This window comes from Chamaea fasciata, unplaced genomic scaffold (genome assembly GCF_029207755.1).
Source record: "Chamaea fasciata isolate MVZ Bird 193981 ecotype frontalis unplaced genomic scaffold, bChaFas1.0.hap1 SCAF_6, whole genome shotgun sequence".
NCBI lineage: Eukaryota > Metazoa > Chordata > Aves > Passeriformes > Sylviidae > Chamaea > Chamaea fasciata.
Genome location: NW_027094091.1, coordinates 17,933,131 through 18,004,528, shown reverse-complemented (window position 1 = coordinate 18,004,528; position 71,398 = coordinate 17,933,131). Strand labels below are relative to the sequence as shown.

General features: G+C 39.2%; 2 protein-coding genes and 1 long non-coding RNA gene across 7 annotated transcripts in view; 1 reads left to right on the top strand and 2 right to left on the bottom strand.

Moving 5' to 3' along the window:
* Positions 1–1,658, bottom strand: part of LOC136291008 (uncharacterized) — an 11,086-nt gene extending 9,428 nt beyond the window's left edge. The window contains exons 1-2 of one of the 2 annotated variants that reach the window (XR_010721417.1): positions 1,313–1,652; positions 280–387 (exon numbers count right to left, since the gene is read on the bottom strand). This is a non-coding gene — a long non-coding RNA (uncharacterized lncRNA). Of the gene's footprint in view, positions 1–279; positions 388–1,312 lie in introns of both variants that reach the window. The other variant, XR_010721418.1, reaches the window with a different exon arrangement.
* Positions 1,659–15,611: 13,953 nt separating this feature from the next.
* Positions 15,612–67,681, top strand: CCDC149 (coiled-coil domain containing 149). 4 transcript variants are annotated; one of them, XM_066185553.1, is made up of 13 exons: positions 15,612–15,708; positions 24,036–24,197; positions 24,727–24,765; positions 35,656–35,763; positions 41,127–41,243; positions 42,591–42,763; positions 44,236–44,308; positions 45,591–45,675; positions 46,918–47,062; positions 53,864–53,940; positions 58,953–59,060; positions 63,590–64,171; positions 64,797–67,681. In XM_066185553.1, exons 1-12 carry the CDS (start codon positions 15,661–15,663, stop codon positions 64,168–64,170), a joined length of 1,716 nt encoding a protein of 571 aa, XP_066041650.1. In that variant the 5' UTR covers positions 15,612–15,660; the 3' UTR covers position 64,171; positions 64,797–67,681. The 4 variants fall into 4 exon arrangements, with proteins under 4 accessions (XP_066041650.1, XP_066041649.1, XP_066041651.1 ...); XM_066185552.1 differs by having other exon boundaries at positions 63,587–64,171; XM_066185555.1 differs by lacking the exon at positions 15,612–15,708 and adding an exon at positions 19,925–19,994 and having other exon boundaries at positions 63,587–64,171.
* Positions 67,682–68,380: 699 nt separating this feature from the next.
* Positions 68,381–69,919, bottom strand: SOD3 (superoxide dismutase 3). Its single transcript, XM_066185551.1, has 2 exons — positions 69,762–69,919; positions 68,381–69,292 (listed from the first exon to the last, which is right to left on the bottom strand). The coding sequence occupies exon 2, from the start codon at positions 69,274–69,276 to the stop codon at positions 68,563–68,565; it is 714 nt and encodes a 237-aa protein (XP_066041648.1). The 5' UTR covers positions 69,277–69,292; positions 69,762–69,919; the 3' UTR covers positions 68,381–68,562.
* Between the last annotated feature and the right edge of the window lie 1,479 nt (positions 69,920–71,398).

Sequence of the window (71,398 nt, the reverse complement as noted above, 5' to 3'; positions counted from 1 at the left end):
ACACTCAGAACTAGACTTCACAAAGCCTTGTTAACCTGACACAACTTCGACATTTCCCATGCTTTGAGCAAGGTATTGGACCAAATGAGCTCCAAAGGTTATTTTCATAGTTCTATGATTTTATGATAGACACAAAAGTGCTTTTGATGCATTAGTTGACAAGGTTTTTTATATTACCAAGAAGGAGCAGCACATTTTAGTTCACATACATGAATACACACACTATGTTGGAGGACTAAAGGCAGGACAAAAAATACCATATATGCTTCAAATACCTACAATGCAATTTCACAACTTCAGAGAGCAGCCTCCTGCTCTGGGACATGAGCATGTCTGTTCCCTAGAGGTTAGACAACATCTTCCATAGAGCATCTGACAGACCAAATTCTAGAAGTAAAAGTGAAATTGGAAGTAATTTGATCAGAATTATATTTTCAGGCTTTCTCCTTGTTCTAAAATTTTATGTGCTTTCCCCCTCTGTCTTTTTTTTTTTTTTTTTTCCCCTGGAAAGTATATGCTGCCTCCAAACAGATTAGGTGGTATTATGTTCATCTAAGAGGTCACTAAAATCGGGCCAGTTCTTAAGAGATCATTGGTAACACTTCCAAATTATTTCTTTCCATAATATTTGAGGGTTTTTTCTTTTCTTTAAGAAAATGAGCTATTTTGATAGCAAAACTATTAAAAATAGTATATATTCAAGTTTCTGTGAAAGCATTACAGCAAATCTACTACTGCATGTGTGTTCCTCCTCAGCTTGCATAGTCATGCCAGCCTATTTCCTGTAAACAGTAACAGCATGTTGTAACTTCATACTGGGAAAAGGAAAAAAGTTTTTCCAACAGCAGTCTGAGTAAGATTGCAAACAACATAACAAGCTATGGAAAAACTAAAGTGATGCTCTCTTGCTGAACAAAGACCTCCAAACACAGATAAGCAAGGTAAGGTACCTGGGCACCAATATGGCTGATACAGATAGGGGCTGAATCTGCATTTCTCTGCTATGGAACTACACATACCCTGTGAGATGCAAAGTGTGCTTTTCACAGACTAAAAGCTATTCTGATTTAAACTAAACATTGTAACTCAATCTCATTAGAAGCAAGATTAGATTAGTCTCATATAGAGACTCAGATTTAGGTTAGCCTCAGATAATTTCAGTCTCTAAATCCAAGGTTCAAGTGACCAAGGAAAAGTCATCCTCTGTTTCAACATCTTACTTTCATATGCATCTAAACACTTTGAAAATGTAGGCCAGTAGATGTTGCAGTAGCCCTCTTATTAGAAAGTAAAAACAAGCCAAGACACAGACCTCTTGTTAAACACAGCATAAAAAGGGTCCTGGTTTATTTCTCTTCACAGATTAGTCACCTTAACTCCAACTATTCACTGACTCTGGCTGCAGGAAGCTCCTACTGTAGGTTTTCCTTGCAGCCTCTGACTGCTGGTTACTTCCTGCTAAACTGTGACCGCAGATATTAGTTTATAGACTCCAAATGCAGGCTTTTACCCAGCTAGACTATGACTGCAGGTTCCAACAACAGGCTCTGACTGCAGACCCAGACTGACCTCACAGCAGTAATTCTCTCTCCCCAGGATCCTGCTTCATAACCCTCTCCTCCATGCTCCTCAAGGTTCTTCCTCCATGATAGTCCTCCCCTTACCAGCTAACCCCCCCTTTTACCTCACTCATCCTTATTGGTAATAGCCGTAACTCATCAGGGGCGAGGCTGTATTGGTAAATTAACACAGCTGTTACTTATCAGGGCTTAGGTCACCTGTATTCCCTTCTCCTACAAGTAGAAACTCAGGATTCAGAGACAAGGAGGCAGAAAACCTCTAAATGTTGTGACACTGGTAAATAGAAGACAGGGCAGCAGGGAAATACCAGATATTTGGATTGCCAATGGTATTGATATCAAAACTGATTTCTCTTTACTGCAATCACTTTTTATAGATTTTTTAAAATTCTGTACTAGTTATTTAGAGTCATAGCTAAGCTGTTAGCTTTTGTGGGGAAACTGGTGCTCATGGTGACAACACTGGAGAGTTAACTATGTTTTCCTGAAAGCATATTTCAAAAAATCTTTATGCCAGCAGAGCTCTGAGATCAATCAAACTTTCACATGCTGTCCAAATAAACCATATTTTCAGACCTTTTGGGCTTGATCCAAAAGAAAAACAGTGATTCAAATAGCTCAGATGTTTTGGGAGGTAAATTCAAAACTCTTACTCTAATGTGGGCTCACCTTTAGCAACTACATTTATGGAAGAAAAATTCTCTCTGATCAAGAGAATGGTCCTGAAATCTATAATGGGATCTGATTTGTGTGGTTTGTTTTCATCTGGGATTTTAAGACTGTTGATTCTTATTTCTTCATGTGCTACTGATTTGTGTTCCCTGACAGAATAAGCACCAGATTAATTTACATGAATAACCCCTGAGGCTTGAAATGCCCCAGAACTCGAACAGAACACTTCATTTTTATTTATTTTTTGTGGCAGTGTATTTTCCCCCACTGGTTACTAACTGCTCTCATCCTAACATTATGCCAGTATAAAACGTGGGAGCTGTTTTAAATCACTACCTTAAAAAGCAAAGACAAATGGTAGGTGAACTGGTAGGCATGAACCCAATGGGAGATGCAAGAGGGTGTTTCAGTCCCGCATGGTGTCTTGCTGGTGTGGTGCTCACAGTCCAGGTCACACACACCAACAGCACACACCATCCTGCTGCCCACAGGATGTCTGTGGGACAACATCTCAGTGCAGCCTGCATGGGACAGGAAAACGCTTTGCCTCTTATGTAGATAAGCCACAGGGTAAATGCTATCCTGTGGACCGCTCAACTGCATGAAGTTTTTCCATCCATTTCTCATAATTTGCTTTTCCCCAAATCTTCTTCTACCATGCTTAGTTTTTGTAAAATTCAGGAAAAGTATGGTATATGTGGAATGGATCCTTGAGCAAGGCATATTTAACAGAACTGGCAATACTGCTGCTGCTCACTTGGAGGCTAAAAATTATGAATCAGACCCTTGAAAAGTCACGATATCCTGCCATTTTTCACTTACATGTAAGATCATGTAACACCCCTGATTCTGTGTGTTGTTTGCAGTGCCCAGCTTGCTCTTCCATGCCAGGACCTCTCCACATGGGCTGGGAGCTGAGCAGCTTTGTGCCTAGCATTCTTCTGAGAATCTGCCTCTCCTCAGCCTTCCTGTACTGCTTTCTCCTGTTGCTTGGGAGGTGTTTAGTGCCTGCACTCAGACTTGCTTGCTGGCAGGTAAAGCCCTAGTGCTTTGACTCTGCCACAGGAACACACTTTCAGCTCTGCTTGGTGTCGTCCAAGTTGCTTCTGCACCCTTTGTAAGTTGTTAAGGGGCTGGTTCTTTTACCTGTCAGCCTCTGCTTGGCTGTGTTTTAGTCTCTGAAGGATTAAAAGCACCATTACTCTCCCTCTTCCTCTGAATCATGCCTGTCCTTCATGCCTTGTGCTTGCTGCTTGGCAAGCAGGCATTCCCCACTGAGCCATTCTGCAGCTGCACACCAGCACCACCACCTGAGCTGCTCCGTGTGCTTGGGCAGGCCATGCTTTGCATCACATGCTTGAACACACCTCTTGCTGCTGTGAGAAGAGGGCAGTCCAGATCCCACAACCAGAATTTAACACACCACCAGTATGTTCATCCTGGTGTATGATGGAAAGAACCACTTCCTGGCTTTTTCCCAAGTAATAGCTTCCTTTTTTTTTTTTTTTTTTTTTTTTTCGTCTGTTGAGGTGGAGCCAGTATTTGTCTTTGTATGTTCAACTGTTCCCATTGTATTCTCAGATGGATGTCCAATGCACTTGGCTTAGCTTAAGCCTATACATTTTATATCCCTGACTTTTTAAGGTAGGTATTCATCTTGTTTGGTCAATTCTTGTGCTGGCATTAGCTGACATTTTTTGAAGTCCTGCCTCATACACCTGACCCACACTCAGAGGGAGCAGACTAAATTATCTGGGAGAGTCACGGATTGATCTGCTGGACCCAGCTCTTGTGTATCTCTCCCAGGAAGGTGATGGACCAACAGCACCCTGACAGACCCATGTTTATCACACAGAGCTTGTGCTTACACCCTGGTGAGTGTGCGGCTCAGTGTGCTGCCAGTAACTACTCCTGTGGTCTGACTTTATCCTTGGCTTGTGTTACTGGAGGCTCATGTAGGATGTGCTGTAGTGGCTCGCAAGTACTCTGCAGTAGCTTCTGACCCAGCTGCACACGTAGCTCATGCCCAAAAGTAACTGTCAGACTAACACATGAGACAGTGGTCCTCACTGCCCTCGTTTGAGAGTGAGATTGGAACCATGGGTTGGCCAGTGACAGATCTGGGGATTCAGGCAAGGAAAGCCTCTCCAATCTGGAGTTTTATAGTTATGAACTAGTTCCTTGGTCAGGCCCTGCTCAAAGGCACATAAAATAATGTCAGGTAGAAAAAGGGCTTATCTACAGTCGAAGAGCAGAAAGAGAAAAAAATACAAAGAGGGGGAGAAAAATACAATGCAACAAAACCAGGGAGATTTAGAGTAGATTCATTGTTAAGAGGGAGAGGAAGGGAAAGGGAAGCTGAAATCTAGAAAATTACTCAATAGGCTAATAAAGAGCATGTTCTCAGATTTTAATTGTCCTTCAGTTAAACTCTTATGCTTTTATTTAGAGTTAAGATAAGGAAGGTGGACTTGCCAGCCCATAACAAGCTGTTTTTTGGGGCTTTTCTTTTAGATCTTCCAGATCTAGGAATAATATTTTCTGTATTACTTGTGGGATATCTCTACAGCGCTCAATTCTATGTAACCATGCCACAGAATGCAAAAACTTTATGAACTCCTGTCTCAAAAATAAGAATTGAAACCTTGGCTTTTCTAAGGTCAATGAAAAAACTCTATTTCACTTCAGTGAGAATTCAGGATTTCATTTCAGACATGAAGGTTGTTCAATATTGAGAGTTCTGTGAACTTCAGGTCATCATCAAAGCCAAATCTTGGGATCCAGGTGTTTTTTTCCCCAGAAGCTAATGTAAGTTGGCAGGAGTTTCTCCCATTCCTCATAAAGCAGAGAGGCTGTTCCAGGGCTAGTAAAAAGTAGGCTGCGTAAGCTGCAATTTTTCTTACTCTGAAGAAGAATTTCACTCTGTGGTGTAGCAGGGGTAGGTTTCACAAAGGTGATTAGAAAACAAGCATTTGTACACAGGACTTTCAATGAGGACGTTATCTCCTCTAATCCGAGAATTCTCTTTTTTCCTGGCTTGGGGGAGCAGTGCTTTACAGAAAAACACAAAGGCAAAATAGCCATGTGCTCTGAATAACTTACATTCAAATTAGATTGACAACATAATGAAAGCTGAATAATGTTATATTTGGAAGTCATTGATAAAAATCATCCTCAGCTCGTATCTTGAAAGGATAGTAGGATGAGTGGTTATCTACGCCTCTGCTACTCTGCTTCTTCTTTCACAGTCATTTTCTTTTGTCATCTTGCCTGGCACTCTTCAAAAATAACCTCTTTAAGATATGAAATTTATCTTTATTCTTTAAAAAAACAAAAATCCTCCTAACTTTCTGGATGGACCCTTATAATGCTCCAATAATGTTTTAGAGTTGGTGTACTCAAATCCTCACTGATTTCCAGGATGGGTCTTAAATCACACATTATATACTCTTATCCACCAATACTCTGCTCTGGATTTACAGTTTCAGTTAAAGTTAGATCTGTGAAGGAAGATGACATCTTGCTGCTCCCTATCTTTTTAAAATACCAAATCGATTTAAGGGTTTAACTTATTGTTATAGTTTATCCTGAACCTTCCGAATCAGTTCATTGAATTTTAGCTGTAGCTATATAAAATTCTATACACTGAAATTGTTTGGCCATACTGAGAATGTCTATGCCATGATCCATCACTACCACTAACTTCCAGCAATAAAGAAATCTTCCTTTATTCTCCATTCATTTAAGTGAATCTCTAAAACTGCTATTGAACACCAGGACTACATCTTACTAGGTTTTTAATTTTTTTCTTCTTCTTTTAAGGAACACTTAATATTTACCTGAAATGCACTCATTGTTGAGTGTCTTCAGTAGCTGTCAAAAAGACACACTGTGAAGACCCAACGAAATACAGACTTGTAAGACTGACTGTAGCAATGAGCAAGATAATGGAAACATTTATAAGGCAGATTACAATTCATTTAGGAATGTGATTTAGTAAACGGAAAGCTGCCTGGTTCTGTTAAAAGAGGATCATTTATGACAAATGTATTAGGGTCATTTCAAAGCATTGCTGAATTGATAAAGATGAAATCGTTGACATAATTCATCCAGATTTCAGGAAAGTATTTGTTACAGACTGTACAGGAGATCAATTTACAAGGTCAGAAAGCTGAGCACAGGGGACAACTCTTGAAATGGAATACAAATTGGTTGAGGTGCAAGAAACAGATGGTGTCAGTAAAATGAAACAATTCAGGGTGTGATGAGGTAAGGATTTGCCTGAACCTGAATACTGAGTACCACACGATTCAGGTCCCAAATCATTTGTTGCACTAGGAATGTGGACATGGGCAGGTCTTCACTGCTTCAGAATGAAGAGATTTGCAAACCAGTCTGGGGTGATTGATTGAAAACCATGAAAATGCAAATCATGGTGGAGAAACCCATGCAGTAAATGCACTTCTTAAGTCCTCTATGGACAGCAGAAAAATGCCTAAAATTCACAGGTGATTAACCACTTCTACCTGCTTTTTAACACCATCTGTGCACCTTGTTAAATACCAAATTGAAACAGATACATTTTCCTGGTGTGTCAGAATCCACCCAACCACTAAAGTTGAAAAAGATGACATTGTGCTGTTAGTGAAACTCATGCACAATGCAGAATTGGAAGCACAGGGCGCACTCTCCAACAGCAAAATGTCCAAGCAAGCACCTTACTAACAAGACTTTGACTTCTTATTGAGTGGATTTTTTTCTCCTTGCTTTAGAAATAGACTGAGAAACAGCCTAGAATTGAGTACAAATATGACTCAGAACAGTAAGCTCAAAGGAGGGTCCTAAAAACTAGCAATGTTCCAATAAACACCCATTCTCTGTGTACACAGACAGGCTCAAACATGACATGAGGGCCCACATAACTCAATACACCCTGTTAGACAATATGTTGTTGCTTCTTTTAAAGGAGAAAGGCTACACATCTTAAAGTTTTGATGGGAGTTAGGCACCCCATAGCTTTTAAAGTTCCACTGCAGAACTCAGCTTCTAGCCCTGAAGTTGCTGGAACAGTGTAGTGCTTTTGGACCACAGCTTCAACAATGAAAGTGTTAATTAATATTATTTATTCCACTCTTTAAATGTATGTATTTCTAAAAACAAATATACTTCTTGTTAAGTAGAATGTTGATTTAAATCTTGAAGTCTGTGACAGACAAAACTCTTCATGAAGGGAATATTTTTGGAAAAACATGTAGAGTCTGACCTATTCAGCTGAGATCTGAGTGTCTTTGTCTCCTTATTTTTGGATACCACACCAAATTGCTAGTACACACCCCCAAAACTACTTCTTGTGCTCTGCTGGCAGGTTTCAGGAATCTCACTTTTAAAAGACAGTTCATGTGAACCAGATGGCTAAAGAAAGTACCAGCATGTACATGTAATTGAATTCCATTTTTTCATTCATTTCAGTATGTTTGGCATAAATTGTGATTCAGAAGCTGTTTCATAATTTTTATTTTAAGCTGCCGCTGGAGAACAAGACAAGGGCCAGGGAGGGACACTTCAGCCTGTGATTTCTGCCTACTGCTGAATACAAGTCAGAGCCCTCAGCCACTACCTTATCTAGTTTTATGGATTTCTTAGTACTGACTGTTTGATGCCTCCACTGTTTGTCAGAGTGAATAAGTAAACACACCATCCACATATGACCTCTCACTAGGACTAAATTATAATATAATAATAATAATATAATTAAAATTATATTTTAAATTGATTCAGTGACCAACAACCATGGTGAAAAAAACCACAACTATCTCAGTGAAAGAGTTTATTTTTAAAACAAACAGTAACAAATCAAGAACAAAAAGGGAAAAGGTATGAAATTTAAAGGTAGCTCAAGCAGCAATAAATAAATGATATTTATAGACCTACTTTCACTGGAATAATAACTTAAGATAATAATCTTATCAGTTAAATGGATAAGCCAAGTGAAATTCTGGAGCAATGTCACAACTTTTCCATAATATCTACATCTTGTCCAGAGCAGTTAAAGGGGAAGCATATACTTGCAAAATGCTCCTAAACAACATGGTAGTACTAGATATAAAAGCAATTATCTGACATTGAACAACTAGAATTCACACAGGAAAAGAAGCAGGTGGTGTCCCCCATACAAGTGAGCAGCAGGGGCAAAGAAAAGAGACAGTCACTCCAGAACAGCATCTACTCCAATGGCTCTTGTGATAATTAGAAGGTTCTGTTCCTTTCCATTTGATTCAAACCTGGAGCATATAAACAGACCCCTTAATTACTTCAGTTAAATCTGTTATACTTTTATAACTAAGCCTTTATGTGAAGTGAGAGAAGTTATATTCTATTACAATCTCATCTGGGATGAGAAATAAAGCTTCAGCTCCTTGTTTCAACCACTTTTACTAACTGGATGAGTTTCTAGGGAGATAGGAGAATGCTCACCAAGCTTCACTTAAAAAAGGCTCAAGCTGAAGTCCCAAAAGTCTGTGTAATTTGAACATAAACCAGGCAAACTGAGCTCAGTGCCATTGGCATTCTAAAGCATGCAGTCAGGGTTTGATGAGAAATTTCCTCATGAACCCAGAGAAACTGCATACCAAAGCTGAGAGATTTTGGTTTTTTTCCAGACAGACATTTTCAAATGAAAAAATATTTTGCTATGATATTCTCAAAAGTTCTGTTTCAATTCCATTTTTTGGTCTTTGCCAGTGGGCTTTCTTTATTCTCTCTAAATTGACTAGAAAGAACAGGCTCAAGCTGGCTGTACTTTATGCATCCAATCTTGTTCTTTGCTTAAAGTCTGCTGATTATTGGCCATGTAAAGTGATGGTCTTAATGCTGAAGAGTCTAGTATGGTCACAGCAATAAATATCTCTGCAATGGTCTGACAGTTTTCAGGGATTTGACATCCTCCACCAGTTGAAAATTGAACCTACAAGTCTGAAAAATCATTCATATGTTAGATTTGATGGCAGTACTGGGTCACTCTTCGATTTCACAGTAGCAGAAAGTAGCGTGAATTTCCCACCTCGATTTTTAGTAAAATGAACTGTTTTTTATCTTTTTCTAGTGCACTCAGAGGAACATAAAATGCAGTACATGTTTTCTTAGTATCCATCAGTTGTGCCTGTCTGAGTCACTTGACAAAATATTTTCTCTGATCTAATACTCGACTTTTAGTTACACCAATAGCCAGAAAATTTTAAGGAAAATAATAATAATGCAGGAGGGCAGTGAGAGACTTTCAAGTCTCTCTTGAGAGAGTCTTGACAGGAGGAATTTGATGCCTCTGGGAAAACAGAATTCATTTACACTAACTCTATTCAACTGTAATGACAAGCCTTAAAACAGGCTCTGAGATGTTGTACTTGTTTTCTTTACCGCTATCTTTTAGTTCCTACTTTGTTTTCCTTATTCTTATGGTGTGGGAAGAGCAACAAATTCTGCTGGTGAACATAAATTGTAATTAATCCCGACATGGTTATTTGCTATTACTAGGACAGACAACAGTACCAAACTTTCCCAATACAGCCTAGATCAAACTAATTAATTTTACAGGTGCTTTTAGAGAACTTAGATCCTTCTTGTCCAAGTTGGATTTGAAGCCACCAGCATCTTGCAGAGTCTCATCCACAGCCTGGTGTTCCTGGGGGACTTCACTGAAGACCACACTTGGTGTCAGGCTAAATATGTCCACAAAAGAGAGTGTTTGAACTGAACAGTTCCATCTAACAGTTCCATTGCTAGCAATTTTTAGGGGCTGGTTACCTGCTCTAATACCTGTGCCCACCATCCAACCCATTTTTTAGCATTTCTACCCTAGGCAAGCTAGGAAGAACCCAATCAGCTGTTTTCCAATGAAGATTTTTGGTTTTGGAGGTCAGAGGTTTCTCTAGACAGAGGTGTGCCCAAAAGTTAGATGCTGCAACATCACATGGCTTTGGAGAAACCAGGTGTTAAAACAAAATTGTTCAGAGCATTTGCATATGAACTTACACATAAAATATTACTATTAGAAAATCTATACTACAGAACATTCTTGACTTTGGATTTTCAGTCACTCAGAAAACCTCAAAGTTAGGACAGTTCTCTTGGTTATATGTGTTTGTTCATTTCCATCATAATTTTGTTTCCAAGCTTGCAGTCTCTCCTCTGCCCCACCATCTTACAGCTTTCCCCTCAATTCTTTCCATGAGCATCCTGCCCACTGTCTGCACTCCCTCTTAACTGCACCTTTGCCTTGGTTTCCCCCCCTTCTTTGGCCAGACCTCACCACCAAATTTCATCCTTGTCTTGGTTTGAAAAAGACAGGTGTCTGCCAGGGAAAGCTGGATCTTCCCTTAGAATGGAGAATGTAAATCCCCTCCCTCCAAAGTATTATAATTTTGCACTAAAGGGCCTTCAGGCAAAGATTTGGGAATAGAAATAACAGTTCTTTACTAGGAGTATTAAAAAAATACAAATGTAGTAAAGCAAACAATCAAAAAATCCTAGAAACACTGACAGAGTCAGAATATGACCTGACACCCTCGGTCAGGGTGTTGGGAGGAGTCCAAATAACAGATGTGGTTCTGTTGGAGTAGGCATGATCCTGTAGAAGGGTCCAGTGGCAGCAAGAGGGGCCTGGTCTTCCTCTGGGAATTCAGTGGAAAACAGGCTATCCTGCAGTGCTGAATTTCAGCTTTTATCTAGGTAGGAATGCTTGGCTCCTCCCGCTGGGTGGAACATCTCACAATGGGACAATGCAATGTTATCAGTCATGTGGTGAGCCTTAATGGCCCACTAATAGAAGATAGCCCCCTGGAGGGAAGATGGATCCTGGAAGAGATAAGGAACATTGCTCCACCTGGTTTTAACAGCTGGTCCATTAAGAGAAGGTACCAGCCCCCTCCCACTGGAGTTGAAAGAAAAAGCACCTCTTCAACTGGTTTCAACAGACTGGGAATAGAACACATGCTTTTGGTTATATATTGCAACTCAAGACAATCCTAGAGTTGGTTTATGCAGATCATAGTCTGTTCCCATCTCTTCCCCAAAATTCTCTTTTTTTCCACTCTCTCTCTAGAAGAGAGAGATACTCTACTCTGAATTCCAGTATTCCGTTGCACCAACAGTCATAAGATAGCTTAAAAAAGCAAAAAATAAGAAAATAAAGACTACTTCCAATTTTAATGCTACAGGAAGCATCTAATACACAAAGGAAAGCAATATATTGAAGGTCTGAAACCATCGAAGAGGAAAAGAGAAACACCATCATTTTAGTGATCTTTGTTGTTTGCCTAAGATGTGTCCTTCACAGACCTGACTGGCCACAAAAGGATTCAACACAAATTAATAACTGCTTCTGATCTGCAGATCATATTGTCCTGCTGACAGACCATGCATAGTGAAGTAGAAGAGCTGATACAGGATAGTGAAACCAGCAATGAACCTGAGAAAATTGAGAAGGTGCAGCTGGAATCTAAATGGACAAAAAAGCAGCCTCTAAAAAAAGAAAGGCAAAGTAAAATAAAGAAAACAAATTTGGAACAGAAAAAATCTAAACATAATGGTAACCCTAACAAACACAGTATACTTCCTCCAAAATGTATGCACAAAGTTTTGAGTATGTGGTTAACATCAGATTAGCAAGAACAAGAAAAAGAATAATGCCAATACAGATTAGCAAGAGTACTAAAATGAATGTTTTATCTTTGATAGGTCATATCCTCATTCAGAAGTATTTAAACCCCGATTAAGTGGAACCCTGAAACATCCATGGAGAGTCATCCTTCAGGAGACAAGCACTACATGTTTTCATTACATTTTAATTATGTAGCCTGTCCAGATCTTAAGGATTTACACGGGGTTTTTACTCATATATTTCCTTACAGTTGGACAAGGACATAATGCTGATATTAGTGCAGCAGACAAATGTTGACAAAAAGAGGTAGCAAAATTTGAAGCAATCCCTTTGTTGGCTTACTTGTGGATACAAATCCAGGCTATTTTCCTTCTTAATTTATGACAAAGACGCTGATTTCTGAAAGCTGTGTTTAAGAAATGTTGATTAAATCTCCTACAAATGAAAACTGTTGTTTAAATCTCTTACATATGTTTACCTGAGTACTTGCATCAATTAGCCACAGTAGCTCAGATCTGATTCTGAATGTGCAATTTGTCCAGGCCAAAAAAAAAAGTTTTTTAGAAAGTTTGGAGCTTTCTTAATGAAATGTACAAAATGCTTAGAGAAGTGGAGGGTAATCTGGTGAAAAGACAGATGAAATCAAGATACTATGGGAAAGATTGATCACAAAGCAGAATTGCAGAGAAGATGAAACACTAGAAGCAGATAAGTTTATCTAGTGAATGTATAGAGGAAGAAAGCAGAGAAGATAACAGATCTAGAGACAAAGACAACGGGCTGGTAGCTGAAGAGGAAGGTTGAGAGATGATTTTTTGTCTTAGGCATTCCCTGTGTTCTTCTAATACTGGCAAGACAATGGTGCAAAAGCAGTCACTGCAGCAGGCAGGAAGAAAACCAAGACACCCTGTCAGTTTTGCAATTAAAACAGCAGACTAGTTTTGCACTCCTGAAACCTGCAATTTTTCTTCCTGGTTTTGTTTGGAACTTAAGTTTTCTTGGGCAAGGCAATCACTACTCTCTTCAGTTTCCTACTTGTAAACTAGGGTGATAGCATTTATTTTCTGTCATCATCTTCTTAACTTGGTTGTCTGAGTTACAACAGGACTCATATCTCAATCTGTTCCTGCCTAGAGGCTGGTTCCAACTGGGACTGTTACATTGGGGTTTTGCAGTAACCATGGTGTAGTGGTTTTGGTTTGCTAATTTGAATTTTTTTGGCTAATGTACTAATTAATGTGGTGGGTTTAACGTTGGCTAAATGCCAATGTACTTACTTAGAATTATTTATTTTTTCTGTTGTGAAATAGGATTAGGAGAAGAGCAAAGCAGGCTTAAAACTTTAAAGAGTATAAAGAAAACTTTCTTTAAACAGAACCAAAAGAAAAGGAAAAAAAGAGAGAAATATCAGAATAAAACGTTTAGAACACTTTTCATTCTTTACAACTAGTAAAAACTGCTAGTAGCTTTTCTTAGAAAATCACTTCCATAGGTGGCTTCTTCCCTCCTTACTAAATGTCAATCAATGCAAAACTAACATGTGTGAGTAAGGCAGAGAGGAACAGAAAAGTCAAAGAAACCGACAAAAGTCTCGGTATCAGGAACAAAAAGCCAGTACTTAAAAATACATGTTTGGGTTCTTTTAGTTTCATTCTGATCCTATCAAATGTACTTAAGGTACATTTCATCTTATTTTTAATTTATTCCATTGAATTTTACTTTTACTTCAAAAGGAAGTGGCTTTTCTCATACAAGAGCTTGGGCTTTCTGAAAAATACCAGCTCTCATCAGCTTTTTGATAAAATCATAAGAGCTGAAAACACTGAGAGTTCCTTTTGTTTTAATAACCTCTCTTTCTTGAAAATTTGCTTCTCATTTGAATACTTATCATCAATAAAAATTAAAACTTTATGTTTGTGAGGAGTGTGAGCATATTTGGGATTAAAATGAGTGACATCCCTCACAAAAGAGGGCTTCTGAAGGGTTATCTTTCCTAAAGCAGTGCTCTTTCTGCAAGACTATTCTGAGTCCAGCATGCTACATAACCAAGAAAACAAAGGAGAGAAATTCTGTAAATGAGAAGCAGAACTGGGAAAAAAGATTCTGTTTGGTTCATCTGCACTAGCAGTTGTATAACTTTAACAACTAAGAAAATAATTAAGTTTTTAAGATAATTAAAAATTCTTTTAAGCAGTGGTTTAAATTATAGTTCTTGTTAACTTAATTTTCATTATTTGCTATTAGCTTGTGCAAAAAAGGTGTTGTTTTCAGAAACAATTTGCTGAGAAGGTTGCAAGGAGATTCAGGACTGGGATATATCACACACACGACAACGTAAACTACAGAAAAATATGGACAAATAGCAAAGACAAATGTACCCTCCACAGCATTAAAGTTACAGAATGTAACAGTCAAAGCCTAAAGATAGGAAACAGCTAATATAGGAGAAAATGGTTTATAATTTGGAGAAAATATCTAAGTTAATAATTTGCAGGTGAAATGTATGAGCTTTGTAACTATCCAACTAAAGCTCCGTATTAAAGCTAGCTGCTCTCCTGGACCTTTTTTTTTTTTTTTTTTTTTTTTTTTTAATTGAGATAACCGCAGGCATTTATTAAAATTGATAATCTTCCATTCAAAGAGAGTTCCTGCTGAGTTTAGATATGGCCTGTGTTTCTTTCCATATAAGCCATTAATTAAGCACCGGGAACAGAAATGTTCTCAGTGGCAGGGCCAAGGCATCACCTGCTCAAAGGGATGTGAAGTTGTCAAACGGGCCTCTCTAAGCCATTTTAGAGAACAGAAGGACATTGTGCCTAGACACCAAACCACAAACAAATCTTAACAATGGGTAAATTATGGTAAAGAACAAGGCACGCATATTTTATCATGTTGTCTTGTGCTATTTGTGATGCTATTTAAAACAAAGAGCACTTGTGGGTTAAACTGCTCAAATACTCCATGCAATTATGCTTGAACTCTGCCTGGAAAACCTAAGTCCTGGGGACATTCGCCGTGTCGGGAGTACAATAAAGATCACACATGATGTACCCCAAGGTAGACCTGGTCTTATGGGGATGTTGTCGCCATGGGAGCGGCGGAGGGCATGGCTGGAGCAGACGCATCAGGAAGGGTGAGGAGCGCTGTGCTTGGGTTTCAGGGCTGATGGAGGAGCGTCTGTGCCCACGGGCAAATAAAGAAGCCAGATCGAGTCCTGGGTCATTAGGTTATTTACACTTCCGTTACCCGAACAACAACGGAGATCTGTACCCGAAGCGGGCAGTGTTCCACCACCGTGTTTTGAGAAAGCAGTTGCCTTGTCCTCCTGCTGTGGCCTGCATTACACACACAACACAATTGCGCACATAATTCTGTTACAGAGATATAAAACACTAAAGCCTCCCTGATGCGGTTCTCCTCATCGACCAGTCCTCCGGCTGTCCAGAGCCCGGGATGGCAGCAGTGCCAAGCTGTTAAGCAGGAGGCGCACGTATGGAGAGGAGGACCCTTCTCTGGGACACGCACCCCAGACACTCCCGCACAGCCCTCAGCCGGTGCCGCCCGGGCCGCACCGCTCTGCCCCGCGGCCCGGCCCCGCCGGCAGCTCGCCCGTGCGGCGGCGGCCGGTCCCGGCGGCGCTCGGGGGGCAGGGCGGGCCGGCAGAGGTGGCCGCAGTCCCCGCCTCTCCCGCGGTTGCTCGGCGAAGGCCGGGCCGGGAGGAGCCGCTCCCCGGCGCCGCGGCCCGCCGGAGCCATGAGCTCCCACCGCAGTGAGAGCGACTGGCAGGGGCTGCTGAGCGAGGTGAGGCGGCGGGGGGGCCGCGGGCCGGGGCGCCGAGCACCGAGGCAGAACGGCGGGCGGGCCCGGCTGCTCCCCGCGCCTCGAGGAAATGCCGGGGAGAGGGACACAGCCGCCGGCGGGGGACCCGGCCCGCGGCCGAGAGGGCCGGAGCGGCGGGCGGGGGGCGCCGAGCTGGGCCGGGCACGGCTGCGCTGTGCCGCCACGTCTGCCGCTGCCCTGCCCTGCCCTGCCCTGCTCGGGCTGCCGCCGCGGCCCTGCGCTGCTGCGGAGCACCGGCAGCAAGGGCCTGCGAGCCTCCCCGTGTATCAGCCTCCCCGGGGCTGCAGGGAGCAGGGTGTCGGCGCTGCTGCTGCGGCTGGTTTGAAACCGCCGAGGATTCCCTGGGCTGCGGGGATGGCCGAGGCCTCGGGCCCGGAGGAGCAGCGAGCAGAGCAGAGCAGCGCGGCCAAGCTGCGGCACCGGCCTGGGTGACCGGGCTGCTCCTGTGCCGTGTGCCTTCTGTTCTTACTTCACTTGAACCACACATGAAAGGGTTTTGAGACCCATGGTCACATTTATACTGTGCGAGAAAAGAATGTGATAGCCCCGTGAGCATGAGCCTCAACAGGTGGATGATTTTCCAGTTGCATGAATAGAAACTTTATTGTCCACTGCATCCTCAGTAGAACATCCACAGTGTTTACAAGTTTTCACGTAGGGTAAGTTACCAAAATCAAACCAGCCTGAGGTCAGTAGCATTTAAAGGAGTGTTATTGAAGACAAATCTGTTTATTAGCCAAACTCATGAAGTAGGCTGACATGCTGTTTTTTACATTGCATTACTGTAAAAATAGTGTTTTTATGCATACGGCTAGCTGATAAAACTTCTGTGCAAATGGCATTGGCCTGGATAAACCTGACTGAGTCTGCTGTCCTACAGTATGAGGCACACAGGTGAATTCCCGTGTTCAGGACATTTTTGCCTCCATTGTGTTAACTGAGTGTAAGGCCTAAGGCCCTGACCTGTCAAAGAGATATTTGGGTTCAGGGTGTTGAACCTGTCACTACTCCTGGTGATTTCAGTGGGGGTTTGTATGGGCCCAGATCTGTGCTAGTACAGAACATCCAGAATTGGAGACTGTCAGTGAACACAGTACTTCCAAAGACACAATGTGATCCAGGAGAAAGTAGAAACTGTGCTTTCAGTAATATCCTGGTTGTGCAGTGTTCAATAATCTGACATCTCATTTCTCAAATGGAGTTTTATTTGGGGTGGGGATGATTTCAGGTGGGAGACAAATCACAAGGTGTGTTCAGTGGAAATGCTGCTATTCCTTGCTTTAAAAAGTCATTTAGAATTACTTAGGAACTTTTTCACTTTTTATATAGTTTAACCTAAAAACTCAGTCCTAAAATTGAACACTTAGTTCAGTTTAGAAGTTTCTTGATTGTAGTAAAGTGTAATGCCTATGCTAAGCTACATTCTTGTAGGTACCTAAACATCCATATAATTTCTTTTTTTCAGGAAAAAATAGAGGCATTGTGACTTATATTCCACCTTTCCTTCCTTTCTCTCTGTTTCCACAGCAGGCTTACAGCCTGTTTTTCTGGGTAAAGTCTATAGTATGTGCTGTCAAGATACAGGTTTTCCTCTTTTGCCTTCCTCTTCCTTTGGCTATTGTAATTCACTCCATGTGTTTTACCCCTTAACTCCAACATCCTAATGGGTCTGTGAGAAAGTGGGTCAGACTTCTGAAGTAACTTGTAATAAGTTTTTTGAGTTTACCATATCCCTCAGCAGTATAGATTTTCTCAGGGCCTCCTAGCTTCAGTGTCTGCTGGGTAATTTTTTTTCCTCGGTGCATTTCATAAGTCTTGAAATGCTTTCAAAATACAAGGTAGCATAGGCAAGACAAGACGTGGTAGCTCTAAACAAACACTCCTGTTGCAGGTGGTAGACAGTTAAAACATAAGATGGGGTTAAAAATCTTGGTGTAAAAGACCAGAAGATGATGGGTTTAGACCTGTGGTGACATACTTTTTCATTTGCATGAAAAATCCTCCACGTTTGAAAGGTAGGAGTAATTGAAATACTTGTCAAAACAACTGTAACTTTCAAAACCGTGGTGCTACAGGTGTTAAGAAAAGTGGTAAGGATGTGTGTTTGGTGCTTATGCACAGACACTTATACACACAGCATTTGTTTTTGTAGGTTGCCTTTCATTTTTCATTAGAAAAAAAAATTTTGTCTCTTTCAGTCTTTTTCTATATTTACTCTTCTTTTTCCTTTAGTTCCATTTCAGTCAAACTTTAGTTCCATTTCAGTGCCTTTCACATATCTTTCTCTGTTTTTGTTATGCTCACCACTAACTTCTTGCTTGTTGTTTTGCCTCCATATTTATGTATTTTTCCACTTATTTTACAGCCACACGTATTTCAGGCCTAGTGTGCACCTGGTACTCTGAACAATCTTTGCACCATATGTACCTTAAGCATTCTTTAAACTAACTGAATAGGATGACGTAGGTAGGAATACTGGGACAAAGCCAACTTAGCAAACACTGAAGGAGCACAAAAGAGTCACTATTTCCATTGATAATCTCACAAACTGGATGCAGAAGAACTCACTTTAGGAGCAAGAATCCACATAAATTTTACCTATTCTCCAGCTAAGTTCATGTATTGGTGATGGATGTATGGAGATATAGATAGATAGATGGATACATACATACATACCTATATGAAAGATGAATTACTCTGTGGAGTTACCATGTTTTTTTTTCTGCTTGGACTCTTAGTTTTTGTCTAACGTTTGTGTCACTCAGTGACCCATGTTTAGAGTATTTAAAAGCCAGTGTAAAGTTGTAGGGTGAAGGCCTGGTCAAAAACTGCTGGTTTGACATAAAGACTGAGCTGTAGCAAGAACTTTCTTGCTGGTGGCCCAAGGCCTCCATAAACCAATGATCTTCATAAATCTCAAAATACTATCCCAAGAGTGCATTCCGTTCCTCATCCCCATCCCTGGAGTTGTTTAAGGCCAGTTTGGATGGGAGTCTGAGCAAGCTGGCCTAGTTGAAGGTGTCCCTGCCCATGGCAACAGAGTTGGAACTAGATGATCTTCAAGGTCTCTTAGATTTGCCAGCTTCTAGAATTAAAGCCAATGTCAAAGTGCTTCTCTTTCGTTTGTCACCTCCCACACATTAGAGTGGTTAGTGTATGCTGTTTACAGCTACTCATATGTGACTGTGCCTCCTAAAGTTGAGAGATGTAATTTCTATTTAATTTTTCAGTCACCAGAGGCTATTTCTTGATTATTGACTGTGCATGGTTTTCAGCAGCCCAGAGGGAGGAGATGTGCTTGTCTTTTGAGCTCCCTTGCCTAGTAATTTTGGACTTGCCAAACTGTTGAGCAGTAGTTCTAGTTGAAATAGCTAGATTTCAACATGATTTCTAGACATGAGTTCTGAAGAGATACCTAGCCTGCTTGTAATTGGCAGAGCAGACCTTTCCCATTGGTTGCACAATTTTTTAAGCGGACAAGAGAGAAGAGGAAGGAAAAACTGGTGAGATTTTCATGTTCGTATTATATCTAACATTCTGTCATGTTTTCTTCTCAAAGAAAGCATGAAATGTAATTCGCCAAACCTCTAAGAGGGGCCCAACAGGCGTTGGAGCCACCAGTTTAACAGCTTTTCCTAATGTGGACAAATGCAGGGGCTGTAGGGAAGAACAAAGTGAAGCAGATACTGTAAGATCTGTGGTTGGTTGGGTTGGCATTGTAATGACTTTGACATTTGGAAAATTAAATGAAAATACTGAAAGAGCTGGCATTGTGATTTATTGCATTCCAGAATTCTCTGGAGCTGTGGGAGAGTGCTGTGAAGACCTGCATGCTGGACTTCCAGGCAACAAAACAAGTGTTTGCTTTTCATCTTTCCATGTTTCAGGTTGGACTGAGACCCACAGGGATGTTGTGAAACAAACAGAGATATTAATAATGCTATCTGATGCACAGCATACAAAACTTCTGAGGGCTGGACCACACTGCACAGTAGTGTTAACTACTAAATTGTGGTATTCCTAAGTGGCCAGTGAAGATGATGTGGTGTAGTATTGTCATCAAGACAAGACATGGTGTTCTGAGGAGCCGCTTGTATCACTTACAGAATCAGTGAAAGATACCAGCCTGCTTTGTGTTTCAGCAGCCGGGAGGCAGCCAGTGAAGCAAGAGCTGGGCAGCAGGAAAAGCGGAGTTGATATGGTGTGATAAAACCAAGGTCACTGCATTATTTCAGGATTTATCAGAGGTAAATCACATCAGGAAGTGAGATGGCAAGCAAATGGCCAGTAATTGTGTATTTCTCTGGGTCTGAGTGCTTGACTCTTTCAGATAAGTTAAGTTTAATCTGAAGTCAAGGGGAGCAACATTATAGAAACAGAGTTAACAAACATCCCAAACAGTGAGGTTGCAATGCATTTTGGGACCCTTCAGTTGCTACAACAAAATTGTCTGCAAGAGTACAGTCAGGAGAAATTTGATAAAACTTACTTAAGGCAGTTTGGTAGCAGTTAGTTCTCTTTTTAAAAGATGGTGAGTAGACTTCATGGTTTCTCAGAGAGCATGATAGGTTTCAAGGCCCAGTGTAATGTAGCAGCCCTTCAGCATTTGAGGATACAAGACCCTCAAGTGTCAAAAGAAGATGGAATATGATCCACAGTTATTCCAAAGCACAGATTGGAAATAATACCTCTGCTTCTACTCTCAGAAAATTAGATGTTTTCCATGACATTAATTGTCATTAAATACCAAAATATAGACCAGTAATTTGTACAAATTAAAAAAAAAATCCGATAGGAATTCAGTGTGTTTGTTGGTTTAAAAAAAGAAAGTCTAAAACCTTGACCATGTCCCAGCTTCATCAGATTATTAGACCATGTCTACAGCATCGTTAATGAGATCTACCCAGATTTGTCACTAAAAATAGCAATGGACAAATAGTAAGTGTTCGATGTAGAGGGTCACCTTGGAGCAGTTACACTCTTCTGTAATGTCAGTCTCTTTTTACTCAATTTCACCAAAGTAGTCATCTGGCTGTAAAGCAGTTCAGGCAGTAATGTAGAATGTCATATATATTCCTTTAATTATTATGATCTTCCTTGTAGCAATTATAATTTACTTCATTGCAGATAACAGCACATTGATAAAAGTCACTAGACAGATAGGAAAAGTTGTACACTGTAACTTTCAGATTCAATGTATAGCAGCTGGTTCTCATTTAACTTTCTTTTTTAAATTCATAGTTTATTTTGTGCCAATAATTAAAAAGAAATAAAAGACAGTAAGAATATTTCATAGTAACTACAGTGCATAGCAGAATTCACTTGTTTGTTTCACTGACAGACAGCACTTGAGATGTGGCTTTCCTTCAGTTGCAGGGGAAGAAATCTCTACATGAGGGAATGCCAGAAACATCTACTGAATACTTTTTCTCAGACTGTTTGAGAAAATTTGCCTTATTGCTTTTATAGCTCCAAAAGGACTTGTCACACTTCTATGTTCTTTTTGACAGCGTATCAATTTTGTTGCATTTATTTGTCCATATAAGGGAAATCACTGATAGGACTCAGTTATTTCCCTGACTAGGACCCATTTCTGGTGTACAGTTGTTAGGTCATTTTATGGCCATTATTGCTACATTGTTTTTTAACATTCAGAAACAAATATATTGAATAACCTCTTTGAAGTCTGTCTTTGTGAAATTTGGTTTTCCTTCAGTAATGGTAATGGGAACTGCAAACATAGCCCTGTTGAATAATCAGATTCCACAGAAATGCTCTGGCTTTATTGTTTCTTGTGCCATAAGCCCATGGAAACAAATTATTATGTTATTACTGTTTTTATTCTATTTATTTGGAAAAGTCAATATGTGTAAAAGGCAAAAATTACTTCAAAAAGTCTTTTATGTGGTCATTTTTATAGTAAAACTCAAATAGTACATTGAGGAGAGATGCCAACATCATCAGTGTATAGTTCATCTACTTAAAACAGATTTTAAACAAGGAGGCCATCATTATTCCTTTTAATTTAGGCCCTGAACATTACTGTCCCCACAATCTGTTTATGGTTCGTTATCCTCAGGCTAATAGGTAGTGGAGAATTCCCCAGCCCCTGCCAGCGCTGCTGTAAAAGGCAAAGCCTTCTCATATGCTCTCAGTGTGTCCTTTGTGAGAGGGCTGTGACTCGTGGCAGAAGCAAGATTTGTTTGCTGCTGGGTCTGTATTTCCTGCTGGGAAACTACTGGGTTTTACAGTCTAATCCACATGCTCTGGTTCACTCCTGACTCTCATACATGGTTTCATCCAGCAGCATTTGAGGCAAGGCTTGCAGGCACCTGCAGGTACTGTGGGTGTAGAAGGCAAGATGTTTGGCTTCTTTCCACTGCCATTGTGTGCGTGGTATAGGCTGCTGTACTCCACACAGGTGTTGGCTGGATGGGCCAGCTTCATTCTTCCTGGGATTCTTCCTGTTAAAGAACAGGACAGACCACTTGGTTCAGGACTTTAAGCTATTGGGTTCTTTGTTTTTTTAAAGTGATTGTGAAGTTTGCTTTTGCTCATTTTTATTTGCAACTACTCTGTCAGATTGTTAATATTTAAAAACAATTTAGCGTAGGCTTATTTTAGAATTACTTAGAGGATGAAACACGGAATGAAAGAAGAGAGATTGACAAATATTTCACTGTAAGGGAAGGAATTACTTTATCAAGTTTGAAGCAGTGTACTATAATCACTTACTGACAATATTAAAGTTTAGCTTCTCATACCTTCCCGTCCTTTATCAAGGGATTTGACATTTGTGTAAGGTATCAGTAAGGACATAAGTACATAGGTACACTTGCCTTTGTTGATGCCAAGGCATCATAATCCAGAAAATTTATGGCAGGATTTCAACTTCAGTATTGCCAGAAATAAAATTAATCCAAGGTGGAAGTGTCCTTTTAGAGAGTTCAAATCCTTCTTGGAACTGCTTTTCTCATTTCCTTCCTACTTTTTTGCAACTAAGCATTTACCATTTTTGGGAAAGGTTGTCTGAACTAATATACTAAACTCACGTTTTCCTTTCTCATTGACTTGAAATTGAGGTTAACAAAGTTAATTCCAAGCAAGGAGTACATACAAAAATTAATTTTTGTCCCAAAGAGCGGCACTGACTTGAACAGTATGGAAGTGCTGATGTTCTTGCTTTGTGCAAGAGCCCATAATGACAAAGTATTCTTGTCAGAGGATATAATGAAACTATAAATTGTTTTCATGACTGCTGTGATATTTGGTCTCTTGCAGATCACATTCAGAAAGTATTTAGAGCCATGTCTTATGTCAGTAACATCAGAAACCGAAATACATACTTTAGCATGAGCGGTGTCAAGTGATGAGTAATAAGAATCTGCTGATCGAACATCATGTTAAGTGGAAAAAGTTACCTGAAAGTTCTGATAGGTAACATTGAGCGTGACATCCACATTACTCTTCCTTTCAATGGGGAAAGGCAATGAAGCGGATCCGACTAATGCAGAACGGCTAAGATTTGCAAGTCCTTCTTTGCTTAGTGCATGAACCCTTCACATGATAAGTGGTGGCTGCAGGGGAAGGCTCATCTCTGCCTTCCCTGCCCTTTTAGGTATTTGCAGCATTCTTGCATTATTTCCCATTTTTTTTCCCTCAAACGAGCATGTGCCTGTAGTATCACAGCATAATTAAGTTTCTTTTATGTGTGGCGTTAGGGCATCACACTGTAATTGTTTCATAGTCAAGGTAAATTTTGGTTATCATTCATGCAGCCCCTTCTGCTGTAACATGGTCCCATTTCAGTGTCCACTTGGGAGTCTGAGCGCAGAGGACATTGCTCGTGTAGGGAGAGGGACGGCACTGGGAAGTGAAGCAGGTGCGATTGAAGCAGTGAAGCAGGAAGCTACCTGGGAGCTGGGTATTGGGAACGCATGTAGAAAAAGGATTTTGCAAATGCTCCTTCCTTCTAGCAGCTTTGTCAGGGCTGCTGGGCAAATTGCAAGGTTCCTTGTGCTACTGCATATAAGGAAAAGAATAAGAAACTCAAATTGGTACATTTTTTAAGTCACAGTGGTCAGGTGAACATGTGGCCTAACAGGGATTTCAAGCTTTCTATACAAGATATCCCATGGCTGTTTTTAATAAGTTAAGATGACTTGTGGCGGACTTTGTTCTTGTGCAGTCTTCCTCCAACTTTTCAGAGAAGAGCTTGAGCCTCTTGTATCCAGTGCTGTCTTGGGTAGAAGTGGCTTGTTACATGTATGGGTTTTTCTCTTCTGCAGTATCTGGTGTGCAAAAGGAAACTCGAAAGTAAAAAGGAGGCATTGCTAATCCTATCCAAAGAGCTGGACACCTGTCAACAAGAAAGAGACCAGTACAAACTTATGGCCAACCAGCTGCGGGAGCGACACCAGTCTCTGAAAAAGAAGTATCGGGAGCTGATTGTAGGTTGTTCTTTATGAAGACTGTATAATTGGGGGACAAAGGTGAACCTTAAAAAAAAAATTTGGAAAGAATTCCATAATGGCTGCTGTAAAAATGTTTAGGTACTTGTTTCCAGCAGTCCTGCAGTTGGACAGCCCTGATCATATTATTACTCATTTGTTCTGCACTGATGAGGCAGTGCTTGTTACATAGGACATAGAAGTGCATGCTCTGAGGAAATTAGTTTCCGTGATAATTCCATTTAAAAACTGACTGTGGTATTATTATTCCACAGCAACTTAATGTACCAGTATGAAAATTAATGCAAAACAAATTTGTAATGAACCGCTGTTCTAGAAATGTAAACAAATCTTCAACTTTGGAATTTTTTTAAAGTTGAAGTTAGTATTACTGGTATTAATCAACAGTATTTTAAACAATTGAAAACATTTTAGTTAAAATACATGTTCTGCAATTAGATTCACAGAATTAATACAGTTTCTGGTTTCAGAAATAAGTTGCCAATAAAATATATCTGTTTATTTGTAGGATGGAGATCCATCTCTTCCACCTGAAAAGAGGAAACAGGTAGGAATTTTTTTTTCAGCTGGTGTTATTTATCTGCTACAAAAGTACTTTGCAAAAGAATAAAAATATTAATTAAGAAATCTGGTTAAAAAGCAAGCATTTCTGAACATTGCAAAGCTCAGTCTTTAAATTGTGAAATTCTGCTTTTGTCTACACATTTCACTGTGAAATACCTGAACTGTAGAATATATGGCTGTTGCTTTCATTTTCACCTGAGACTGAAATTGGTCAGTGTACAGAGACTTGAGATTGTTCTCTTTGTTGTTTATTCTTCCGTATTGAGTCCTAAAATGGATTTGTGACAGGACTTCTCATACTTAATGTAAGCTGGGAATGCATTGTCTGCTTTCCATAATTGTTAATTTATTGTTGTGAGTGCTGTTTTCCATTAGGTATTCTCCCAAGCCACTTGGACTCTATGAGTTATAAATGGTAAAACAATGATAATTGCATTTTATGGTTCCCCTGAAAATATTTTTGCCTGCTCACATGCACTTTTGTTTCTGGATGTCCACATAGTATGTCCCTGTTGCGGAATGTTGGTTGTCACATACTAAAATTATCTCAATTTTTAAAGAAAAATGTCACCCAAAACTCATTGTGTGGAACAGGGAGATGAGGACAACTGAAAAGAACAAAATTTATTGCTGTAATTTCTAGTTTTGGAAGTCTTTTAACTATGTTTAAAATATGGTTATTACATTCTGTTAATGGATCAGAAGTTTTACTCATCACCCTTTCCCTGAGAGTTTGCATGTAGTTCTTGCTATTTGCTTAAAATTTTACGGCTTAGCATTTTGGTTGCTTTAAACTAAACTTCCAGAGGCAATATAATTACTCCTTCAGGCACTTAAACAAATAGCTGCCAAGAAGTCAGTGGCTCAGTGTAGAATCATTTAACTTCCTCATTATTTAGCATAATTTATTTGCAATTCTGTTATTTCAATGGAATTCTAATAAAACTTTATGACCAGATACAAGTTTGTGCATTCTGAGTGTTGCTGAGGAATAGCCAGTTGAAAGAAAAAAACCAAAGTATTGTATGGATCATTACAGAGATAAGTAGAAAGGGAGATTTGCCATCTCATAGCTCTTCTAATTAATTTTTCATCTTTCAAAACAAATAAAACTGACAGTTGTTTCTAAAATACTAGCCAAATTCAGTCTAAATTCAGAAACTGTGATTGTATTAACTTTTGGCAATTTGTCTTACCAGTGCAAGGTCCTGAAAAACCTTTAATAATCCACGTGGGAGTATTTTTTTTTTCCTGAGAAAGTTATGTATTCATGCTAGGTAGCAGTGAAAGAAAGAAAATCTTGTCTTCAGATGGGGTCATTCATGGGTTCCCCCCTAGAATAATATATATGTTAGATTGTACAGTAGTAGACTGTTAGTGTATTTCTTGAGTTTTCATTTTCCTGAGAAATGTGTCAGTAGCATACAAGGTGGATAACCTAGGGTAGTTAGTGCAATCCTTCTGAAGAAGAGTATAGTTTTGCTTTGGGAAATGTATCAGAGAATAATAAAAGAAAGTTATGAACATTTTTCCATTATTACCATACATACCTTTCTTAGTGTGTTCTCACATAAGAGTGAAGTCCTCTCTCCCTTCTGTGCTTCTTCCATTCCCTTTTTTCCTGGAACCCTAGATGTGTGCTGGGAGAAGTTTGTGACCTCAGTCACTTTATGTAAGGAGACCCTGATCCTCCAATGGATTCTACATGACACAAAAGTGCATCCTGTTTTCATGGTCAGAAATGAGATGAAAACACAATATGCTTAACAAATTTGCTAGCTGTTGCATTGGTTTCCCACAGCTGAGAAATTATTATTATTATTATTATTATTATTATTATTGTAATTTCAGTCTAGAACCTTAAATAAAATAGGTTGGTTGGAATTGCTACTGTCTTCACCTTCTTGTCTTCATTTTTCCCCTTTATTATCAATTATGTTTGGTAACTGCTTAAAAGGTCTTGTTCTCCACCATGCCTTCTCATCCTGTTTTCCAGCACAGAATTTTCATGGTTTTTATGGAAATATGTAATCAGGCATTTTCTGTCAGCAAGCATTTAACTCAAAGTCTGGTTTTGTAAAATTGTTACTTAAAGTTATCTTAACATGCAGTGCTCTGTAGTGTTTTCCCTCTCAAAGCTGTGTTTGCATCTTGGATCTTTTCCAAACTAAACAATTCTATGATAGTATGGTGATTCTGTCCAAAGATGGCTCTGTGTATATCGCCTTCTGCCAACCAGCAGAAGCAGAAAATGAGAAATGGTGCTACAGAAATCTGTATTTCTATTGTAGATGTTTCACCATTAGCGTTGTTCACAGCTTGTGAGCTGTCGGTGCTTTCCTGGCCCCTCATGCCCAACTCTGTCAAATGCTGTGGTTGAAGGTAGTTTTATAATGTCTTATGGTGTCAGGTGTAGAGTAGGTTTTGGATAAGTAATGGAGGGGTGAAATGTTTCAGGACGATAGGAATTAGGAAGAGGGTGTTTTATGTTAAAATTAATTGAGACATGGTTGTAGTGGTTGAATCCCAGGCAGCAGCCAAGGCCCACACAGCCCCTCACTCATTCCCTCACCAGGGCAATCGGAGAGAGAACCAGAAGAGTAAAAGCTACGGAAGTTGTGGGCCAAGATAAGGACAGTTTTATAGGAAAAGCAAAAGCTGCTCACACAGGCAAAGCAAAACAAAACAAGGAATTCATTTGCAGCTTCCATGGGCAGGCATGGTGTTCACCCGTCCCTGGGAAAGGGATCTTTCAAGCATAACAGTGACTTGGGAAGACAAATGCCATCACTCCAAACAACCCCCCTTTCCTTTTTCTTCCCCCAGTTTTATACACTGAGCATGATGTCATATGGTCTGGAATATCCCTTTGGTCAGTTTGGGTCACCTGTCCTGGCTTTGCCTCCTCCCAGCCTCCCATGCACCCCTAGCTTCCTTGCCAGCACGGCAGTACAAAAAGCAGAAGAGGTTTTGGCTCTCTGTAAGCCCTGCTCAGCCAGAACAAAAACATCTCCATATTATCAGCCCTGTGTTCTGCTCAAATCTAAAGCATAGCCCCATAACAGGCACTGTGAAAAAAATGAACTCTACCCCAGCTGAAACCAGCACAACGGTAAACAACATGTTTTGAAATAACATGTTTTGAAAGACATGTTAAAATATTTCTCTGTCTACATAGCCTCTGCTGAGCATCCTATATAAATAGGAATTCTACCATTCTACATTTCTGCAATGATATGTAATTATATGCATTAGCTATGATACAGGACATATTATTGGAAGTTTACTAGGTATCTGTTAGCTAGTGTTGCTGCACTGGGAAACTTAAAGAAAAAAACATAGATTGGATTTCTAGCTTAATATATACTGCCTATTATTTTCACCTACATTGCTCAAAGTTTCAGTATAGCTTCAGTTTGAGAGAAGCTTTGCCATTTAAATAACAAATCAGTGAATCCTTTGACCTTCTATATGAAATGGAAGTTCTTTTAATACAAATGAGATCCTTTGAATAAACAAAGATGAGGTAAAATGCATGGTTAGGAGAACTGTGCTGGGCCACAGTCCTAAATATGCTTTCCTTAATTTGATCTCAGTGAGACCACTCAGTTGGAGATAATGGGCTTGCACTGGGGCTGTGTGTCAAGAATAAAGTTGCAAAGCGTGTGTCACTGGGGATGCCTTATATTTGTATTTTAAATGTATAAGGAATCAAATTAAATGAAACTGAATGCCACAAGACCACTTTGAGGTGGGAAGACAGTTCTTGAGGTCAGCTAGTCCAATCTTCTTGCTCAAACACGGCCACCTAGAGCAGGTCTCCCATTTCAATATGGCTTTGATTCTTTGTGACTCCACAGCCTCTCTGGGCAACCTGTTCCAGTGTTTGAGTGCTCTCACAGAAAAAAGGGTGAGGGGGAAAGACCCTTCCTCACCTTTTTGCTGTCCTTTCTAAGGAGCCTATATCCCTTCATCACTGCACTCCAGATGTGTGAGCTCTCCCACTGATTCTCCGTGATTCCAGAGTTTGTAACCCTGTAACTGCACACAGTCTTCAAACTCCTCCTGTTTATTTCCCTTGCTGCACATGTTGGAGACCTCGGAGGGGCATCTGAGTGTGCTGGTTCTGTGGTACAGGCTTAGAGCTTTCCTACAAGGCTGTTCTATGGTAATCACCTTCTCTACGTTCCTATGGTCAAAGGAATTACACTTCAGCTCAGTTGCTTTGTGAATTGCTATGTCCTTTCTCTCCCATCATCCCAGCCTCTTGGCTTGCCTACCCTATCCTAAGATTCCTTATTCCCACCCACATAATTTCAAGAGTAAAGGTCTCCTTTTGAAGTTCTCCAGCCTACTGGCAAAGATACTTTTGCCTCATGTAGTCAAGTGGATCCTGTGTCTCCCAAGCAGCTGTTGAGCCTTAGAGAGGATCCCATGGTCATATACTGAGTCCCATAATGTAATAATGACATATTCCTAGTACAGAGCACAGCTTGATGGTTTATCTTCCTACCAGCCAAAAAGTCCCACCAGAGGACCTGAAGGTATTGGCCCTTAATGCTGTTACAGTTATCCATAGGAATCCCAAGGTGATTCATTCAAACCAGGATTCTGTCTGCTTCAAGAGCTGTTGGTATTGCAGCAGCATGGTACCCACTCACTGAGATGCTGGTCAGAGAGCTTGTCTCCTGCTAATGAATATGTCTGTGGGCATGACTTTTTGGGGCAGGCATAACATCAGACAGATCAGAGGTTTCAGACAGGATTATGCTGTGGCATACCACAAATGGACCCATTTTGATCCCTTTCCCTTCAAGCCTCTAGTTCAATGTACTTGGCTATCACTATTCACTTCTGAAACAAATTTCAGTGATTACCTTATGACTGTTCATGACATCATCATAAACAACTATTGATGTGGCTATTTCTTGTTAATTAATGAATTCACTAAGTTTTGCTAGCCTTGTGTTAAGGTGCAAAAGCTGCATTCAGAGTCCTATGAGAAAATCTGTGGATAAAATACACTACGGGGTAAGGAATAATTTTGTATTTACCTCACAGTGGTGCTGTGAAGATTAATGTGATTTCCTCGTCTCTACAAGGGGTTTGAAGATGAAAAACATTATGCATGTGCTGAATGACAGGTGCACTTTGCTTTGGTTTGTAGGTGCATGTGTTTGACTCCCATAACATGAGGTAGCAGTTGGAAAACAGCGACGTTGTTTGTCCTTGCAACACATAGAAAGGAATATTGCCATGGATTTCAAAATGTGCCAGCTCCAAGAGCACAGCCAGTAGAGAGATTTTTGTTTCTGAACACTGAATCTTTTATTCCATTGGTCAGAGCAGGTGGTAGTATATAAAACCTACAACTTGATAGCCACACTAGGAGTCATGCTTTGTGAAGTAACACCATTGTTTCTTAAACAAATAGTTCCTGCACTAACACAAAATCATAGAATTATTTAGATTGCAAAAGATCTCAAAGACCATCAAGGCCGACCATTAACCTAATGCTGCCAAGTCCACCAGTGAGGTCTAGGAAAGAAGAAATGCTCATTCTAATAGATGTGATGGTCCCTCAGTCCTGATGTGTACAACAGCTTCTCTGGTTGCTGTGTCTTACCTTAATGGAATAGCGAGACATTCACACACACCTCTGCACCTGAGTACTCTCAGTGTATATTCCCTCAATTAATTACGACACTCAAAATGTTTAAGGGATTTTGATACTTTTTGTGCATTAGCTCAAAATTTAAGATGTCTTCGGGAGCTCAAAATATTTAGGAGAGGATTTTCTTCTTCTCTTGTTTTATGTCAAGTGACTGCTTGGCAGAGCTTTGATTTTTGGTGTTGGTTTTCTGCACGAAAATATGACCCAAATTAAGTATATTTTGTTTTGTATACCCAGGATCTGTAATTTTAAGAGTCTTCTCCAGTTATTCATCTTAAAGAGAAAAATACAATAATTTGGGGATTTTATTACAAGGGAGCTAGTTCTTGGGGAGGTAGGTCATCAGTTTCTGTATCTTGGAGTGAACAGTGGTAGTTGGTAAGTAAAACAGGTTTTTCTGTATTAATTCAGCCATTGCAATCATATGAATTCATTGGAGGAGAAATGGCACTTAAATTTGTGATCAGTCACACCCATCAAGTGTGCTGAATGTTTCATCAAACCTTTTTCTGTCAGACCTATAATTCAGTGCACTTCTTTGTTTGAAGGCGTGGCTGGAACAAACATAAAAGACTGTAAATTGCAATATAGGAATGTTTGTATTTAAAAATACTTTTAAACTGTAAAGGTATGTTGGAAGTTTAACCCTCTTCCCCCTTCCCATATTACTTTTTCAGGTAGTACCCTACAGGCAAAAAGTTCTTTATTTTTTTTTTAAGTGTCAGGTAAGATTGATGTGCAAGGGAATTGAGAGCTATATTAAAGACTGTTACTATCCATCATTTTTAAAGTGCTGTGAAGAAAAATAACACTGTGTGTATGTGTAGCTAGATTTGCAAAATGGTTAAAGGAGCCAAACTCCAGTGTAGTGCACAATGCCAGGTATGACTATTTGGAGTTACTGTTTTTTCTCATTAGGCCGTTGGTCACTAGTGAGCAGAGGTCTGTTGCTGCCTGACAGGTATTTACTGGTTTATGTTAATAAGTATAGATATTTTTGTCAGTATTTTTTTTACACTCCTCTGTAGCTAAGAGAGAAGGTCTTTTCCACCTTTTATCCCAAAAAATGTTCTTGCAAATTTTAACAAAGCCTAAGTGGAAAACAGGGAGGTCTGTGATCCCATCCCATTGAATGTTTCACTCCCTGGTCTGTTCTGATCTATCATGCTTTTTTTCCTTTATGTAATAAAGGTAGGTACTTCCCATGTGTCAATCTCAGAGCCATCTTTTTCTCCTTTCTTCTTAGCTTCTGATGGGATTGTTGGCTGTGGTTGCACTTACACTTGGTCAAAGGAAAAAGGAATATGGGGACAGTGTCTTATGTCTAGCACTGCGGGGGGGGGTTAGACTGTGCTCAAATCATGCTCCACTGAGAAGGTGGTTGGGCCCTTGAACAGGCTTCCCAGGGAAGTGGCTGCAGCACCCAGCCTGCCAGAGTTCAGGCAGCATCTGGACAGCACTCAGTATATGCCTTCGTTTTGGGGTAGTCATGTGAGGTGGAGGGAGTTGGACTTTATGATCTTTATGAGTCCCTTGCAGCTACTCCTTGAGTCTATGATACATGCAAGCTTCCCATAACAGATGCGTATACAACAAATAGCTTGTCGTGCTGCAGAAGCTGCAGAGAACCTGCCAGAAATGGAAATGTGGCTGGAGCTCTGGAAGCATGTCTGATAGTGGCCAGTTACAGAGTAGGCGCTGAAGCAGTACTTGTTATGTTGTATTAGAAACAGCTGCATTGAGAAGAGGATAGGAGAAACACTTTCCACTGCTGCAGATTGTTGTAGAGGCAAGAGAAGATGAGGCAGCAGAAAGGTACCTCTACATCTTTCCCTTCTTTATTCATGGCTCAGAAACTTCTCTTCATCAGAGAGGTTTAATTTTGTGTAGTGTGAGTGAAAGAAGTAAAGTCTTTCACAGTTTCACGAGCCTTTTTAAGGCTTCAGCTAAAAAAAAAAAAAAAAAGCTGTCAAAGAAATTGAGTCTAGATAAGCTGAATTTGGCTAATTTACAGGGAGTTATTCTCAGTTGCATGGGTAAATGATATGTGCTTTATTGTCTGTTGAAGTAACTAGTTTTGGATTTTTGAGTGAATTCTGTGTTTGTTCTATGAATATTGAAAAGAAGTTGCCAAATGGAAAAATGAATTGCCTTTGCCTTTGCATAGATTTCTCCCCTTTCCTCAAAAAGTACGTGCTTGCAGGTTCACAAAGGCGGTCCTCCATTGTTCATTTTATCATCTTCCAAGCATATGGTATGTTTTCTTATATATGCCAAAGAAGTGGTACCAAGTCCAGGTATCAGTCAACATATCCTCTTGGCTGGCTGTCCTAAAGCCTAGTAGAGCACTTGTGAAAATCAAATATTTCTCCTTCTATCCACATTTGACCAAGAGCCTTAATAAGGTGTTGCCAAAACCTTTGAAACTTGTAACAGTCTAAATTATACATTGTATGGAACCTCTAAGCCAGGGAAATGAGTAATTGCTGGAGACTACTTCTGTGACATAGCTTGGTTGTTTCAGTGTAACAGAAGTACAATACAAGGCTTGCAGGAAGGAGCAAATTTATACTTAGCTTATTGTAATGCTCTTGGCATGGTCAAACAAGGCTGGTTTATTTTGGTGCCTAAAATTCTTCAAGTTTCTCCCAAAATATCTGTCATGAGTATAAAGGTTTTTGTCACGTTAAGTCATTTATATGACTGACAAATAAAATTCAGCATAGAATTGCAACCCCAGAGAAATGGTTTTAAAGGAAATAAATCTGAGCAGGAAGATTTAGTATAGGCATGGTAATGCCTTTCCTGCCCTTACTGGGAGCCCGGGTTTTAACTACAGACTGCTGAAATCCTGGTGCTATGGTTGTAAACAGTGATTAGTGAGGTTGAATTCTTTCCAGGTGTTGAAATTACATGTGCTATTGCAGTGTTAGGAGTTGTTCCAATTCATCATAAAAAGGAACTTTATAAATAGAGATGTTTCAGAGAGGTTTGTGCAAATCATATTCCTTTTAACTAACTCAGGCTTTATTGAAAGTCAACTTTGTTTAAAAAAATAAAAAATTTCATCTAAGCAGTAGCCATAGATACTTCAGTTTAAATACGATTTCCTGCAAACGTGGGTTCTTTGTTTTCTTTCTTTTAAATGGCCATTAAGAAGTAGTTCTCAAAACTATTGATTGAACACGTTATGAAGCTCCTTGATTAATTCATCCTGTGGATGACTATTGCACTATTTGTTTAAGATGTAGGAAAAAAATCTGTCCTCATGTAAAGAATACATGAGGAATCTTTTGCATTGCTTGAATGGTTGTTATCTTGAAAATAAAATTAGAAGCAGCTAAATTTTAGTCCTGTCTTGCCTATAAATTGGCCATTTATAGGGGTTCTTTTGCTATTACACTCTTCCTCCAAATTATTTATTCCAGTCTTCAGGTTTGTTGGTAGTTTAAAAAAGGTTTTAATCTCTTTAAAAACTGTGTGAAATTTGCCTTACTTTCTTTTGAACTTTTGGTTTCAAGCATCAGAAAGCATCAGTAGTACAGAAGCTGTAACAGTGAGTTAGGCTTCTTGTTCATCAAGTAGGATATTGTCAGTTTCTCGAGTTATTTTTCCTGTTTAAAAGTTTGAAGCTATTGCTAATTTAGACCAATTGGAATTTGGAGTTATCTTCTTCAATAGTAATGTACAAAAGTTCCACCTGATGGTAGCTTAATAGTCCTACAAATGGTCATATGCATGCATAGCTATGTTCATGTTACTATTCACATGCATACATTCTTCTTAATAGCTCTCTTAAATGTAAAGCAGGACAAGTAGAAATAGCAGTTGTTAGTGAACAAGGAGCAGGATTGCAGTGATGGCTATCAGATACCTTGTTGATTTGACAGTGTATGAGTTGTAAAGATAAAATTCATGAAAACATCCTAAAAGACTCAAGTGGTAGTAGAATCACTGGGTAAAAGAGTCAGATTGAAAAAGAGAGATGTCAGAATAGAGAAATGGGGGAGTTGAAAGAGAAGCACAGCAAGTAGGGAATCTAAAACTAAACCTAAAATACCGAGAGAGAACTAGGAACAGTCACTTGATGAATTACAGTCAGTTAATGCATTGGCCTCAAATCCAGGGAGTATGTGTAAGGGTGGCTCAGAGATACTGACTCATGAGGCTTTACTAAGCCATGCTTAGATGATCAAAAATTTTTTTTCATTTCTTTTCATATTCTTGAGATTTATGGCAATGGATGACACAGCGAGCTGTCCATAGGCAATATCTCGAAAGGCTGCACCTTAGCCACTATGATTCTAACTCACTTAGAAAAGCTGTCATTGGTCGGCTTTTCCTGTGTTGAGTCAATGTTTGTGCATTCATGAGACATTTTTAGGGTAAAAATGGAATAGATTTACCTGTAGTATTTGCACATTTTCAGATAGCATTTGTATGAAAACAGGAGATTGCATTTATTTCTTGGTTAGTGATCAAGCTGGTGGAATTTAATTGTAAGATCATAGACCAGACTGCTTGCCCTGCTAACTTAGTAGGTTAATGTGAATGACTACTTTTAACTTGGATTATTGGGTGGGGAAGGGAGTGGCTGGGTTTTAAACTCCAGCTTTTCCCTCTATTTTTCCAGAATCTAGGTGATACTTAACCACAAAAATCAGGTCATGTTTGAAGTTTTGCAATAGTAGATATCCATGGTATGGTTCCATACAGGGGCAGGGACTTTGGCTGACACCCTCTTTACTGGCTGGAAATCGGCTCTAAACGCTATTAAGGACTTGAATTGTAAGATAATTCTTTATCAGCGCTGCCTTTTGTCTAATTATATGCAAGTTTAAAACTATTATTTTGGCAGGTTTTTATAAATATTGTTGGAGTATTCTGTATTTAATTCTTCCCACCAGCCACAATACTGGAACTAGTGTAGATGTTTTCACTTTGTCTTGTTTGGGATTTGTGTGCTGTTCAGGGAGTCTGTATGCACTCATGCTGTATGTATTTTCTACTATGAAAGATAAAGGAACCTAGGTGGCTTTTCTTGTTATCTCTCTAATGAAGCATGAAGTCTGGGTACCACCAACAATAAAAGTAAAGATTGTTGGCAGATAAGGAGTTATTCAGGAGTTTCTTTTCAAGCACTACTTACACTTCTCTCCACAGACAGTGACTCCTGACTGATATTTACTCCTTTTCTAGGCAAATCTTGCTCAACTACTGAGTGAGGCTCAAGATCGAAATAAACATCTTGGAGAAGAGATTGGAGAGCTTCAGCAGAGATTGGGAGAAGTACAAGGGGACAATAAGGTATTACAAACTGCCAGTAAATGGCATAGAATGTGTAAACTGGGCTAGAGTTTTGCATTTACTTCTTAGGAAAACAAATAAAATAATGGGTTACAGAACTTCTAGAATACTTTAATTACAAAAGTGCTTAGAATGGTAAAACTACAGAAGCCTTAAAGGATACCAGTAAGTGCACCTTATTATGTATTTTTGCATGCTGTTTTTGCTCTGTTGTCCTTAACTATGTATTTTATACTTAGCCTTGCTTTTATGCTCTCAGACTTTCTATGTTTCTTTCTTTTTTAAAAAAAAAAAAACAATTTTATTATTGGTATTTTCTCATACAAGTAAGTACAGATAAGCATGTGTTCTTCATGTGATAATTTCCAGGTTTTTGTACTGAAATGAAAAATGTTAGTAGATGCCAGAGGAGCATAATTTTTCCTTTAAAAAAATATGGAGTAGTTGATCAGAAACATGTATAGTGAGCTTTCTGTTAAGCCCTCATTCCATTACCCTTACATAACCAATTTATTTCATTGCTAAATTTAGCAAGTTATATGGAACATTGCTCAAAATCTGCCATTTGGTATTAATCAAACTCCTGTTGTCTCCATTAATTGAAATATTTCAACTCAAGCCAAATGTGTGTAACATTCACAGCTGGAGCTTTATGCAAAAGTACATTCAGAGATCAAACTAGTGAGAAGTTGAATTGGAGAGTTGAGGTGGTTAACAAAGTAAAAAATTGAAACAAACAAAGATAGCTTCCCTCCCTCAACTACAGTTTTAAAATTATGGGATTTTAAAATTTGAATAAAAATGACATGGTTTTAATTATTCAGATGGGGTTTGTTTCTTTCCACTTAAGTTTATTTTACTTATTTTCTTTTAAGCATAAGTATATTGTGATAATGCAGTTTTTTTCACTGTTTGTCACAAAATCCTGGGAAAGGGTCAAGTGAAACTGGAATTTGTGGTATGCATAGCATTTAGCATAACTTGCTCAACTCTTCAAAGACCAGGTTTCCCATTGTTTATTTTCATTTGCATGTTATTGTTTGAACTGTATTGCAGTGTAGAAGTCAGTGCCTTTTCCTTCTCCAGTACCAATATTATGCCAGACAGCCTTTCCCAAGCCAGTCCTGAACAGATAGCAAGGGTTTGTAAGTACAAACAGAAAACAAAGGTAGGAAAAGCTACAACACATTTGAATATCAAGGTTATGTACTCGTTGTAGTTCCTTGTGACAATATATGATCTTGGTAACACAGACCCTGTTTCTTTGTGCCTGATCTGGAGGTGTTTAGGTTCACTTTTGTGGGTTAACTTGATATTAGCTAGTTATCTTCATGACATCTGTATTCTCAGCATGAATTTAAATTCATGATCCTCAAAATGAATGGAAAAGTACAAAAGGAGTTATTCTGCCCAGTGTGCCTTTCTCTGAAAGGTGCAAAGTAGTGCATCACTAAATAAAGAGTGGGAGGAAAGAGCTGCATCAGACACGGATTAATTGAGACAAGGATTTTCATTTTTGGAACCCATTCTTCATTTTCCTAGTAAATGAGAAATAGAGCTTATTTTAGAGTCAGGTTGCTGGTTTTCAAAGTGCCTAAAAAAGCATTGCCATCTCTGAGGGATTTAACACTCTCCTCCTGTGTCAGATTTCTCTCCCTACAAGCTTCAGTGATAAAATTCTGAGCTTGCTCACAAAGCCATTCTCTTCTGCTCATCAGTTCTGTACTGGCAGCTGGGCTACCTCAGGCACTGGAGTCCAGATAATGCACGGTATATACAAAACCCAAAAAAACTATAATTTGCTTGTTCTTACATTTTTCCCCTGCATTCTTCTCACTGCTTTTTCCAAAGTGAGGGAGGGCATCCTGCCCAGCTGGTCTACGTCAGCCTTACTTCTGGCAAGAGATGAACAAACAGCTGCTTTTGCAGCAAGTGAAGCTGCTTATGGATGAACAATTCTGCCTGTGTCTGAGCAGGGGTGACTCATGCCGGCTTTGTCACTGAGTGGCAAGAGCTTTGCAGGACTAAAAAAGAAAAAAAAAACCTCTTTAAATAACACACATTAGCTCTATTGATAAAGAAATGTTTTGATGGCTTGACTTGTTTTTCACCACTTAAATGTTTGTTCTAAGTAGGATACAGTCACTTGGATTATCTAGAAAACGGAGATATTTTACTTGTTGAAATCATGTTAAACACGTCATCAGGCAATAAAAAATTTCTTGCATTTGGTTTAACTGGAATAATTTTTTCCTCTCATTTCAAGTAGAATTTTGTTGGCACATATAATAAAACTTCAGCCAGTCTCTGGAAGGATTTGTTGCTGCAGTTTGAAGACTGCAGAATTTCAGCGACAGATATCTAAGGCTATTTATTTTTATGATTGATCACAATCTCACAAGTTCTGACACATGAAAACTCTTCTATCTTTATGGTACTTACTTGCAAATTTTTTTCCTGATGTTTTGGCAGCAGTGCTCAGAAACAATTACTAAAACATAGAAGGAGATAGTTAAAAAATATAATTCTCTCGTGTGAAAGAGTAAAAACAGAAAGCTTAACAGAAACTGGAGACTTCTGCAAGACAAGATGATTCAGTTGCCTTTACCTGAACCCCTACCCACACAAAGAATTGCTTTTGTAAGCTGCCAAGAGAGAGAGGAAGGTGCATGGGGAACAATGGCTGTGGTCTTGCTGTCAGTTCCTTATTGCCAGGCAGACAATCATTCATGCAGCAACAGAGAGAAGTGTTAAATGGGGCATGTGTGTTTTGGCAGAACTGAGACTTCAGGTAGCATATTTGCAAGTTCTGCTCTGCATTTTAAGATTTTGTAAGATAACATGGTAAAGACAATTGCTGTGAATGTAGCTAAACATGATGCCTTCCATGAAAAGGATTGGTTGTGCTTGTTTCTCTTTTCCTTCTGTATGTTTTATTGATAATCAGGAGCGTCGAACTTTGGTGCAGGCATTGTCTATGGAATCCTAGCCTGCACAGCAGCTATGCCAGTGCTGCCGGTTTTATGTGGGGCTCATACAGTGTTGCTACTTTGTAAATAATTATCTTAGCTGAAAGTGATGTAAGAAAAAGCTGTGATATTAAAATAAAAAGAGAGTGCTTACAGCAGTGGATTGTTTTGGTTCACAATTTATGGGTTCTTGACAAATGGGTTTTCTCTGGTAAGGGGCCGTTAATTTAAATCCATTCAGTGGTGAATGCTGTTCACTGAATCCTGAGGGGTAGTGTTAACCTAAATGAAGTTGAGTGGTCTTTTCCTCAGTGATTTCTGAATGATAGAAACAAAAATACAGCAGCTAGAGGGCAAGTGTATAAAGTTTATAACAAAGCACTAATATATAAAATAAACCCTTAAACCTCTGGCATAACAATGTCTCTTTGGGTCACAGCATTTTCAGGGAAGAATTTTATAGCAGGTGGTGCTGCCTCATGAGACATTCGCAATGCAGAATTAAACGACTTGGCCTGTTCTGCCCTGTCAACTCTCTGATTGGCCAACTGTCTGGAAGAAGCACTCTGTTGTTTTATGGATTGATATTTTACTGTATTTTGTGTATGTTAATAATGCTGCTTTTACTGGATGGATTTGGATTTCTGAAGCATTCTTTTCATAAGACTTCATGGTTTTGGGGTTTTTTGCCTCAAAAGTGGTAGTGAATAAAGAGTTCTCCTTTTATTGACAGACTGTTTGACCTTGCAAGTTATAATTGCTTGCAGTTATATCTTATGCCTCACCCCCTCCTGGGCTGGAGGAGAGTTGGTCATAGTGCATGAGTGACAGCTTTGGTCCAGTTCCCAGCCTGGTGCCTAGCGTTACACAGAAGTTTTGCTCTGCTGCAGGCACTGGAGGCATTAATAATGTGTGATTCTTCTTTCCATTTCCAGGTTTTTTTGAACAAGATTGAAACCTCAAAATGTTATTACGTTTGTTTTGTGAGGTCTTTGTTACTAGAGAGAGATTCTAGAAATTAAATTAATCTGTCTGAATTAAATGACATGACATGACTATACCTTTTGTTCATCAGCACTTTAGCATTTTAAAAAAATCCAAGAGCTATGAAGTTAGTTGGCTTTTTGACTGTCTTGTTTTGATTAAGAAATTAATAGGAGTTATATCTCTTAGTATCCACTCAGTCTTACTAACTGTGCAGTGGTTTGCACTTTACCTGTGGGGATAGTGAAATGTAGTTTGCCAAAACCAGTTACTTTTGCAGCCACAGCTTCCCCTGAACAAGTGAACTTCTTATCAGCACACATTGTACTAGCTTCAGTGACTTGCACTGAACTGGAGCTGAAATAAGCAGGGAAGATGATTTTGGTAGTCTGTCTTGCATCAGCAGGATTTTAATTGGCACATTGTAGCTATGGTGACTGGCATCCCATAAATACCAAAGATAGATTTTAATGTACAATCTTGTGCTTCAGAAGACTGATTTTTTTCCTAACTCTGCAATATAATGATGTGCATTAATTCCTTGGTGCAGTCAAAGATACACGGAAAGTCAGGCTGGTTGTTGTGGTGAGTTTCCCTGGTCTCTGTGGAGCTCCTAAAGATGAGGCCTAGTTGTACTAAGTATAAACAACTGTACACGCTGAATGCCTCATAGATTGGTATTTAATACTCCATGGTCCTTGAAAGGTCGTTGCTTTTTGCTTTGGATATTGAATGTAAATGTGCATTAATTCAAGTCAGACTGTTTTCTGCAGTCAGAAGCTCAGGACTTCATTAGCTGCTTGAGCATTTTAGCTGAGTCTTTTTGTTGTTGGCTCATTTTTTTTGTTTTTGACATGAATTAACTTTTGTGAGTAGACTAAAAAGAAAATGCATAAGCAAATGTATTAGCAGCTGTTAATACAAATTCTGCACTGATCTAGCATGGGGGGGGTTTTAAGTAGTGTCAGTAAAATGAAGCTGGACAAGCCACTTTGTTCCTTTTTATTAACTAGGAAGACTTCTCTGCTGCAGAGAATTTTAATATTTACATATTTACGAAAAGGCTTTCTGATAATTCTCTAGTTTTAGTCTTAGTGGAATTAGTTCCTGTCACTCCTAAAAAACACTGACCACATGTCTGTTTTCTTGGTCTTTCATAATTTGTGTACTCTGATGACTGTTGTTGCAAGGTCTGATTCAATCCCTGTGGATGCTTTGACTGTTCAACTGGGTTTTTCACTAAAAACTGGTTTTGACCCTCAGCTCAGAAGCCTCCCTCTGATTTAAATACCAGCTGTTTGGCCTGGAAGAGCTGAAATCTATGACAGCTTTACTCTTTCTAATACAGATTTACTCTGCTGCTACAGGCTATGTTCTCTTGCTTACCAAATTCTGTTTTTGTCATGGCAGCTCCTTCGAATGACCATAGCAAAGCAAAGACTAGGAGATGATGAAGTTGGGGCTCGCCACTTTGCAGCACATGAACGGGAGGACCTTGTTCAACAGTTGGAGAAGGCTCGAGAACAGGTAATAGTTAAATGGGCATATAGTGTCATGTTTTACAGAGCTATTGTAGTAGCAAGTAAATAATTTCTGTTCTGTTTGAAGGGCTGGTACCTGATTGATGTTGGAAGTAGTGGTTAGAGTGAATTCCTAATCTCAGGAATTTTTTCTTTAGGTTATCGATTCTCCTTTTCTTTTTAATGTCCAGCAACACTTGTGACAATTGAATATTGTCAGTGAATGTCAGTGAAAGGTAGCCTTTAGTGAAGGCTGTTACAAGTATTCAACACAGTGTAAAGTGGCTGATGTACCTCCTAAAGATACCCTCTGAATCAAATTTTCTGTAGAAGTGTTGTTAGTGTCCAAGCTATTTCTTCTTCCCTTCTGAAAAATTCTCACATCAGACCTATTTCCCCTTCCTCAAGTCTGTATGAATGCTATTTACTGTGCAGCATCAGACTTTTTCCCTAACACTGATACATAAATTTCTGGTCAGTTTTGCAGGTCTGCATTCTCAGTTTTTCCCACACTTATTCCTACCAATGTCAGTTCCAACCTGAACAAGCCATTCTGTGATCCAGCAATTTCTAGTTTTTCAGCCTCGCCTCAATTGCAGCACCACTGTGCCTTACTGGAAAGGTTGTTGGTCTTTGTCCAGCGTGATCCTCCCTGCTAACTCTGTTACCAAGCTTGTGTTCTTTCTGTTCATCACCAGCCTCTTTTAAATGGTGGTCTGTTGTCCTTCCTGACTTACCCATGTTTTCTAGGGTGTGAGACTTCTGTCACTGCAGACTTTTCTCACACTCAGTTTCATCTTCTTGGAAGTCTGAAGCTCTTGAGGATCTTTCACACTGTACTTCTTCACTCTTTTGCTTAATAGCAAAACTCATCCTCTTGCCTCCATGTTGGCTTATTTTGTACTTTCTCAGTTCTTATTCTGTGGAACCTCATTGCTCAAGTCCCATCATTAGTGTAAATTCCCACTTACAGGCTTTTTGACAAGTTCTTATTCAGTTGACTGAATTCTTAGAGTCCTAGAAATTTTATGATAAAACCACCTTAATATGTTTGCAGAGCAGAATTACATTAGGGATTGAGGTTTCTTTTGCTGTTACATTTTAATTTTTTCTAGAAATTTTGTCAAAAAAATCTAACTGGTAAAGTTACTTAACTCCAAGTGAGTAATTTGGAGTTATTTCAGTAATGAAATATTACTGAAATTGAGTAAAAACACCTGGGGTTATGAACTTTGAAAAGACTTTTGACTGTCCAAAATCAATACTGTTCAATGTGCTTGTTGCTGTTTTCAGGCTGGGTCCTATGTTAGCTGTTGTTTAAACTTATATTGATACAGCTCTGCTTTCTTCTCAGATTGAGACTCTGAGGTATGATCTTCAGGCTGCACTGGATGAGTTACAGGATGTGAAAGAGGAACGTTCTGTTTACCAAGATAAGTCTGAGAGACTAAACCAAGAGTTGAATCATGTCTTAGGAGGACATGAAAACCGAATCATTGACATAGATGCTCTGTGTATGGAGAACAGGTGAGTGCATTACTGTTTCCCTAGAAAAACAGTGTGTTGTTGTAATAGGAGTATCAGGAAGTGAGTCACAACAAAACTTTAAAGAAAATATATCCAAGAATGAAAGCTAAGAGATTTTGGTAATTGGTTTTGCCTGTTTTGTTTATACTGTAACTAAGCATTAAATAATATTGAGAAATCTAGGCTACGGGAAATTACCAATGTTGTATTTGGCTACAGAGATGCCAGTGATGCTCCCAAATAAAGCTAAGCAAGGAAAAGGAAGAAAAGTGAAGACCTTTTTATTCCCATCCCTGTATGGCACCAAAAGCAAGAATATTAAAAGTTTGTGTATTCAGAAACTCCCAGTGAGCTGTAATGGACTAATCTTGAATTGGAATAATGGACTTTGAGTACCCTGAGTTAACAGTTACAGACATACTTTTGTCCACCAGGAGAGCTTGTCAGCATGGAGTGATTTGCCAACAAAAGTTGCTGGTGAAATCACCCATGTAGATACTCTTGCTGGTTTCTTGGGAAAATAATATGTTTTATGGTCTCTACTAAGGATGACAGAGAGGAGTCACTGACAGAGCCTTAGCAGATATCTCCCTTAATGTCAACAATTACCTTAAAGTGAAATAGAACTTGTGAGACAGTTTCCATTTACAAAAACTTATGCTTTAGGCAAGCAAGTGCACTACCAAAGGCATTACTTCTTCCCAGCAACTTCAGGGGTTTTTTTCCATTTTATATGGCCTACAGAGTTCTGTATCAATTTAAGCCCCCTGCTCCCCTGACAGTGATGTGAGTTTTTTCTGCGAAATAATTAAATTGTCACAAACCCCAATACTGCTGCAGTGTTACTGTATGAAAGAAGATATCTTATAAACCCTTTATACATAAAAAAGATATTTTCCTATTTGGAATTAACTGTCTCATCCAAGTGCATAAACTCTATCAGGAAGAACTGTACTGTTTCATTGAACTGTGTATCATTTTTCAACTATACTGTTAAATTTTCTACTTTGTGATTGCTAATGAGAAGTGCCAAGTAAGTGATGGATATTGCAGTGCAAAAGTTCTGCATAGCTGAGTCTTGTGTTGACATATATACAAATCTTCTTGTGTCCATCTCACAGACCTTCAAGTACAGAGGGCACACATAAATGCTTCCTGACAACTTCCTCTGGACATAAATATATTCTTTTAGCTTGCTTCCCCAGAAACCTGACGACCAATACAAAATAGCTGTGCAGCGTGCTTGACAAATCTAACAGGAGGGCAGCGTCCTGTTCTGATGCAATTTGTTTCCCTACTTAAAATTTTATGGGGTCAAGAACAGTAAGATTTTGTTATTTCATCCCTCACAGAACTGCAGAGGGAAAAGAACTCTCAGTAGTTCAAAGAGAGGACATGCCAAATAGTAAAGAAGACTGCTTGAGGCAGTATTTGAAGGTAACATGAAGTAAAGGATTACATTACTTTTTCAGGTATCTTCAAGAGAGATTAAAACAACTTCAAGAGGAAGTCAACCTTCTGAAGTCTAGTATTACTAAATATAAGGTAAGATCCTCTCAGTGTATCATCTAAACTGTGCTTCTTTGTTCATGGAAGCTACTGTTCATTTTCATGTTAAATGTGTTTGAAGAACAAATTTGTTCTTGCAAGAAAAATCCACCATTGACATTCTGACGATATTAGTATGTATACATATTACTTTCTCATTTTTCCTTGTAGGCTTCTTTGCTGAGGTAGTACAAAGAAATACCTGTTAAGAGTATTTGAAAAATTAATGAAATACCTTTTCAAAGTTGTGTGGGGGAACCATTGCTCTGCTGGGGGGCAGGTGATCAGCCTTCCAGCTGGCTGGTCAGTGAAAAGTAGCAGATCATGCAGGGGTGAATGACTGCAGCTGTGTTGCCGTCAGAAAAAAGATCTTGTCTCCCTGTTCTCTAGTGGCTGTGCTATTTCTTCATATAGCTTAATGGTTACTAAGCTTTCATTGTTCTTTTCCTGAGTTAAGGTATATGCTGTTTCACATAAAACCTTCAGGACTGATTTTTGCCCTTCCCAGAAGCTATGCACTCTTATTTCCTTCTGCAAGTGATTTTGGGGAGTGGTAGGGGAGGGCTGCTTGTCAGACCGTGAGAAGGCTAATCTTAGTATTGGCAATAGGACTTCTTCATTTAGGTCACTGTAAAGTAGTCACAGCCCTGATGGTTTTCTGTGCATGAGCAAAGCTCCTCAAAGTACCAACTTCATTTCAGTGTCTGCTCCTGCTTCCAGCTTGGGTCTCTTGGAGTACGAGTTAGTTTATTGGTGAGAACTGAGCATCTTGGTGGGTTTCACAGAACTGGAATGGAAAGAGCTGGACTTCTGTTGCAGGACCATTCTGCTTCTAATTCCTGAAAGTCAGTATTTGGTACTAAAAGGGCTTCTAGAAACTGTGATAGAGGAGTTGGAACTTTCTTTTTGAAACCTATCCAAAGAAATGCTGAGAAAAGTCTGGTTTGATTTCCAGTTGATGTTGTCTACAGGATGCTGCAGTGTCTTCACTGGCAGTCAGCAGAATATTAAAAAATAGGCAAGTTTTAAATATACATTGGGGGGAGTGGGTGGGAGAGACTGCAGTAAAGTGATTATGATGAGACAGATGAGTCTTTGTAACATTACAAAGACTTTAGGCTGGAGAATCTTTGAGAGTTACACCCCCATAGTTTACTATGGGTGTGTAAGGTCCAGGCCTTGCAGAGTTGCTCTGGGACCAAAATCCAAAGTTCCAGATTCTTTCAACAGAATTTGCTGGCTGCTGTTTTTCTAAATAAGATATTTGTTGTTTCCCTAGAATGCACTAGAGAGACGAAAAAATTCAAAGACTCATAGTAGATCCAGTAGCAGTGCTCTGACTGGAGTCCTTTCTGCAAAGCAAGGTATTGCATAAATGCAGCATGGTGTTGCATATCTCATTGAACTCCTTTCACCTAACCTCTTAATTTCAGTAACCCTTTCCTTACAAACCAAACCAAAAGCTCTCTTCTCATTCCCTGTTTATAACTATGTGCTAATTCTGTCCTCTTCTCAGCTGACTTGACAGTATAAAATTTGCCTCTGGATTACTGCTTCTTATTTTGTTAATTCTTTTGCCATTCATTCTCTCCCCCATTAGTTTTATCAAATATTTCTTTACTCTCTAGACCCTGACAAATCACTTCTTTATTCATCTCTTTGCTCTTCTAACAATGGCAGTCACAGTTCGCATTCCGATGAAAAATAGACTTGGTGGTGGAGGAGAGGCACTAAGTCAGGTTTTCTGCTACTGTTTGTGGAAGCTTTTACATTCAGATGTGCTACAAGAAATCTTTATGTCCCATGTTTCTTCATGGGTAGCAAAATGGAATAATCTCTTTTCCCTGCTTCAAAGAAAATATCAAGATTAGGAAAGAAAGGGAATGAGAAAAAAATTTGTAGCAAACAGTATACCTTGCCACCCTACTGTTTAAATGTAGGTATATTCATACACAAACATGAGATCAGTAGTAAGTGTCATGGTAAGTTGAAACTCATTTTTCTGGTTTTGACTTGTGTTTTCTCCTCTTCTCCATATACTTGCATACCTGTACATATATATACACATATATATATATATTTATGTAAAGAAGCAGAGCCGGATTCTAGTTAAGAGATTTTAATGATACTAGTGAAGTTCCTGATTTGGCTTGAAGGTACAGACTCTGTGTTGCAGAGGAAGAGTTCATGGGTGACACTAGTCTTAAATAACCTGAAGGATATAATGGTTCTAAAAATTAATATAAAATATTCCTTGGAGGCTTCAGTTTTAATGACCAGTTTTTACCAATTTGTAGGCCTGTAGAAAAATGATTTTCTATCCTTCTGAACACAAAGAATTTTCCAAAAGCAGAATCAAGTTAGTATAAGATTTGTCTGCCTATAGTTGTTCTGGCTATTGCTGTGAATAACAACCAACTTGGAAAGCCACCATATTTATGCCAGCTAGAAGTCACAGATCTTTTGGCTTTTTTTTTTTTTTAATTGAAGGAAAAATATATGTATTCATTTAAGTAATTGGAATAGTTCCTTGATGCTAAGTAAATGTTTGTGTTGCATCTCTGTGCATGAGAAGCCAAAACTCATTTGTGTTTTTAACATTATAGTCCAAGAGTTGTTGTCGGAGGATCATGGATGTAGCCTACCAGCCACACCACAATCCATTTCAGATCTCAAATCACTGGCCACTGCATTACTGGAAACCATCCATGAAAAAAACATGGTCATACAACACCAAAGACAAACCAACAAGTAGGTGGCATGACTTCTAAGTAAAATATCAAGCTATGGGAAAGTTAGTTTGGGGAAAAATTAAGGGAAATGGGGGAGGAAGATTCATTTTCACAGAAAATTCATCGTCATGCTGGAGTGGTGGATTCTTTAGTTTTAAAGACCAGATTTGTGGTTTGAGAAAAATTACATTTTCATCTTAAATTTTGGGGTCGACAGAGACCTGTCTGCCTCTGCTGGGCAAGGATTGGTTTGTTGCTCAAGTTATTATGAACTGTAATAACACAAAGCAGACTTCTAGCAGAGGGTCTGTAGGGACAGCTAAAGAGAAGCTTCTGGGAGGAAGGACATGCTTGAACTGGAGAGAAGATATGTGGTAATTGGTTGTCAATGCAGGAATTTTCTAATAAGCACTGCTGGGGTTAGTAAGTGTGGCTCCAAGAAAAGAGTCTGAAAGGGTTAGTGTAACATTTGACACATGCTCAGTGGCCTGTGTCATACAGATGATATCTGTTGCTTCTGTAGTTACTTTGCTAAAAATTGAAGGTGATAAACACATTTGGATTGCTACTATAAGGGTTTTTTAAAAAATCTGAACTGAACTCCAAAGGAGAATTTGTTTACTCTTAGCTGTTCTGCTCATCAGTAAAATTCTTTGTGGCTTGTACAGTTCCTATCATGGCAGAATATAAAAATTTTTGACAGATTTTATGACATTCTGATAGTATTGTCCTTATACAGTGTATAAAAATCAGAGCTAGGAAGTGTTCCTTGATTTTGTTCTCAATTTCACCCCCTCTCTTATTTTGTTGGTGGATTTTTGGGGGGTTTTTTGGTTTTTTTTTTATTTTTTTAACCCTGAGTCACTACTAGTAATCAGAGGTTATTCAGGCTTCTCAAAAGCACATCAGGACCAGATGCCAGCAACAGCCAGACATCTTTCCTGAAAAGAAGTAGTACTGTAGTAAACTGTATTACACTAGAATGGATGATTCATTTTGAAAATTGATAACTTAGATACTAGGCAGACTCCATTGCATAATTCTGAGTGATGTGGCAGCAGAAGTAGATGAGCAGTTAATAGCCAGTTTTAATACTTAGGAGCCAACAAATGCCTAATCAGCTAAAGGGAGACTAAAGTGGTGAAAATGTAGCCCAGATCTAACTGATGGCAGCTCAGTCAATTCTAGTTCTGTGATGCAAGGGGAGTTGCTGCACAGAGCAGTGCTAAGGAAGGGCTAACACCTGCTTACTCCCTTCTTATTTCTAATGTAACATCAGACGGAAAACATCCAGAGAAGAACTTTCGTTGTTCCAGGTGTAACCAATCTTTGCCTTTTACATCCTGATACTACATCACTACCCAGTGATTTATTTTGCATATTTTTTTCTTTTTTTGCAAAGTTCTTACTTTTGTATTTCTCTTTGGTGAAATGCAGTCTCTTGCGTCTCTCAAATATCATTGCAATGATTGTTTTCTCATACTCTTCTTTCTGCTTTCAACTACTGAGTATGGATTGTCTTGAGATAACTCACACGAGGAGATATGATTCTTACGTCTGCGTGCCCAACTGGTCACATATAGCCATCAGAGTAGAGATTGGATATATGCAAAAACTACTATTCTGTGGCCAACAGAAGATCAGATCCTAGAGAGAAGTGACCGTCCATACCAGTCCAGGGTCAGGAGTGTTCTCAGAACTGTACTGTTATATTCAGTTCAGGATGGTTCAGGGGAAAATAAAAGAAAGATAAATCCTGATCAAGTTGAGTGAAGAGACACAAAGACATCCTCATTCTTTTTGTCACTTTTGACTTTAGCTGGATTAAAGAAGCTAGTAAGGAGCTAGGAGGAATGTAGAAACACCTAAGACATAAAAACTTAATGTGAAAAAGGGAAATGCATCAAAGGAAAGCATTCTTTATTTGATATGCAAATAAATGAGGGCACTTATTTGCCATGTAAAAAGTTAGAAGTCTGCTGTCTTGTGAAAATGGGAAAGACACTGCCCACCTGTTGGGGAAGGTTAGATGTAAGAGTACGATCAGTGCACAAGTTAAACAGACAGGTTCATAAACTGGTACTAGTAGAAGAAGCATTCTCTGGTTGAAGACATTTCTCCATTTAAAATAGGAAGTTGAGCAGGATGTGAGGCTAGAGAGAGAATTATAGAGACAAAAAGTTTTGCATAAATCACAAGGTAGCAGGCTGTGCAAAAAGCATATTTGAAGGACTGTCCTGGTTTAGGGCAAATTTGGGAGAAAACCCCCGAATGGGATCCGTCTAGGAAGCAAACCCAAACAGCCCATCCCCCAGCTGGTCCAGGAAAGAACTTTTTCAGAGAAAAGTGGAAAAAATTATTTATTTAGCAAACAAAGTGCCCACAAGCATAAAGAATGAATAATACGAAACAACAAAACCTCTGGCCACTCTGAAGAGAGATGGCAAATTGAGAGTCCTTTCTGTGGGTGTAGCTTGGCTCGCTCAGTCTCTTATCAGTCCCTCCGGCACTGGAAAATGCCATCCTGGGCCCCGGGGGGCTGCAGGTGTGAGATCCAGGTGTCTCTCTGGGTTTTTCAGTCCAGAGCAGGTTTAAACAGTCCCAAGAAAAAGAGAAAAAAAAAAAACAAAACAGTCCAGGAGGGAACTTCTCTGCCTCAGCTAGCTAAAAACTGACTAAAAGCACAGGAGATCTCTGTCCCGCTGTCTGTCCGTGCTGCAGGTGACACAGTCCAGGAGCGGATTGTGGAGGAGGAAGTGCAGTTTCTGCAAACAAACTGCACTGCTGCTTTCCCCCTCTTCGCTCTTGGAACCAGTCTTAAAGGTGCAGAACTTAATATACAGCATAAACAGAACAGACAATTGGGGATACAAGCATCAACAAGTCACCCCAGGACATTTATTCTTTCATTTATTCTTTCACATTGTTGTTTGAAGAAAATGAGATTTATTGGGTAAAGAACATGAGATTTTGGGGTGGTTGTTTCATTTCATTGAGGAAATTCTGCATTTGATATTTGATGAGTGAATGACCTAGTAGTGATTCTCTTGCTATCAGTAAATGAGATTTTTCAGACCATATGAACTTACTTTCCCCCATACAGTTAACCTACTCTAAGGTCTAGACCTCGTAGGTAGCTTGCAGATTGAGAGTTGGCTGTATAAGTTTACAATAGCAGAATGACAGATTTGCTTTCTGAATAACTGAAGCAATGACAAGACAACGGATTTTTTTTTTAGCTTAGATTGGAATTTGGACGTTCTGTTGAAGTTTACTTTCTGTTCTTAACTGTTGTTCAAAAAATGCATGGCCACTTGTTCTTGGAAAAGACACACTACTATTATTGCCACAGATGGAAGGAACTGTGGGAGTATGTGCCGTGCCTAGGAACAAGTAGGCTAAATCTAGCCTTTTATTTTTTTATCCCCAGTTTTCAGAAAAAAGAAGTTGTTGGGGAAAAAAACAGATCGTTTTTCCAAGGTGGTTGGTAGCTACTAATGTTAAGTGCAAGTAACGTCCTGTGTTTTTCTTCACAAGCCCATTAGCTTAATTTGAAAAGGCAGTTGTAAATTAATTCTCTACGCAGTAGCGTGTTGCAAGATTAAACAGTTACATAAATGCAAAACCAAATGGTCCTAACTCTGCTTAGCAAATGGATAAACATCCTTTTTTATTCTACCAGCAGTAAACCATTTATTAGATGTTCTTTGTAGTGCAATTTGTTCCTGAAATTGCCAGGACTTGTGCAAGCTGGATCAGCGTGGTGGTTAGATACATTGCACTAATTTTAACATCTCTAACTTGGGCAAGTTCAGTCATGTCCAAAATTACAAAAAGGATTGTGTCAGTCTGTAACTTGAGCGCATGTTTCCATGCGATGTGTAGAGGCAGATACGGGACTGTGACAGACCTATTTACAGGCATTTAGGTGATGGTATCTGTATGAGGGTGTATGTCTTCTGTAGCAAGATCTAAATTAAAATGAGGTGAAGGGAGCTCATTTGCTGTAAATCACTACAGCTCCCTTCAGATCATGGCTGTGTATGTTGGAAAGAATGAGAGAACCAGAAAGAGGCTTCTGCAGTCAGGTGGGAGCATTGCTTCTGTTGCACAAGCAACAGATTTCTGTAAAACCTTATCCTGGAGGGAGGTTTATACTAACTCCCCTGTTGCATTAGGCACAGGACCAGAGAACAGTGGAAATAGCTGTGACATGATCCTTCTGTTTCAGTTGAAGGATCTGGTTCACTGTGTCTAGAGATAAAAAAAGAGATTACTGAACTGTGGGCTACCAACCCATGCAGCCCCTTTAAAAATACACACCCAGGTCGGCCAACCCAGGCCACCACAGCTCAGTCTTCACACAGCATGTATGGAGGTGGCAAATTATCTGGAGGTCTCAGGGGAAGGGAAGAAATGTGAAAGACCACATTGTGTTCAGAATAGCTGACGCATTTATCTTTGAAAAATTTATTGCTATAAGAACTTGCAGCTTTATTTAGGGTTTATTTCTCCCATACCTGTCTTGGGAAAATGGGGTTTTTTAAGCAACCTAGAATGGTACTCATCACTGAATGTATTTTGCTCCCTTCCTGAATGAAAGGAGTGGGGTTAAATATTGTCCTCTGCTGTTGCCAAGCATTGTTCTGAGACACAAAATGATCCTTCTATATGAGAACCTGCAACAAAGGTTGAAAAAAAACCTCAGTGCCTCTTCTGAGGATTCAGTAAGTATTATCAAGATCTATTCTCTCCAAAACCATTAGAAATAGTGTGGTACAGCTGATAAGTAAATTATAAAATTTAAGAGAAGCAAGAGAAAAGTGACTGTGTTGCTGTTGAATAACAGGAGCAGTATCAATAACTTATTACAGAGGGTTCAGTTTCCTTCTGTGGTATGGCTAGCTGGCAGGGAGGGCAGCACCTTTCCCCTGTTTTCTGCCCTGTAACTCTGGTGAACTACTTACTAAAATAATGAGGATTAGAAGTGCTAAACTTCTGACTCCTTTGTGGTGACAATCATTAGCCAAATTAACATTGTTTTGTCAGTTCCCTGCCAGAACTAACACAATATGGAAGAAGTCTTGCCTCATGTATCTCTGTTCCCCTCTAAGCTGAGGGAATTCCATGTTCTTTAGCTGACCCTTGGTGAGGCCTTAGGCAGGAAGGTGGGAATGGGCTCCCTGTGTGCAGGGCTGGAGTTTCCTGAAAGCTGCTCTGTGCCTTTTGCTGTCAGCTGTTGTGTTGTACTGCAGAGCCTAATTGCTGGATGTCAGGGTTATGAAAATAGCGTTATTAAGGCTGAGTTTCTCATACCAGATGGAAGCATTCTGAAAGTGAAATCTAGACTTGAATAATTTTGCTTTTAATTGGAGAAGACAGTAGTAGATCCATCATAACCTTTTAAACCAGCTGAAATACTGAGTTTCAATGGGAGAGCAAACATAACTGCTTTGTCTTTTCTCCTCTGCTTTTGAATGTGATGGACTGTCCTTTTTAGTTGACACACACCCCTGTACCTCTCAGTGCTTTCTTTGATGTTTGTTATAAGCTTTCTCTTTCTGCTTTACGTTCTGTCTCTCATCTTGATATTTTTGTAATCTTTAAAATACTTCTAGGCTTTTATTGTGTCATTGCAAAGACCTCACAGTAGAGATTTTGAAAATGCTTAGTCCTTGTTAATCAATTTTTCTAGCCCTTTTGATATTTGCTGGGTGTGCTATTCTTCACGTCCTTCCCAGAATCTGCCATCTTGTCAGTAATGACATTCCCAGTGTGCTCAAATGTCTGCACATAAAGCCCTTGCTGAGGAGTTCTCAGTGCAGTATTACACAGCTCTGCTATGCACGGGAAGATACTATTGCCTTGCTGGGGTGGGATGTGCTGCTTCTCAGCATTCAGTTCAAATTTAACTGACTTATCCCGTTGCTGTAATTTGATGAGTAAAACTTGCTGTCCATAATCTCTGCTGTCATGTTTAGAATTGCTGCCTTGTCTAGGTTTCTCAGTCTAGTGAGTATTGTTTGGGATTTATTTAAAGATTTTGACTCTAGCAGACTTGCTGTGCCTGTGAAACACTTGCAAAAATTCATTGGAGAAACGAGCCGTCTTTGCAAGATAGAAATCTCTCATTTGATCTGGGGAGAGAATTAAGACTAAAAGTTAAATCCTGCAGGAGAGCTAACTGCAAATAGTATTTGTGTATGAAGTCAGATACAAAAGAAGACACGACCTGAGAAATACTGTGAATGCTGAGTAGGTGATAAAGGCACTAAAGAGCTTGAAGCTTTTTAGTAAAGTAGAAAGCAGTTCAATGCTAAAAAAAAAAAAAAAAAAAAAAAGGTGTAATGGAAAAAATATACCTAGCCATTTTAAGCAATCTTGGTGACAGAGAAAACTCCCTGAATAAAGGACTAGCAAAAATTGTGTCTTGGAACTTCAAAATCAATCTAGATGCTGTCCTGAGTTTTCCATATTTTGTCTGTGTAGCTTTTACCTTTGGCTTTTAGCTGTTAAGAAAATAAAGTGATATTTGCAGGCAAGAAGATAGAAATACTGTAAATTGCTGCTTTTCTTTTTCTTTACTGCAAAGATTGAATATCCTAGGCCTTTTCCCTTTTTACAAGCATGGTATAGATTAGACAAATATATTTAATTTTTCTTTTGACTCTGGGAGAGGTTGTCCATTGCTTTTAGTGAAAAGAGATGACTGCATACAGGTTTACTGCACTAGTTAAGTAGCAATTTAAAAATTCAACTCTAGTCATATAAGTAATTGGGCTTTGGTTACCTTGGTATAATAACTATTCTTCTTCCACAGAATTCTAGGTAATCGAGTGGCAGAACTAGAAAAGAAATTAAGAACTTTGGAAATCGCTGGCTTGTGGAGTCTTCCAGGTTAGTAAAATTTCAAGTGAACAGCTTGCATTACTTCATTTTCAAGGGTATGTTTGCATTTAAGAGAAGTTTGGCCATAATTTTTTTAAATGACAGTTATTGTGTGAATGTTCTATTCAGCACATTTGCAAAATTAGAAATGTCCAATAAATGTTAAGTGGAAAGCAAAAATCACTAGACTTTTTAAACTCTTAAGGCAAATATGTGTTGAAAGTAACATGAAAAGTGCCAAAAAAAGGTTTAAATATTGAAACAAGGCAAAAAAAAAGTGAACTATTTTATTTAAACATTGCATAAAGTGATGCACAGGTTATTGGTCATTATGTTTGTCAACCAATTTTATTTATTAATTTTGTATTTTTTGTAACCATGGGCTTTGTTTTTAACTGTTTATAAATGCTTTTCTCTAGAATCATAAACTCCTAGAAATTGGAAATGTAAATGGTCCTAAATTTTCTAGTCCATCTCTCCAGAACAGGCTTATTCCCTATAGTGCCTTAAGTATTGTATTTGATTTTAAATTAGTCAAGTAATGGGAGATTAATCTGCTTCCTAATAGACATCGTTGTTAGGAAAATGTGCAATATTTAATTTACATTTACTTTTTTACTTCTTCCCATTGCACCTAATTGTGTCTTCTGTAACCACTGTAAATTATGCTACTTTGTTGGTGGTGTTTGCATCATTAGGCTTTGTTGTTTACAGATTCCTATCAGTGCTAGTAAGAGTGGGAAAGTGGTTTGGGGTTTTGGTTTTTTGGCTCTGTTTTTTTCTACCTAACCTGTATGTCTAGAAGAAAACATTTGACAGAGCTGAAGAGCCCTTTTAACAAACCTTTGCTGATGTGGTGTGTCGCTGCTTCAGCTTGCCTGTTTGGGCTTTCTCAGTTCTGCTTGACTCTTTTCAACACTAGAGGTCTAAATCTGTTCTCATGGATTTGTCCCCAGTAAGTCACCTAACATGTGTAGTGTACTTAGTGCATTTGTGCCTCCCCACATTCTCCAAGAGATGAAGGTGAAATGTTTGTCTAAGACCTTGCTAATGCAGTTTAGTACATTACTACAAACCTGTCTCTCAAACTCACCGGTTCAAGGTACTTGTAGGGGTTTGTTTGTTTTGGTTTGTTTTTCAAAACTAGTGTTCCATAAAGTTTTTACACTAATAAATGCAGCACTTCTCATGTTTGCAAAACGTATTTTAAAAAATGGAAGTGGGAACTTCTTGCACCGTATTGATCTATACAATAACAACTGTCTCTTTCCTTCCTTTCTTTTGCTGCCTGAAGGCCTGAGCTACAATGTCTCAGTGGGATTTGGGAGTAGGTTCTGCTTAACATATTTTTTTAGTAACTGATCCTAGCAGTACGTTAAATATTGTCATTGCATGTAAATAAATGGAAATGTTATCTGAACATTTTTATTTCCAGCAGATTAAGATGTTCAGTCAAATGAGTTAGATGATCACAGGAGAAATAGAGGCTGCTCTACCTGAAAATACATTTGCGTTAAGGAAAATAGTAAGAGGGGATGATCTTAAATATTTTAAAGGAATTTTACACTGGATTGTGAGTTGTGTTGAGCCCTGAGGTTTTGTTGATTTTTTGCTTGCCTTTTAAATCAGGAGTGCACTTTTGTTTCCAAGTGCACTCAAATCCTGAAGTGGTCAAAAAGAGCACTACAACACCTGATGGGTCACCAGTTTGCAGAGCGTGTAAAGCTTCCGCTCCATAGAACAGCAATGTGTAACAATAAGTGTGGGAATACCACAGTGGATTCTGCAGCTGACTGTTGGCTAGGGTGAGGAGCAGAACACAGAGAGTATCTCATCTAGTCAGTCTTAAATCCAGAGTGAAAAAATATTATTTGGTCTTATGTGGAATTTTTTGTCATTGGAAAAATATTGCAGGTAAAACCTCATGTTCATTCTAGCACTGAAAGAAATGCACATTACAAATTGCAGGATTTTAATCTGAAGTTAATGTTCCTACTTAGTCATCATTGTTTATATAACATATATAACATACACTGTCACCATGATAATATCTTCCAAATGCTGTTAATATGCTTGATCCTATTAAAAAAGATCTTGAATGCCTCTAGTTTTTTTGTTAGGTGACATATTTTTCATCTGCTTTTTGAGAAAGCTATGAATGAACTAGGGAGAAGCTAATCAACAGGAAGTGAATATTTAATTTTTGAGAAGGTAAAATTTCATTCCCTGTGAAAGTTCTGCCTACCAGACTTTATATTGCCCTGCTTAGAAAATGGGCTTTAGTTAAATGAATCTCTTGTGAGGTTTGTTTTCATTGCTGAAAAGAAAGTTTGGGCATAGATTTTGCTTTGATTTTCTTTTTATAATCCTACTTCTCTTGAGAAGAAAGCAGAGAATGTGACGTTTGCAGAAGCATTTAATTCTTTGCTTTGTCTTGGCTACATTGTGGTTGAAATATGCACACAAATAAGTTAAATGTATTCAATAACAGTACATAATAAATACCATCTTATTCTTTTCTCAATCTGATGTCACTAGACATTCAGATAGGTAATCCTGTATTTTTTTAAATCTGTCATTTCCTGAAAATTCGAGACTTCCAGATTTTTCATTTCCAGATGAAAAAAAAAGTGTAAGAAAGAGCCAACCATGACTCAGCCTTTTTCTGTGTGGGTTGATAAAGGAGTTTTGGTGCTGCCTCTTGCCCTGCTGTAACCAGCACAGAGCACAGGCAGGGCAGAATTAAAGGGCTCTGCAGCTGCTGTGGCTGTAGCCAGTTACAGTGGCAAAGGGTGCAGCAGAGGTTATAAGAAAATACCCAACCCTTGAGAAGAAAATGAAAAATTTACTACTACTGAAAACTTGTATGTATTTTGAGATCTGTATACTTTTCACTATAGTCCTTGAAAAATTCATTAGAGGAACACGAAGGTATAGAAGTTATGAAATTGAGCTTACACAGCAGCTTGTTGAAATTCTTTGTGTGTAATCCAACTTCAGATCATGATTCACAGAATTCACTGTGCAGCAGTACCCCTATGTGCCTCCTTCATGAATGGATGTGAATTGCTGTTAATAAATAAATATTCATCCGACTCTTTGGGTCACATCTATTGTTAAGATGTGTGGATACTGAGCTTAGCTTTATTTTCTGTAACCAGGCTGGTTTTCAGAGAAAAATATGAAAGTAAATGTGTTTACTGTGTAAATGCTGGCTGGAAGTTGAGAAGTATCTTTTGTGAAGCTTGTCTTGCAATCTTCAGGGACTTCAGCTCAGGCTTTACTTTTTTTTATTAAATAAATTTAAAAGCCTCTGCTTTCTACTTTCGTATTAAAACCTCTATACATTTTTTTTATATTCATCATCTTTTTACTTCCTCCGTTGGATTCTTTTGTATCTTTTTGGATATATGTGTCTGCTTCTGACTGTGTGAATATCTGTTGGGTATTTTTATACCACACGTTCCCTGTATGATTTGGCTCTTCCAACACAAAATTCCTTCACTGTTACAGGAAAGTACATTCATGTAGGAGCTTTTGCATTTTGAAATATTGATTGGATTTGGTTTGCCTTTTTAAATGTTTTTAATTAATTTTGTCTTACAGTAGAAGGGTTGTCCTCTTTAACTGTTAGTTAATGCTGTTTTTATTACTGAGTGGTGAAGGCAGAATTCTGATGCATTCTTGACAGGGGGATCCAATTTCAACAAGATACATGCTTCAAAAGCATTAATTGCATTCATATTGCTATAGTGTATTGCCCAACATGGCAAGGATAAAAAAAAAGATCATTGCCTTCTTGATCAAGGTATTTGCAACCCGTGTCCTTAAGAGGAATTAGGGATTGGAGTGGTCCAGTTAGACTCCATGTGAACAGCTTTCATTTTTCCTTAGTATGCAGCAGAACTTTCTCAGAGCTGGATTTATTCCAGGTATCTTCTGACCTGGTGTTCTCTTGAAAGTCTTTGTCTTGGATGGGTGATTAGATTTAGGATGTTGCCTTAAGGTGAAACGTACAAACAGATTTAGAGGGGCAAAGTGGTTGTTACATAAATGTCGGTTCTCATGGAGATAAATAGAGCAGTATCTTGCTGCCTCCCCAGCCATTACTTATCAGTTGGCACTTGTTCTGCAGGCCACACAAACACCACGCTTAGCTGATCTTGCACATTTCCTGCCGTTTCCCCTCTAGGTTTAAGGTAGTGTCAGTCACTAAAAACATGAGCATCCTGAATAGTGGAGGACTTCCTAAAGGATCTGCAGGTGTTGCTTTCTGCATTGCTAAAATATGTAAAGACTAAGCATCTACAGCAGAGTCCTCAGATGAAAGGTTTCTTGCACTATTTTGTCTGCAAAAGAGCTGGAAAACTGCCTTTTTCCATTTGGTTTAAAATGAAAATGCTCAGAAATGTTTTGGGAATTTTCAGATTAAAATCCCTCCTGTTCCCCAGTAATGTGTACTTGTTTGCTCCCTCAGTTCTTAATTATGTGATGTTTTTAGAGACTTTTAAAGGAAGCATCACAGGATAATATGTAAATCTGAAGCGTAAAGCTACATAATGATGAACCCGCTTGTATCACATGAGACACAATAATAGAGAGTAAAGAGTCAGTGCTGAACACTTGCTGGCAATAGCGTGCAAGTGATCCATTACTTTGGTATGATCTGATTGTTACTATTTTTAATTGAATTCTAATTGCTAATTCAATTTGCTGCATACAGCACCTGACCATACTGTATGCTGTATGGTCAGCATACAGACCATTTTGAGGTCTTTCAAAATCTGGCCTTTACTGAGTACTGCAGATAAAAGCATACAGCTTTTCTGCCTTTGCCTTGCATATTGTGGCTCCAGTACAGGGTATTTTTTTTCATGCTGTGAAAGGATCATTTCAGATGCTTTTCCTATTCTGTACTTTTCAATAACATTGTTAAAAATTTGTAGGGTATATTTGAATATCACTGATGCACAGTGGTTGTATTTGGTGAAGCAGCAGTTGTAACACTGTGATTGTTCCAGGTGGGAAGGATACGATAACATTCAGTGACCCAACCCTGCCTGTGATACAGCGGTCCAGGTCACCGTTGTTAGCGTTTGCTGATAAGCCACAGAGAACTGAAGTACAAGGTGAGCACTTGGAACATAAGAACGTGATGAGAGCTGTGCACTCATTTCTTTCCAAATAAAATGTAATAAATTTTCATGCTGGGATAGCAGAAGGCAAAGTTTCAGTGATCACAGAGATTGAATACATCATCCACAAGTAAAACAGATAGATGGTCCCAGTACAAATAGCAAAGAAGCGACTGAAAAGTTACTATTGAATGGACTGCATAAGGCTAGGGATCAGGTCTTACACCTCAAAACATGTTCCTGCCAGATAAAGTGACACTGTGTGAAGTTATTCATGCCATCTGTGTTACAGTTAACTGATTCCTGCACTTTTCCCCTCAGTTAAAATGCGCAGTAGGAAGCAGTCTGTGGAACTGGTTTAGCACTTTCCTGCATTATAGGTGCTGTCTAGATGAATGGCTTCCTGATTGCACATGGTAAATTGAAATACCCAACTCATTTTCCCAGAGAAATTGACTGCTTTTTTCATAGTCTTACATGTGTTTTGTTAAAAATCCCTCTCCAACAGCAAGCTTTAACACCTCTTCAAAGTCAAGCTTAACTTTATTTGACAGTTGCTGATAACCTTGATTTGTTTTTCCTTAGTTTTTTGTAATGGATGGGAGATGGATTATTATATTTGCTTATTGGCATTTGGATAAAGTCTTTAATGGGCATAACATTATGATATGCCCATATCTTTTTCAGCTAACCATGAAGCATCATAAACAATTTATTTGTTAGTCCTGTAACTAAATAGATTGTGGCTTAATTTTGACTTTATAGTCCAAGTCATTATCTGATAAAATGTGACAGCGAGGCTGATCTTTTTTTATAATCTTGATCAGCTGATATTTTTGCTAAAAATAAGAAGTGAAACTGTAATGAATAATTCTGTGGTGAGTAATAATAACTAATAAATATTCATTCTTGTACCTACTTAATTGTTGATTTTTAATTAAATCTGCAGTTACTGAAAGCATTTACTTGGTGGCATTATGCTCTTTTCTTTCCTTATTTGTCCTAGGTGAGGGTGGTATTACAGTTGTGATTGCAGGCTGATCAGACAGGCAGTCTGATGTGCCTGTCACATCTCATCAGACCCTCTTGCTGTTGCTTTGTAACACTGCCAAACCTTAGCTCTGGGCTGAAGCTTTCCATGCTGTGTTTTCTACGTCAGCTGATGTTTTTTTTAAGACAGCCAAATAACTCTTTTGTGTTAAATACTGATGACCACGTGGGGTTTTTGGTGGGCTTTTTTTGTCTTTCATATGTTTGAATTTGGTTTGGGGTTTTTTTGTTGGTTTGGTTTTTTTTTTTTTCCAAATATGCAAGCATTTATTGTATCTACAATTATAGGAATTTGAAATCTAGGAAAAAAGGTTTCCAGCCTGAGGAAAGCAGTCTGGAGTTTCTACCTCATTCTATATGATTCACTTACAAATCTCATCTGCTAGAAACAAATTATTTTGTTGAGCTCACCTTGTGCCACCAGTGCTGGTGAAACTGTATACACCATTCCTTTAAGATAAAGTAAACTTAGAGGGGAAAAAACCTGTAGCAGAGAGGGAAGAAAGGCCAAGATCAGGACTCTTAAGTGGTGGGAGGACTAGAGGAGGTGTGGTTTGACAGAGCCAATGGAAGCCTGAGTGAGGAGCCTGCATGTAGCTGAGCAGAGGTCAGAGCACAGGAGTGAGGAATCAGAATGCTGGCAGTGGAAGCAAGCTATGATTAAAAATATTGAAAGGTGGATGAGAAATGGGCACAGTGAGTGTAAGGACTGGAAGAACAAAAGGGTATGGAGCAGGAGCAGAAAGATAGGCAGGGGAAGGGAAGAGCAGAAGAAAACAGCCTTGGATAGGAAAGGACAGACAAGGATTAGACCTGTGGCAGTCATAGGAAGAATCAGCTCCCAGTAGGTCATCTCCTTTTCTCCCCTCTGTCCCATGACCATAATGAGTAGCAAGGTTAATCACAGAAATCCTGCATTAAACTGGAGCAGGTTAAGAAATTACTGTTCTGCCTACGCAAACAGCTTGGGTTTTCCCTTGCCTGTGTCCTAATATAGCTGATAACCTGCAGTGAGAACTGAGACAAAAATTACCTCTGTGATAATTAAACTGGGCCAACTTTTTGGTGGCATAGATGAGCACTTACCTATGACCAGCTGTGCAGGGGACACCATGGTTTCTAGCAGCAGGTGATGCAACAATAACCTGTTCTGCTGCTCCAGATGCTTTTTCTGAAGGATGTTTGGGGCTGCCATTTTCCCTTCAAAGCCTGAAAAGGAAGCAATGTGTTTTCAGCTGTGGGGCATATCCCTGTGCTTGGAGCTACAAAACTCCTCTGCAGTCAGCATCTGTATGGGAATGATACACAGGTACCTTTTGTATCACTCTGCACAGAGAATGACTGCTGTTGAGATTTAGAAACTTGGTGTATATTGCAATTTTTCATCTATACCATGATCCTCCAAAATCTGGGGGACCTTGGAAATTGAGAAGAACACAGGAGTGTGTTCATCCACTGTCATTCACCAAACAAGTATGTTCTTGGTTAAAGTATTACTGAAATAAAAACAAACCCACTCTTATTTTCCTATTCATTGAATGATCAGTTGAGTGTAAACAGTTGATAACCAGAATAGCAATGGAATTCTTACTTATCGTTAAATATTAGACTTCATGTCACATTAGTGAGTTGTGGTCTTTTAAAGAGTAGCACGGATATTTGGTGTCTGTTTGACCCAAGAAATCTTCTTAGCTTTTGAACAAATGTTTATTCTTCATCAAAACTTTTTCTAATGCATCAAGTGTTACTCTAGCTAGATCTGTAGATAATCAGAGGGCTTTTTCAGGCTTTTTTAATCCAGTCTATCTGCTTACCCTGGTCTCATCAAAGCCTCCTTTAATCTGCAGTTGTTATCACTGTTTCAGTTAAGCTGGATGGTGGATGCCTGTAGGATCTACTTTGTGGTTCCTGTGTGAACATGCATAAAGACAGAGTACAATCATACGAATTAAAGCCTGTCTTTTGCCACAAAGCCCCACTTTATCCAATGCACAGGATGGATAGTGTCATGGGATGGATTGTACTTGAGTATCACAGCTGCTAAGGAACAGCTACTTGGGGTTTTTTCACATCATTGTTGAATGCCTTGTCCCTGCCGTATGGCCTGGGTGCTATTTCAGGCATTTCCTGAAGAAAACAGTGCTGTTCTTCTATGAACTTTTCTCTGGTCATCTAGTGCTTTCAGAAAATTTATCTTCAGGAGATTGCAGCAAGATGATAGGTTGATGTTATTCTGCTGTAAAGGGAGGAAACTGAGGCATGCAAAGAGGAAGGTAGAGTCCCTGCTAATTTCAGGTGCTGGTTTGAGGTGCATGCATTTTGGCTCATTTGGAGCACTTTGATGTACAGCACAAGCACAGCAGTACTGCACATCAAGCTCCTAGTTTTCCAGCTGAGTTCTTAGATAATGAGGCTTAGATCCAGTGGGTGATCACCTTTTGAAAGTTAATTTATCCCTGCCTTTTCCACAGACTTGAATTCCAGCTCTTCAGAGTTGCATTCCTAGCTCTGCTGATGGCAGTAAGAGCGTCTGTTCCCTTAGTGCCAGCCCTGGTCTCATTCACTCAGTAGCTCCCAAATTCTAAATGAGGCAGGTATGATAGAGACAGTAGGCTGGTCCTCTGCAGCCAGGCAGTCCCATCCTTGTGTGAGGCAGGATATCTATGAGAGAAACGCAGTAAATTCTTTTATACTAAAAGGTAATGCATCTGCACAACAAGAGTAATTTTAAGCTCTCAAGGCAGACTTATTTTTGGCATTTCCTAGTTTTTCTTACTTTACTTCGCAAGCTTATTTTCAGCGAAGCTTCCTGTCCTTTAATGGACACATTAGAGGACACTTTCACAAGGGTGCTTGATTGCACATTAATTTTTTTCTCTATTTTGACACCTTTTTCAGTGTTTGCCTTTTAGTGTAATGTTATACTTAAAATTCTTGTACTGCTGCTTTGTTTTACACTGTTACCCTAATCAAAATAATCTTTTATGTTTGGAGAAATGTTGCAGGACCAATAACAAAACTTCATTATTGGATGAAAACCTGTGAAAAGCTCCAAATAAATGGAGCTCGTGTTAACCCCTGAAACTAGTAGTGATGGGGGGGATTAATGGTAAGCTGTGACAAAAATTTCCATAGCTAAGTGCCTTGCTTGGAGTTGATATTCCTCTGGAAAAGTTTTCCTGACCTTGCTGTTCTACAGTATGGTACTCTTAAAATTGTCTGACTCTTTAAAATTGTTGGTATTCAGGAAAGACAGGATCCAAAACAGGGCCAGATCCAGCAAGAAACTTAGTGTTGATTGTTTATTGTCTAAGAAATAGGCCTGGGTGGGAGAGGGAAACACTCCTAAAAATTCCTCACTGAGATAAACATCTCTGTGGTCCAGCACTGGTAGTAATACTCTTCAGATCAGATATATAACAAATGCCTCCATCTGACTCGAGTATCTTACTGTTCCATTTCTCTTTCAGCAGAACAGAAGGGAGAATGTGATGAAACTTATGCTGTTGCAAGTGAGTCCCTGGCTCCAGAGGGAACAAACTTAAATAACAGAATCCAAAATAAACATTTTTACCCTTCATTACACCAGCTACCTTCTGAGGAAGAAGACATAAACAAGCTTGGAAGTCAGATAATTAAACTGACAGTTGCAGAACTGGAAGGGAAAAGAGGAGGCGCTCCTGTGGGGGAGCAGAACGTGGGAGTTGAAGAAGAGCTTAATGATTCATCAGAGGCAGAGTTCCCACTTTCCAGCCCTGATCCATCTGACCCCACAGATCCCTCAAACTCTGAGAATGAACGAACAGGTGAAACTGAGGTCCTGAAAGACAATGACAAAACCTTAGAGAGAGATTGTGAAATTCCAAATGAAAGAGGGGATCAAAATAGCAGCACCATGGATGTCGTGCATACTGAGGACGCTGGAAGGCATGGAGGGCTCAGTGTTAAAACTGCAGACACAAATAACAGCTTTGAGGAGCTCTCTGAATCTGAAAACAAGAAACCATCTGATGCTGCTGAAAACCGTGAATATTTGGATAACAGTTTGGCTTGAGGTATGAAATCCAGGCCCTTAAGCATCTCACTGTAATCCTTGTGCAGTGTCTGTGCTGTTGCAGATATGATCGGTAAAATATTTTGCTGTTGGGTTGATTATTTTATATTGAACTGTTAGTAATTCTTTTAAAAAAATGTTTCTCTGTTAGTTCTGGCTGTAGTGTACCAAAACTGTAAATTACCTAAGGGAAAGAATTAATGATGAGGTTTAGTCATGTTGGTTTTTTGTAGTCATTTGAAGTTTCTATATAGATTGATGTAATTTACATTAGTGTAGTAAAGAGGCCAGTGATAATGATTTATCTTGTTATCACTAGGCTTCTGAAACACGTATGGTCCTAGTGCTGGACTGTATTTTAATTCTGAGAAATGTCTCCCAAGGATGAAAAATTTGGAGTTATAACTTGAGAAGCATCTTAAGGCTGCAAGCTTTTGCTTCTTTCTCAAACTGTGTTCTGTTTCTCTTTACATACAGTGACTGTCAGTACATCCTTAGAATAAGATCACTATTCCCTTACAGGAAGTTTCTGAAAACCATCCCTGCATGTATATAGTTCTCTCATTACAAAACTTTATACCTTTGTATTTTGTCTACTGTACAATTTTTTTCATTTCCTCTCCCAGCTCATCTCATGAAAATGAAGCAAGTTATTTCACCAGATACTGAGAGCCCAGTTTAATGAAGCTCTGAAGGAAACATCATCAGAGAAGCCAGAAGTCTTACTGTGAGAAACAGCAATGCTGTTCTAAAGCAAAGAAAACAGCAAGAGGAGAACCAGTGATGACCTGGTGTCCTGTCCAGCTACTTGGCTGTCAGTTTCTGGAATTGCATTCCTCTACTTACAGGAGCTGGAAGGCGCCCTTGGGCTTAGTTAATGGGTGATAGGTTTCAGCCTATTCTATCTGTGCTCTCCTTTCTGAAGGAATTTTATGAATTTTTTATTTTCTTATTCCGTGGAATTAAGGATCTCTTCCTTTCCTCCTCATTTCACCAGTCCATGGTGTGATAGGATTGTTTGCATTGTTGCCACTTTTAAAACTTCTTCTCTTGAAGAGGTTTAGTCATAGAAAAACATTCCTATAATAACTGGGGGAAAGGGAGCTGCTGTGTCATTCCCTAGCTTGGTCCTGGTGCTGGAGCTGTGCCACTCTGCTTCTAGGAAGGCAGCAATGAGGGAATACTTAAGGTTGAAGTTAGCAGCTGTTGAGGAAGGGGAGGCAGGTCTTTCCTCCCCTGTTTGTAGCATAAGGAATAGTCTTGCAGCTGTGGAGCTTCTATGGGCCAGCAGCCGTCAAGGCAATTTTTCTGCTGACTTGGGACCTAATTGTCTGTAAATGTTCATTTCTCACTCCTAGAACTTGAAACCAATCAGAGAAAATTAAAGCAAATTTAATAAAATACTACTAATAAAAAGGAAAATCCCTCCCAGACTGAGTACTTCTTTGACAAATAACTGCCAGCTGCAAGTTTTTACAGCCCACTTGTCAGCTACTGAATAAAGAGAGTTTATATTAGCAGTACTGACAAACTCTTCTGTATGTGTAAGATGAGCTAGCAGATGCTGCCATAATCAAGGTGTCAGAGCCCATGAACAGTTTGTATTCAGCAGAAGAAAGGCTGTATGTAAATTATTCCATATAAATATACGGAGTGATGGTTGGAAGGTGAAAAATGTGGCTTGTCTCTGTTCTTATGTGTTTTCCCTAGCAGGTGCATTAGTGTAACCCTTTCAGTGTCTGTCTGCAGGATATAAAGCCATACTTACAGTGCTCCTCAAATATGTGAACTTTGTCTTTAAGGGTACTCGGACAGTGTAACATTCCACTGATGTTAAGCAGCAGTCCTTCGGAACAAAAGTTATATAGTTAAGGGTATTAGGGACATGAAGCAGTAAAAAGGTTTTATTTTGTTATCTTGCTCACCGTTAAAATTCCTCATCACCTGTAAAAAAACCAAGTTTTAAGTGTTTGAAAGAGTGTTAAACTGTTCCCAGTAATTTTAACTGACTGCATTACTGACTCATTTTTGTGACAGTCAGAAGAAAAATAGCTGTAGAAATTAAAATCTCCAGGAGAATGTGGAGGATTTTTTTTCTTTTAATGCCTGAATGTCACATGAAGTAGAATTCTGTTTGAGATGTATTTCTTCCATCTTTCACAGACTGATCCTTCACAGAGCTAAATATCAATGCAGTCAGAACGGAGGCAAGCTAGTAAGAAGGTCAAGATTTCATGTGTTGAGCTCAGAAATGTTGAGGGTCTTTTCTTATTTCCCTGTCCTGTGTCTTCCTTGATGCAGAGATGTGAGAATGAGCATTTTGCTCACAGTCCCTTAACAGTCCCAGTTAATGCTATTAGTTAATGAAGAGCTTGCTGTAAGGTTGAAGCAGTGCTGGATCAACAGCTTTTGAGTGCCTCATTTGTTGATTCTTTTCAGTATCTTTTCTGTGAAAGCATACTGATGTACAACGCAACAATTAGGGCATCTTGGTAATTGTCCTCACACCATTCTCCTCTTACATGCCTGTTTTAAATCTTTGCAATCACTAAATTCCAGTAAGATACACAGATCTCTGAAAACCTCATTTCCAAAGTGATACCACTGCCGCAATATTGGCCCTTTCCTTTCTCATCTAGCAAATGTGAATTCTAGCTACGTTTTTAGCTTTCCCCCAGGAACACAAGACTTCAAAGCAAGGAGGCTTGTAAAAGTAAGACATTGCTGCACTAGGTGATAAGTAATTAAATAGTCTTTTCAGTATCTTCCTTGGATATTGCTTTAATTGATACTGTTGCGCTAATACAGCAATGATTTTTTTTCCCCCAGTGAATTTAACTAGTGGGTTTTTGTGGACTCAACTCTGCCTTAGATTTGGAGAGGTGGTTTTGGTTTTTTGTGTTGTTTAAGACCTGTGTTCCCTTTTTCTACTTCTTTACAAGTGCAGAAATCACAACCAGACATGTAAGCATTTTTGGTGTTGGGCTTTGGGGAAGCAAACTGGGAAGGGTATTTTGTGGCAGTAGTATGGAGAAGCTGCATTTCACAAAGTGATTTTAAGGAGGTTGTTGTACCTAAAGATGAAGTCGCGCATTATCTGTGAGAAGGATTTCATTTGAAAGTATGATGACGTGGTTATTGGAAAAATAATGTTCACTGAATTTGTAAAATAAGTGTGTGAAAATGACAGATTAAGAAGCATCTTTTAGAATGCTGCTTCTTTTCTAAGTGAGACTATTTTTAAGCATATGGGAATTTGTATAATAAAGACAGTGGAATTTCTTTAATCCCTATGAGCTCAGGAATGTATTTCAAAATCTTAACTGAGATTAAGCTGAAGATCTGCTACGTTTCTAAAAGATAGCATTTTGTTTACAAGCTTCTGTTTTATAGTTTGCTTTCTAAATTATGCAGTTTAATTTATTTGCAAACCAGTCTTTTGTTGCTGCCTGGATTAACAGCACAACGTGGTTAAACTCTTATTAATAAATTTTGTCATCTTTAATGAAAACATTTCCTGATATACTTGTTCTACCTGCTTGTTTCCTTTTCTCATCTTAGTATTAGATGAATGATAGCCATGGGGTGGTGTTTTAATATTCTGAGTTGTGTTAAATTTAAAAAGTAAAGACTTATTAAGTGAGAGTTGTAAATCTGAAAATTATCTTACTTAAATCTTTTCACTGTCACTTCTCCCAGACCAAACTGACTTTGTTCCTACAGTTTTGTATGAAGTAACACACTCAGTATTTTTTTGCTTTGGAAATATTTCTTGCTGATCTGCTAACTTGATCGTCATTTAAGCAGCATTATAACTTTTGTATATAACTTTGTTACTAATAGGCACAGAGACTTATACAAGTAGAATAATATAAGGGATCTGAAGTTCAACACAAAATTTTCTGTACTTTCCCTTATTTAAAGGGGAAGTCCACTACCAAGATCTTGCAACACAACACCCAGCACTGTTAACAGCATAGAGACCTTTCTGCTTTTCAAGTTGGCACCTAACTACAGAATAGTGTCTAATGAGAGGCACATTTGTACTTCTTTCCTTTAGTATCTAATTATCCCTTAAAAAGACCCTTGCAGTGCACAGATTCTTTAGTCCATGCACCCTACCCATCTGCACTCTTGCTCACATGCATTCAACCCCCAAAGTGCATAAAAGGAATCTTTTTCCTTCAAGGAAACACTCACAAAGTTGAGTTGATGCTGGTTTTATTGATGGGCTTACATAAAGGAAGCTCTACAAAAGTGATATGCATTTCACAGAGGAGCAAGCAAACGGGAATTCTTTAGCCATATATTTTAGTGGGCAACAGCACAGCCTGAGTTACTTTGTTCTGCCAAGGCTGTAGCTGGCATTTTGGACTTCACCTAAGGCTGGTTCTACGTTCTTTTGTTGAGCCCTCTCTTCTTCTTGTCCATAACCTCAGGCAGTTTCTCTTCCCACAAGTTCTTGTTGCTTATCCCAATCACACAGCAAGCCAGACGTTTCCCAGCATTTCCATTTTCCAAACTGGCCTTATTATTGCCCTTGCCCATGTCATCTTCCTGCTCATGGATCACAACAGATCTGCCCATGATGGAATGTGGACCAAAGACTGTGGCGAAGAGGTTTGTTTTGTATTTTCTGATTTTGCCTTCTTTAGGAAGAAAGTTGCCAAAATCTCCTGGGTGACGAGGGTGATTCACTCTGAAAGGGTTATAGTGCCCCCCTGTAGAATCACAGCCATTGCTGAGGTCTCCAAGCTCGTGAATGTGTATAGCTCTGCTAGATTGATTGTTATCCAATGGAAACCCATCCAAGTAAAAAATGGCTTCCAGTCTTCCACGTGAGTAATACTGCCTGAATAAGACCTGTCCAGTCACTTGTGGCTTGTCAGCATCTATTTTGGAGCTGGGCTTCATTTCACAAGTGGTGTAAATCATCCCATCAGTCTCGTTACCACCTGTTACTGGGTAGAGCAAATTCTGCCAGAGGTCGTTCACTTGTTTCTGTATTTCATGCAGTGACTCCTGGCGTGGGTCAGTTTCCTTGTCTGTCATGACACCAGAGGCAGACAGGGCGAGCCCAGTGACCAGAGAAATGATCAGAAACATCTCAGCAATTTCGAGCCTGCAAAAGATACAGGAAGGTACAAAGAATTCAGGGCGTTTTGCAGCAGTATGGCTGGAGAGAAAGACACACACAGCCGGTGGGGAGCTGAGTGAAAACAGCTGGAACATGGTCCCGGTGGACTGCTGCTTGCTAAACCTGTCTAATGTGATGAACTGAAACTCAGTCAGAATGCATATGTGTATTTAAACACATACAACTGGCACCCATGACTAAAAGAAATTCTAGTGATTATATATTTTAAATTAGATCTTGATCTCAAAATCTACCTCTGTTTCCCTGCAGGAAGCAAGCAAGCCAAAATGTTTTTACATCTATTTCTGAGTTTCTGTTTTTGTATTGTAGAAAAGTAGGCTTTTCTACTTCAACAAATTCCAACACGATAGTTTGCCAGGAGTTTTTGGTCCATCTACTTAACCACTTGTTAGGCATTACAAACAAAAAGTAAAAATCCAACAAGTTGATTTACCTTGCAGAACCCCTCAGTAGTAGCTCTTCGCCTCTGCTCTCGTAAACCAAGATGTGATCGGACAGGAGGCCAGAGGTGCTTGAAGGTGATGCTTATAGAAACTGCGTGTTTTTGTAGAAATTAGGTAACGCCGGCTCAGGGGAGGCGGGAGAACTGTGGGAGGGGAGGGAGGCGGGGACGGAGGGAAGAAGGAAGGGAGGGGAGAAAGTTCTAGGCATTTTTGTTTTGGGCAGGGTGAATACTTTATCCTTTCCTGGTGAGTTTGTTAGTCTGGCTCTCAGTCCTCACAGGCATTTCAAAAAAAAAAAAAAAAAGAAAAAAAAAAGCCACAAAACTTTGACATTAATCTGCCTTTTGGTGACTTCATGCACTCCTAAAACAAGTGAACTTCAGCAGGCAGGGAGGGGAGGGGAAGGAGCTTTATTAAGGCACAATTGTGTACTTGTGTGCAGGTTATCTGGAGCTAGTTTGCATTTTTATTTCTTCATTAATCAAAATGGAAACTGGTGCTTGAACAACATAACCTATGAGGATGTGAGGATGTATACAAAAGTTTTTGTGGATTTAGAAACAGTTAAAACTGTAATTGTTGAGGTACATGTCAATGATGCCTCTCTGAAGTTTTAGGGTTACTTAGCATCTGTTCTGCCACTTTGCTTGCCAAGATATCTGCTCCACTGCGGCGCTTCTGCTTTTTTGTTTTGTTTTGTTTTTGTTTTTGTTTTTGTTTTTGTTTGTGGGGTTTTTTTTTTGGGGGGGTTGTTTTTTTTTTTGGTAAACTAGCAGCGATTCCTTTCCTAAGAGAGAAGTAAGCACTACTGAGGCAGTGCAACATTGCAACACCAGACTGAGATGCACAGAAATTCCTCAGAAACTGGCTGGAGCATAGAGAGTTCACATGTGTTTCATCATCCCATGAACTAGGAAATGGTCTCCTCTCAGGGGCATTGCCCTGCCCACAGCACTTCCCACTGATGTAGCTGAAATGTGGATTTGTCTGTCACAAGATCAGTTTAACAGGGTGAGATTTCTGTGGAGGGAAAAGAGTAGCTCTTATTACTCTGGAACAATTCTCAATGCAAGAAAATTGCAAAGAAAATCCCTTTTCCCAGTTCACTTCTTCTGCCAGCTGGGTAAGGAATGGGACTGTCAGCTTCTGCAGTGGAAAAATTGTGTGTGTTAATCTTACCAGTATCATATACTACATCAGATCCAAGGTTCTCAGTTATGTGAGAGAGACAATTATTTTTCTTTATGTATGAGGGAGAGTAAAGCTACAGGAATGTCAACTACTCGGATCATTACCCAGGGAAATACAGAATTAACTGACTTCATTTTTGAATATTGGGATATTGAATGTGTTACTTTAGCTCCAGGCTTCAGTTCCTAATCTATGAAACAGGACAACTGGTATTTCTTCAGGGTATCTAGAAGTTTTTCACATCACTGTGCTCCCGGGCACCATGCAGTGTTCAGTGGGAGCTGAACTCTCAGAGAAGCCGAGCGCCAGGATTGTCCTTCACCCCAAGCCTCTTTTGCAGCTCTTCCCAACTTCATTCACTGGCTGTCTCTGAGCTGGGAAAAGCCATACTTGCAGTATAGTAATACTATGAAATTGCCTGGGCTTAAAGCATTTG

Excerpts from the sequence above, each read along its gene's own strand:
- CCDC149 (XM_066185552.1), top strand. The coding sequence starts at position 15,661 with ATGAGCTCCCACCGCAGTGAGAGCGACTGGCAGGGGCTGCTGAGCGAG. Across the intron at positions 24,766-35,655 it reads CACCTGAAAAGAGGAAACAG|GCAAATCTTGCTCAACTACT; the intron begins GTAGGAATTTTT and ends CTCCTTTTCTAG. Across the intron at positions 59,061-63,586 it reads ACAGAGAACTGAAGTACAAG|CAGAACAGAAGGGAGAATGT; the intron begins GTGAGCACTTGG and ends TTTCTCTTTCAG.
- SOD3 (XM_066185551.1), bottom strand. The coding sequence starts at position 69,276 with ATGTTTCTGATCATTTCTCTGGTCACTGGGCTCGCCCTGTCTGCCTCT.